The sequence below is a fragment of the Patella vulgata genome, chromosome 1, assembly GCF_932274485.2.
Source record: "Patella vulgata chromosome 1, xgPatVulg1.2, whole genome shotgun sequence".
Taxonomy (NCBI): Eukaryota; Metazoa; Mollusca; class Gastropoda; family Patellidae; genus Patella; species Patella vulgata.
The window spans coordinates 8,706,093-8,778,181 of NC_065879.2; the positions used below are offsets into that span (position 1 = coordinate 8,706,093).

A 72,089-nucleotide genomic window follows, 5' to 3' on the forward strand; every position below is an offset into this window, starting at 1 on the left:
CATATTGTCCCAAAACTGTCAATCTGTCAGTTTGTATGTCTGTCTGTCCGTCCAACCTTCAAACACTCATAACTTCACTCAGAATAAAGTTATTTGACTGAAATCATTTCTCATTATCTATTTTTTGAACTATTATATCAGGAACTGCCAGCTCTTTTGGTAAATCTTGCACAATGTCGATCCCTGCATTGGCCGAGAAAGTTCATCCAGATTTTCCGGCGTGGTTCCCCCTTGTCAGTGATGCAGGACGGAGGGCCTGACAAGGACAGCTGTCTAGTCATTCGGATGAGACGAAAAACCGAGGTCCCGTGTACACATTGGCGTTCACGTAAAAGATCCCTTGACAGTTGGAATTCGATATAAGAGTAGGCCGTAGTGCCGTTGTCCGGGCAAAATTTCCCTCATAGCACACTGTATGGCGTATGCCCGTCTTCATTAGCCCAGTTCGGAGCAAAACAGTAGGACGTTAAACTCCATTTCATTTCATTTTCTTGCACAATGTATCTTTCAATTGGTTACTGCTCTGATTAATATTGTTGATGTCAGTTTATTGTAACAAGGATATATAACAATTAAACATACATTATGCAAGAGCTAAGTCTACCTATTGCAGGTCTTTCGTTAGGCCTGAAATGTTATATAAATTATTAATTAGACATTAATTAACTTATCCAGACCGTTATCAACTCTCAATGCCATCGCTAGCCTGCGATATTTACTGGAATAGAATCTGACCTGCTGCTCAACGCTCATTGACAATTAAATCAAGAAATGGATAATCGAGACTATGTTTTTTATCGTACCGACTTTAGTAATGATGATCGAGGCTAGGACCAAAATTCAATTGCTAAATTCTCGGTTCAGAGTGGATCAATTTGACTGAAATTTTCAGCAAATTCCGTTTACATTATCTAGTTTTTAACTATTATAGTGATAACTGCCAGCTCTTTATTTAATCTCTCATAATGTATCTTTAATTTTTTTCATCTATTTATCAGAACAACGCAGAAGTTTTTAAGCCAGTTACAGACTGTAGCTCAACATAATAATTTTTTTAATCCCGGATTTACACCGGATGAAATGGATGATCTGCCAACTATGTATGAAAGTGTTATAGATGATCCAGCATTTTTCCATGACATATTTGAAAATGCAACAGGTGAGAATTGAATAAAGAAAATCACCAAATTATTATATGTCTGAAATTATGTGAAACTGTGAATGACCATGCATTGAGTGTATTAATTTTCCCTGCTCTTTTGAAGAAATCAGATACAAACTATGTAATATGGCATCATCGGTCCGTCTGTTCGTCACATATTATGGAACACAATAACCCTGCTTTTAATTGAGGTAGAATGTTCAAACTTTGTGTAGATGTTTGTTAGTTAGATTTCTTGAGGTTAATGTGAATGCTTTCTAAGCAGAAAAAAATAATTTGATTTGTTGATACACGATAACTTTGATTCAGATTCAGATAGAATGTTCAAATTTGTCGATTTTTTTCAGAAACAATAACTTTGATTCTAATTGAGTTAGACTAAGTATAGATAAGCAATTTGATTTGTTGATGCTTTGGAACGAAGTTGGACAGGCGACCCTACTCCTTGTCACATACAACCAGAGAATCGAATCCATGCCAGTTGACTCAATTTTGAACTATAAAAAAATAAAACGAAATAGGATCTGTGTTTTAATCAGATTGGCTGTTTCTCTATATGCCCGGAGGAGAGTTAATCATTAAAGGATACATATGGTTTATTTAAAACTGACAGATTTTAGTTTGCCTGATTTGAGTGTGTTCATTTATTTTGTAGATCTACAATTGAGAAAAATTGTGAAGAATATTAAAGTGGTTAGTGATTTTCTGGAATATAATTTATCATTACCAACAGATGAGGTCAATGCCTTGTTAGATTCTGAAATACATGTTAAAGAGGTAAGTTTTATTCCATTCTTCTAATTCATTACATGGGCGTGTAGTAGGGCCGTCGAGAGTGGCAAAGAGCCATGTCGGTCCCTTAAACTAATGATGTAATTTTTAGAATCAGTTTACTATTTTTAGTTATAAATTGAGATATTCTGTTAATTGGAATTAGATTATGGAAAGGCATATAACAACATACAGAAGCTAGCACAACCTTTATCACAGCTTTTTATTAATCAAAATTATTTATTTTAAAGAAGGCCTTTTTTAATTAGTTTTATAAATATGTCTTTCAATTTTATTGTAGTAATATATACTTAAGAAATGAAATGGAATGAAATGAAATGGGATTTACCGTCCTACTGTTCTGCTCCTATACTAGGCTAATGAAGACGGACATGCGCCATGCAGCATGCTATGAGAGACATTTTGCCAAGACAGCGGCACTATGGCCTACTCTTATATCGAATTCCAACTGACAATTAATCTTTTACTTGTATGTCAATGTATATGCGAGACCTCGGTTTTCCGGACCTTCCGGACGACTAGACAGCTGTCCATGTCAGGCCCCCCATCCTGCACCACTGACAAGGGGAAACAACGTTGGAAAATCCTGATGAACTTTTTCGGCCAATTATTTGATCGAACACGCGAGCCAGAGTCTTACCCACTTAGCCACCGTGGCTCCCCTATATACATAAGCATATTAACTTGTTCACATACTAAAGACTGATTTTCTGTTTTCGTTATTTGATATAAATTCTATTTCAGATATATGATTACTTTGATGACGATGATATTTCCAACCTGGCCAAACACTTGGTTCGAATACGAAGAGATGCAGATTTGCCAGACTCACTTTCACAGGAAATCGCCGCCAAATTGTCGAAGGAAGCATTAAAAAAGATTTTGTCGAAACTGGGTGATTCTTCTATGGGTGGTACATCTATGTTATCGAGTATTTTAGACAATATGCCAGATGGTTTCATGAAAGTTTACCAGATGATTTGAAAGAATCTATAATAAAAGAGATTATGGAACATCCAGATTTAATAACCCATCCGAAGACCACGACTATTGTACAAGCTGTGATAGAGATTATTGAGAAATCTAAGAATTCCATCATTTTAAATCCAAAACAAATTGCTCAACTTATGAAGGTACTATTTATTTCTTACATAGATTGTTTTGTTTTGGGAGGGGTGGCGGGTGGATGGCCGAATGGTTAGCACGTGCGCGTTGTATCATAAGGTCTGTTATTGAGTCAACTGACATGGTTTCGATTGCCCGGTTGTATGTGACAATGAGTAGATTTTCTCCGGAACCTCCGTGATTTCCTCCCACTGCTAAAACCCCCCGCGCGTAAGTGAATTATTGAAATAAAATTGAACCATATGTTAGTCCCGAAATGACCTAGTTTGTATCGAAATGCCCCCCCCCCCCCATCTCTGATTTAAATTTAACAAAAGTTAAACTTTCTCTAATTGTTCTTGGTCTAAATTTATGTACAAAACAAAAATAGAGACATGAAAATACAACATTTTGATTTTTTAAATTAAATGTTCAGTAATCAATTTGAGTACATTTTAGCGAGGATTACAGAATGGGGGGGGGGGGCAGGGGGAATCTTTAAGGATACATTATGGGAGATTAGATAAAGAGCTGACAGTTCTCGCTATAATAGTTAAAAACTAGATAATTTAAAGGTAATTTGTTGAAAATTTCAGTCAAATTGTTCCACTATGAACCGAGATATCAGCTTTGTAAATTTCCGCCTAGCCTCGTTCATCATTACTAAAAATAGTACGTTAAAAAGCATAGTCTTGATTATCCATTGTTTTGATTTAATTATCAATGAGCGTTTGCAGCATATAGGATTCTTGACATCGAGAGTTGATTATGGTCTGGATAAGTTAATTAATGTCTAATTAATAATTTAGATACGATTTCAGGCCTAAAGAAAGACCTGCGATAGGCAGATTTAGCTCTTGCATAATGCATGTTTAATTTAAAAAAATCTAGCGGTAGTAATCCCCAAGAAACATGTCCTGGATTAAAACCACTTTTGTTTGAACAGTCTTGTGAAGTTTGCTGTGTGAAGATTACTATCGTTGGATTTTACCTTCATTCATACAAACTAATATTGATCACATGGTGTTATCAGAGATTCCTGCTCTTTAAATTGGTTACTTTACATTGTTTCCAGAGAGAGAGAGAGAGAGGGAGAGAGAGAAAGATGGGGTTTAATGTCCACTTGACACAAACTACCTCATTTCAGGACGAACACATGGTTCAATTTTTAATTTCTATAATTCGCTTGCACGTAGGCGTCTTTAACAGTGGGAGGAAACCGAAGAACCCGGAGAAAATCCCACAAGGTTGGACAGGCGACCCTACTCCTTGTCACGTACAACCAGGGAATCGAAAACGCGCCAGTTGACTCAATGACAGACCTTATGATACAGCGTGCACATGCTAACTATTCGGCCATCCAACCCCACCATTGTTTTCAGACCAATATACAACCAAAATAAAATAAAATAATAACAAATTATAAACCTTATCGACAAATCATCAGTACATTAACAAGACACGCCCCTCACACTTTTATAACATTTGGAATTATAATGTTTATAACATTAAAAACTTACTGAAGCGGTCTCAACTATTCTATACTAATGTCCAAAAGAAAGTATACACTGTGCATTTTGTGCTGCATCAACCAAAGTCGTTTTTCCATGTATGAGAGAGAGAAATGGGGTTTAACGTCCACTCGACACAAACTAGGTCATTTCGGGACTAACATATGGTTTAATTTTATTTATATAATTCGCTTGCGCGTAGGGGTCTTTAGCAGTGGGAGGAAACCGGAGGACCCGGAGAAAACCCACGAGGTTGGACAGGCGACCCTACTCCTTGCCACGTACAACCGGGGATTCGAAACCACGCCAGTCGACTCAATGACAGACTTTATGATACAGCGCGCGCACGCTAACCATTCAGCCATCCAACCCCCCTTTTTCCATGTATGGTATACGGTATTTGGGTAGAATGTCAATTTGTTTCACATTTTTATTTTGCTTAGAAATGTTGAGTTTGGACGCAAGAGACAAACTCAGTAATGCTTTATCAAATGTTTTTAATCTAAACAAAACTTAGTCATACTTTTAGTGTCTATACTTTCTTTTTGACATCAGTATAGTTAGATATGTGGTTTCGCTAATGTTGTGATTGTAGATAGGATAAGTATGTACAATTTGTTCTTTCCGACTTTATCAATATTATACCAATCTGGTTAAAATACAGATATATGTTTGGTTTCGTTTGTTTTATACGTTGATGGCCTCCATTACATGAAGGTCGTTCCTCCTATGGTCATAGGAGCAGCTTTTGACCGTATGATGTCAGGCATTGATTAATCAATCAGCAGTGACCTTTCTAGTCGTTTACCCACAGAAGAACTCGCCGTAACAGACCGTTTCATTGGCTAATCCCTAACATCATCCAGAACGCCTGTTATATAACAACTCTTCCAGATCCTAGTGTATAAAAACGAAACAAAATAGGATCTGTGTTTTAATCAGGCTGGTATTATGCTTGAAAACGACAATAATTTTGTTGAAGAAATGTATGTGTAGCTCCGATTAAAATTCAGCAATAATAATAATAATAATTTATTCGTACATAATAAGTACAATTACAAAAAGTATCAATACAAACATAAATTTGACCTTAATATATACATAATGTTAAATTCACTTTGTACAAAGTTCATTAATTATATTATTTAAATTTTCACCGTTTTCTCTTAAAGATATAAAATCTCTGATGACGCCTGCCTTATTTTTATCATTCTCTGATTTTGAATTGATGTCGATTTTATTTACTGCAGATAAAATCTTACTAAGAGACATATTAGTCAGTTCATATTTTGATAAACTATATCTTTTTGGGTGGAAATCGTATCACTCATTCTGACTACTTCCAATTCTCAAATAATGTATTATTCTCATCACAAAATATGGTCTTTCATTATCATTCATAAATCCACATGTTATACATACAAAAAAATAATTTAGATTTATTCCTTAAACATACATTATGCAAGAGCTAAATCTTACTTTAGGCCTGAAATGTTATCTAAATTATTAATTAGACATTAATTTACTTATCCAGACCATAATCAACTCTTGCTGCCATCGAATATCTCCGATATTAAGTAGATTAGAGCGGTTCAGCCATAATTTGTTTTAATCTAAAAATGGTGAAGCGAGGCTAATCTTCGAACAATCTTCGAACAACCAGTGCGGTGGTTGCAATTAATGCACACATCTTGTCAAACCGTCAAAAGCTAATATCTTTGCTCGCAGTGGAGCAATATGAATGAAATTTTTAATAAATTCATTTTGCATTATCAGTTTTCGAACTATTATAGTAAGAATGGCTAACTCTTTATCTAAACCTTACATAATGTATCTTTAATATAACTATTATAGCAATAATAGCCAGCTCTTTATCTAAACCTTACACGATGTATCTTTAATGATATTGATGTACATCAATGTATAAGCAAATATTTACAAAAAACATGAACATCCAAATAACAAAAGCAAAATTTTGCTTGATATAATAATACAAATAAAAATCTATAATGATAATGTACTGACAATGTTCTAAATATGAAAACTAATGTATTCGACATAATAACTGCCCTGCTCAAATAAGAACCCACAACTTGATTTTCATTTGGGCCTGACAGGAAAATGCTCAGTGCTCTGGAGTTCATAACAAGGATTTCACTTTAAAATATTGCTAACTGGTCAATATTGGTGGTATTCCCAGGTATTTATTTCAAAGAGTTTGATTATTTTTAATTTTCCTAAATTGAACTATATTTGTTGTGTATTAAAGGTCACCGGAAAAGCTTCATAAGTTTTTAAAATAATGCAAGTAATTATGTCAACAGCAGAAATTACTAACATTGAAATATACCTGTTGCAGGTAATATTGACATTCGGGTTCGTGTTATACTTATGGAAAGGATATGTTGACTGAAGTGACAGGTAAATTCCCCATCTGGTCAATTTCACTGTCAGTCAGTCAAGACTGGTAAATATAACTGACATGAAAGCCCTGATTCATAAGTGAGAGAGAGAAATGGGGTTTAACGTCCACTCGACACAAACTAGGTCATTTCAGGATATGGTTTAATTTTATTTCAATTATTCGCTTGCGCGTAGGGGTCTTTTAGCAGTGGGAGGAAACCGGAGGACCCGGAGAAAACCCACGAGGTTGGACAGGCGACCCTACTCCTTGTCACGTACCACCGGGGATTCGAAACCACGCCAGTCGACTCAATGACAGACTTTATGATACAGCGCGTGCACGCTAACCATTCAGCCATCCACCCCCCCCCCCCCATTTCTTAAGTCGAATACATTTAACAAACATTTCCGTTACAGAAAATGGAATCTATGGAATGTTGCTTTATATCTACAGAATTGTCATTTGACACTGGTGCACTAGTACGCTGCTATATTAAGCATTATGAATATACAAATCGGACAATCTGATTAAAAAAACAGATCCTGTTTCATTTCGTTTTTTATAGTTCAATATTTCGTTTTACTGGTCTTCTGGAAGAATTGTTATATTACTGGCGTTTTGGTTGAAGTGAAGGATTAGCCAATGAAACGGTCTGATCTTCATGTAGAGTAGGCAATCAAAAGTATAAAAAAACGAAATTAAATTTAGATTTGTAGTTTAATCAGACTGTGAATGGGAAGAACCAACAGGATCTATGGAAGGTTTTAGACTTTTTGTCAAGGTTCACTGATTAAAATACAGATCTATATTTTGTTTCGTTTCTTTATACTTTCGATGGCCTCTACTACATGAAGATCTGACCAGTTGCAGTGGGAGGCCACGTCAGTGGTCATACGAATGGCTTTTGACCCAACATGAATATGACATCAGACATTTGATTAACCAATCAGGGTTTATGTTTCTAGTAGGATTACTAGGATACCCACAGTTCTGAGCATCATCCACCAAGAACTCGATGCAATGGACCGTTTCATTGGCTAATCCCTCACATCAACCAGAACGTGGGTTACATGTATATAACAACTCTTCCAGATCCTAGTGTAATAATGACAAGAAAACTGAAATTTTAAACCATAAAAAAAAGAAACAAAAAAGGTTCTGTGTTTTAATCAAATTGGTCAAGGTCAAGGTTGAGAGACGGTTCAACCATCATAATAACCCTAACCTGCAGACTAGTGAGCATAATACTAATGAGGGCATTTATAATTACCTGAACAGAAAAGGTACACATATTCATACAAGTATTAACTGTGAAGACTATAGACTTCAGGTGGAAATAGGTATACATGTACTGGAATAAATCAGCCTATTCAAGGACACACAAACACAACATTTACCAATCTGCCTATCTCATTTAAGATCGTAGCATTTACGGCAAAGTGGGTCAGAATGCGCACGCATGCCACTCTTCATTCCTAACACCCTGAGCTTCTGCTTTGGATGAATTTCCCCTTGGGTGCTTCCCTGCAAAGACATTATGTCTTACCCAAAAAAGCTGGATCAAGCCTATGTTTGTGGCTTCTTCTAGCAAGTTTCTTAGGAAACTCTTGTCTTGTAGCATTTATGACAAAGTGGGCCAGGCTGCGCACGCTCGCCACTCTTCATTTCTTACACCCAGAGCTTCTGCTTTGGATTAATTTCATCTTGGGTGCTTCCCTGCAAAGACATTACCGGTATGTCTTACCCAAAAAGTTGGATAAAGCCTATTTTTGTGGCTTCCACTGGCAAGTTTCTTAGGAAACACATGTCTACGATATCACCATTGGTGGAAGTGGACGTAAAACTCCAAGAACGAACGAACCAACATTTACCAGAAGTCTCTAACCTAAAAACAAGCGGTTACTACCCCAGCTCTTTAAACTCTTATAAAATAAACAGACAAAATTAAATAACCAATTCAAAACAAAACCCCCACTAATCTGTGTATCAGAAAATCACAAGTTGATTATAGCATAATAGCATGATAAAAATTAAAAAAAGACAACTTTCCCTGACTTTGTGAAACATCAAGCAATCTTTTAAAAGTTATATCCTTCTTTCAATTCATCTTGATGGCTCTGATATCAGTACACGTAATATAATCAAGCCCTGGTTTCACAATACATTCTCATACTTAAAGACCACGTAAGATCAAAAATCTAAATTGCATCTATGTATAGCCCATGGTTACTATATCAACTTTACGGCAAGTTCACACCAATCTGATTAAAATTAAGTCCGCTGTTAATGTTTAAGTATCCGACACGCCAAAACGCTTTTCGATTTTTCAATTACGACCTTAATCCGGTTGATTAGCTGGTGACGTCACAGGCACTACACATAGGATATACATTATCTATACAATATCTCACTGTCTGTACAATATAGCACTATCAATACACACGGCAACTGGACAAGCGTCTATTGACGGTCCAATTACCATGTGACTGGCCTAATCATAATCACCGAATTATCGTCTTTCATTGGTATAGATTAGACATTTGTGATTGGAATATTTTAGAGTGAATTTAAAATGCCGTATCATGCCGTAGATCAATTTAAGCTGCCTTTGTTTAAATAGGTCACATGTCAAATGAAGATGACTCAAGAAATTAGCGCATTTACTGGTAATTTGGATAACCCCGTAATACTTGATATCCCAAACTTAAGTACAGAAATACATGCCAGTCATTTGTCGATATATTCATTATTCGCTATATATAATAATAATAACCATTTCTATACATAAAGAACAACTACAGTGAATATGGAATTTTCCGATGACTATGCAAAACATGTACAATAGATCGCACTCATTTCTCTACCAATCAACGCTTGGTATCTTAAATGTTGTTTAAACGCCAATCAACAAATAATACGAGGCTACTAGATTACAAAAACACCGGTGAGCAATAATTATTGGGTATATAGTAATTTTAAAAACTTATTAGTAAAATTTAATTATTTTATACAATTAATGTGTGTGTGTGTATGATTCTACCATTAGTTCATAAGGGTGTCGTAACATTATAACCTAATCGTATCAAAAACGTTCATCCATTCATCACTTAAATGTTGTTTAAACGCCAATCAACAAATAATACGAGGCCACTTGATTACAAAAACACCGGTGAGCAATAATTATTGGGTATATAGTAATTTTAAACAAACTTATTAGTAAATCTTAATTATTTTATACAATCAATATGTGTGTGTATGATTCTACCATTAGTTCATTTGTGGGTACTACGCACACGTTCCACCTAGAGTGATGTCTTTGATCTGGCCAGCGTAAAAAAGATAATTACCTAATCAGCATTATTAATCCCACTAACAATCACTGCTAACACCGAGATGTAAATTAATTAATGACCCCCAAGTCTGTATAAGTTTAGTCGCATTGATTAATTAATGACAGATATTAACGACACTACTTGTCATATTATTATCAATACACAAAGATAGTTAGATGAAACTTCTCAATCTGTCTGTTATTCCATTTAGATGGTTACCCTCAAAAATTATTTGTACTGTATATTGAGATATTTTTTCGCATTTCATTTTTACGGTCTATTTCAGAGTAATGAAGTCAAATCCGTCGTACGATGATAACGGATCGTCATTTACAAATCGCTTTTCAATCATGTTTGACTTTTATGATACAATTTGCATGACCACATCTTTTTAACACTGTACTTTTTTACTCGCGGAAATTAGAACCACAATACGAAAATGTATCTCTAATTAATTGGACTGCACACGATGTTAGAGGGTATTAAAATTCCTGTCATGAGAAACAAATTCTAAATTGAATCATAAATTAAAATGAATTACAAAACAAATTATTCCGTAGTCAGTTGTTTTATTTAATTAAGGAACTAAGGGGGATTAAGGAACCAGTCAGGCGTTAATGAGTACACACGCCGGTTGTATATAGGTAATTAAGGAATAAACATTCCGAATATGCATTTGGTCACTGTGACGTCCCTGGCGTCTGAGGGGATTAAGAGTGTTTTCGATAATTGGCAAAGTCGTTTTTAAGGGAGGTCTATTTTTACGACTTTGAGTGAAGATAACTGAATTAATTTCAATCAGATTGGTGTGAACTTGCCGTAAAGTTGATATAGTAACCATTGGCTACACATATCCAAAAGTTTCCAAGCCCATCTTATGTGCACTTTAAGTAAAATTGTTCGCGTTTTTTTAACGTAGTCCTTTATAAAACTTTTGTTGTTTTAATATGTCAAATACATCAATAAGAAACTACATGTATGTACAAATTTCTGTGTTGCTGGGTCAAAGGTATTTCTCATAAACAGTGATTGAAAGTTGAGTAAATTCTTAACTTCAGTCTGAGAATGCTTTTGTGAAACTGGGGCCAGAACGTCTAATATTAGTATTAAGATAGGTATTCTGTATTTACAAACTTCCTGAACTAAATTTTACTTAACATCATTGTGTCACATCCTTACATACATGTAAACACTACAAACTGCCAGTGAAAATGCAGCTTTTCGAATAATGCCAAAACATTACCATCTACGGTAATTGTAAACTAGCAGAAAACAAATAAACAAATTGAAAAAAATCTGATTATAATCAGATACACCCATTATAATGTATTTAACGTCCACTCGACACAAACTAGGTCATTTCGGGGCTAACATATGGTTTAATTTTATTTACATAATTTGCTTGCGCGTAGGGGTCTTTAGCAGTGGGAGGAAACCGGAGGACCCGGAGAAAACCCACGAGGTTTGACAGGTGACCCTACTCCTTGCCACGTATAACCGGGGATTCGAAACCACGCCAGTCGACTCAATGACAAACTTTATGATACAGCGCGCGCACGCTAACCATTCAGCCATCCACCCCCCCCCCCAATATATATCCAATGGGTCCAACTAATATACAAATACAAAGAATAAAATAACGTGCTTACAACACTCCATATACATGTACACCAATATTTGGAAAATAAAACTTTTAAAGTTTCAAAAACCACAACAGGGCCCTTATTCACGAAAACTTAAACTAAGATACAATCGAAATTTTAAGAAATACTGCAATTCAATTGGCTGACCAGTAAAATCAATTTGCATATATCCAATGAAGTTGCAGTATTTCTTAAAATTTCGGTTGTAACTTAGTTTAAGTTTTCGTGAATAAGGGCCCAGAACAATGAAATAATGTCAAGTTGATTAAATGGGTGATTTCAATCTGAAAAATGTCGGAATTTCATCAAGTTTGACATTGTAACCTGTCAACCATTGTCCCCCTTTATAATGTTTTCCACGTAACTGATCCTCCCATTCACTGCCTTGGGGTAAATAAATATCTCTTTGAGTGGAATCAGAATATAGAACTGGTGCCACTAATAAAACATCAGCCACAAGAAATTCACAGTCAATTCTTAATGCTGTTGAATCTTCTGGCGCTATCCACCACACTGGTCTTATTAAAGGATATCCTGAAAAACAAAAAAGAAAATTATTAGTTTGTTATTCTACAACACATGTACATAGGCGTACGTAACTAACGTACGAAAATTAATTGGTGGCTAGCTTTTTTTTCGCACGTATACAGTGAATGGCCATTTTGCTCAGTAATCCCAGCCAGAATTTGGCTATTTTCTAAATTTGCGTTAAAGTTTAAAATATTTGTTTTAGAACTGAAACACATTAACTATTAGTCAATCCCAACGCTAAAAACATCAACAGAATTGATTGTGTATATCTGAAATAGACCCGACCGACGCACAAAACAGTGCAATATGGCGGCCTCTATGAACAACCCTCGCAGACGCTGTCATTGAAGACAACGTCAATTCTATGAGTTGTAGATGTTATTTTTGTGAAAAATCATCGGAAGAAGAGAGAACATGTTGGGACTGTACGAATTATATAGTCTTTATGGGTGCAACGGACACAATGCTGAAGATAAACCTATTGTTTACAATGTTGACCTCATGACCCATTGACGCCAATGTCATGACCTGTGATGTGTAGATCACATGATATGGATATCATGGCTACTGACTGTGTCTGAGATACTTCTCCGCAGGTAGCGTGTCTCAGATGTTCAGAATGGTACATAGGCCTACTACATACATTTCATTGTTCGTGGGGGGTTGGATGGCCGAATTGTTAGTATGTGCACGTTGGATCATAAGGTCCATCATTGAGTCAACTGGCATGGTTTCGATTCCCCGGTTGTAGGTGACAAGGAGTAGGGTCGCCTGTCCAACCTCATGGGTTTTCGCCAGGTACTCCAGTTTCCTCCCACTGCTAAAGACCCCTACGCACAAGCGAATTATTGAAATAAAATTAAACCATATGTTAGTCCCGAAATGACCTAGTTTGTGTTGAGTGGACGTTAAATCCCATTTCTCTCTCTCTCTTCAAGGAACTAGGATAGTCAATATTGTACCCGGTGGTAAAGGGTTAATAATTAAACAATAATAAAACATATTAATTGTAGGATTGTTAGATTATTAAACATACATTAATGCAAGAGCTAAATCTGCCTATTGCAGGTCTTTCTTTAGGCCTGAAATGTTATCTAAACTATTAATTAGACATTAATTAACCTATCCAGACCATAATCAACTCTCGATGGCATCGCTAGCCTGTGATGTTTAATGTTTATTGGATTAGGTTCTGATTTGCTGTTCGACTTCCATTCATAATTTAATCATGAAATGGATAATCAAGACTATGTTTTTTATCGTACCGACTTTAGTAAGGCCGAGAATTCAATCACTAAAATCTTGGTTCAGAGTGGATCAATTTGACTGAAATTTTCAGCAAATCCCCTTTACATTATCTAATTTTTAACTATTATAGTGAGAACTGCCAGGTCTTTATCTAATCTCCCATAATGTATCTTTAATATCAAAAGATATTTACCATAACTTAACGATTCTTTAGCTGCAAGTAGAAGAACTGGCAAAACTTTAGTTTCATGAATTCTAACAAAATCTTGAGCAATCTTCACTACTTCTTCATCATACTGCCATGGTGCTACAGAAAACTGCATGACCGGAAAATAAGCGGACATAGTCAACCATCTTATGTACAACTCTCGATCTGGTAATGAGGGAATTCCTGTTGTTTCATTAATAGATTGGGAAAATCCCCCAATAGGTCCTGGGATCACAAAAGGATATCCCAGTATACCGTAAGTTAAAACAGTTGGGATTAAACTCGGCAAGCCATCCACACTGCTCCAAGTGGAAGATCGCGCAGCTATTTCTACGTACACTGGATATTTCTGAGTTTGATGGGCAGCGGTCACTATAACTTGCTTTCCAAACGTGTGCGCAAGTTCCACATATTTTGTCGTGAATTCACATGGATTGTGTAAAATGCTTGAAGAATGAGTAGCTGTTGATATGAAACTAGCTTCACCAAAATTAAACTTAAAACTATCCATTAAATATTCAGTTTTTAAAGCATCTAACTTTGTTTTAAACCATTTCAATGCCTCAGGATTTGTGAAATCGACCAAGGACACTGTCTTATTTCTAAAAGAAAAATTAAACAACTGTTGGTTATCTCCCTTCATGAAATATTTATGGCTGCCGACTTCCATGAAGCTTACAGAATTATTATCCACAAATGGATTCACAGAAGTTATTACTTTGTATTTTGCTTCTTTGAACTCTCCAATCATTTGATGAGAGTTACGGAATAGTTTATCGTTGAAATGGAAATCTCCGATTCCTCTTTCATAACCCTCTTCAATATCCAACTGACTAATCGGAAATTTATACTTTTTGATATTATTGACTAGCATAAGAACCTTGCTTTGAGAAACATTCTGTTGAAATCGCGAAAAGGTTGACCATTTCGGATAGCGCATGATATTGGCATCAGGCATGTCCAATGGTAAATCAAAAGATTTCTTAAATAAAAATTTGTGGACTTGCATGACGTCAGGAGCTTTGCAAACCGTGTATTTTAAGACCGGTGGATTATTTTCAGGATTTGGATACACGTTGCTGTTTGTATAGTCCGATTTCAAACATAGATACCTTTCTTCCCCGTGATTGATACTCACTTGAAGTGGAACAGAGTTATCAACGAACAAACCCACACCTTGAGAATTTATCCAATAACGTTCGATCATCGGTCCAAATGCTCCGATAGTTTCGTAATCCCCTGTCAACGTGGCAGATATGTACGGCTGCAACTTTATCGAAACCTCTTCTAGCGGCCATTGTTGTGATTTCAACGCGGAGCCACCATACCAGTGACCACCAGATAACGAAAAGCAATCAAATGGAGAAAATTTGGGGGTTTTCGATGTCCAAACGATATTATAACAACGTACAATGTCATCATGGATAGCTTCGATAACTTCTAATTTACCGATGCTATCCCACTCCAAACATAACTTGTGTTTATCCTTAGAATCTGACGGGTTACAGACGGGATGAGGGCCTTTCTGCACATCGATCGGCAGGGACACCGATAAATATTTTTCTCCTTTGTTTGTTAATGTGTAAATACCGGTTGAACAATCCAACTCAAAATCACCAACTTGAAACGTCGAATAAAAATAGTCTAAAACATTTTTCTTTTGGGAAAATGCACCCCTTAAGAAAAAAATGATAATAAATAAAATAAAGATAGCTGAAATTATCTTCAAAAGTCTAATGATCTTTCTCCTTGGTGCCTTCATTAAGTTCATCTTGTAATAATATCACAGAATCTTATAAAGGTCTAGTTCTGGGTTCATCTGGTAAAATAGATCAAGCAGTTCATGTCTGGATGTAGGTTCATCTTAGCCCATCCATCCAGAAATTGCCTACAAGTACAATGTACCATAATAATATATATAATAAGGGAGACAATTTGAATTAACACAATGGAAGGTAGGGCCTATATTTCAAACTTTAATTAATTTACTCGTGTATGTTCAGTGTGCATACATTACGAAACAGTACATAGTTCTTACGCACACAATCTCAACAAATTGACTTTTTGGATAATTGATGGACAAATTAAACAACAATAAGCCATTTTGATCTTAACCCTGTCTGATCTAGAATTGAGTAGAAATGTGGCATGCCTTCTTCATTTGGTATGAACTACAATAACTAAACTCAAATGGACCCTTACGACACTTACGTTTATTGTCACTGATAGGCCTCAGGCTAAAGGGTGTGACTGTGAGTTTTTGTAATGATTATAAATTTTTCATTTCCAAAATATAATCATATTCATATAATCACAATTTGTAACAGAATTAGTTTACAGCGGAATGCTATTTTCAGTTCTAAACTATAACTGAATATTAATTACCAAACATCAAAGCAGAAATAAATTACCATCCACAACAATGTTTTTCATTCTTCAAAAATCAACGTTGCTGCAAACGTGTCTTTTTCTTCACGATTCAAGCAGTCGAAGAATACCTTTCCGGATATGGGGAACCTAATAAAATTTCTAAAAATAGATCCACCGAAGGGAGATAACTCCAGTAAATAGGATACAGACCTCCATTGATTTCTACGTCCAACAGATTTCTGCATCCGAGACAATGTGAAAGATTTCCAATACGATCAGCTAAAAGATATTTTTAAAGGAGCTAAATCACTAATATTTTGGACCTTGAAATTGACACAAATGGGTCGCAATGCATATAATAATGTAATATGAATGTATATAAACTGATTTACATTCAATCGTTTCTGATTTTACTCTAATTTCTAATCAGTAATGTTCGGCGAAATACGGCAGAAGTCTCAATCGAATGGCAATCTCTAGTGTCTGGTTATTCCAGTCTATACTGATATTATTTATTGCACATGCTCTCCAGATAAGAATATGTCATCACCGTTTGACATGACTTGTGGAATATGTCTAGCCTCATCCTTCGAGTCCCATGTTATAAATGGCTCTGAAATGCATTATAGTACACGATTGTGTACCAACGGTAAAATGTTTATTTTGTCTTAAATATTGGATATCAGAAGCCTACCTTTTCCCGGTAAGATCACAACATCAATGTTGATTTAAATTGACAAATAATTCGTGTTTACAACCTGTAAGACTTTGGATGATACTGAGTTACAGACTTAGCTACTTTAAGATTTGGTACAAAGCACTTTTTGTATCACATTTATTATGACTCTATGGCACCATTTTGATCCCAGTTGTCTGTGAAATCCGACCTGGGTTTTCATCTGAGTCACCTTGAAAAATTATTATTTCAATTGTTGGCCTTATCAAATAGATCAACACTGCACCCCCCAATAAGACAGTGGCTCCATCTACACCAAGTTTGCAACATTCTCTGGAGGTCTGGTGTTCGATCCCTGCATTGGCCTAGAATGTCCATCCAGATTTTCCGGCTTGGTCCCCCCTTGTCAGTGATGTAGGACGGAGGGTCTGACAAGGACAGATGTCTAGTTGTTCGAATGGTATGAAAACCAGAGGTCCCGTGTACACATTGGCATGCACGTAAAAGATCCCTTGACAGTTGGAAATCGATTTAAGAGTAGGCCGTAGTGCTACTGCCTGGGCAAAATTTCCCTCATTGCACACTGTAGGGCGTATGCCAGTCTTCATTAGCCTAGTTCGGAGCAGAACTAAAGGACGTTAAACCCTATTTCATTTCATTTCATTTTGCAACATTCTTCCTCAATTAGAAGCAGATTTACTGTGTTCCAAGAGGTGTGACAGATCGATAAACCTTTCTTTCTCCGTAAAATGGAGGTAAATCCGGTAAATGAGAGAGAGAAATGGGGTTTAATGTCCACTCAACACAAAGTAGGTAATTTCGGGACTAACATATCCAATTTTATTTCAATAATTTCAATAGGAGCCTTTAGCAGTGGGAGGAAACCGGAGGACCCGGAGAAAATCCACGAAGTTGGACAGGCGACCCTACTCCTTGTCACGTACAACCGGAGAATCGAAACCACGCCAGTTGACTCAATGACAGACCTAATGATACAACGCGCGCATGCTAACCATTTGGCCATCCAACCCTACAAACTGAGAAGAATTATGATACAACTAATCAAGGATTTAAATAATATATAACTTTATTTTCTTACATAAAAATGATTGATGAAAAAATCTGTTGATTCATGTATATTATTAATACCACAAAACCGATACAAAAAATACAATTATACAAAACATACATCAATATACAATTAACATACAACATACCCTTACTATTCATTTATACAGTATCATTAAATAATATATGATTAGTTATTTACATAAAAATTAGAAATAGAAATTGAGATTGTAATCAGAATAGAGAGAGAGAGAGAGAGAGAAATGAGGTTTAACGGCCATTGGACAAAACTAGGTCATTTCGGGACTAACACATGGTTCAATTTTATTTCAATAATTCGCTTGCGCGTAGGGGGTAATCAGATGACGTTACATGTTAACACTTTTAGACCAACAACTTCAGTTCATCATGAAGTAAGACAAAGACAACACTGAATTGTTTGTAAAAAATTAACTCAAATCCACCATATCTTCCTTCAATTATTTTTAAATTAAATATTTAATATTGCTACTGCCCAAAATATTTGGATATTGTATATGCACATATTACCTTGTTAATGATCAATTTTGTGTCATACACCCCACGATAATTTTACCCCTGTATTACCAAAAGGGCACATACATGTATCATAATGACAATCCATCCCCAGTGGTATCGTTCTGTTCTACTCTACTAAGCCCTGGGTCCATTCACAGGGTTTTCACGAATTCAAATTATCTGCCCTTGATTGTAGGCTGATTCTATGAACCAATCAAAAAATAGTTTACATACCAGTTTTAGTTTCATTGTTTACGTTCACCACAATAACATACGGTTCAATTTTATTTCAATAATTGGGTTGCGTGTAGGGGTCTTTAGCAGTGAGAGGAAACCAGAGGACCCGGAGAAAAGCCACAAGGTTGGACAGGCGACCCTGTCACGTACAACCGGGGAATAGAAACCACGCCAATTGACTCAATGACAGACCTTATGATGCAGCATTCAAGCATCCCTCTCCCCCCTATATAAGTTTAAACATCCCTATTTCGTATATACATTCAGTTAGGTTTGGTGTAAAATGCCCTGTGAAGTCGACTGTCCATGCTAAAGTGACCTAATGATCGCAAACCAATGTTTTGGACCAATGAAGTTCTAGGATTAAGATAAAAACCAAGAGGTCTTTCTTAGGACTAAGGTCTTGCTATTACATTTTAAACAAATTTGAATTTAGTTTTGAGGAAAGATATATATATATATATACATACACAAAACATTTCTTTGATTTAGGAATCATCTTGAATGAGAAGTAAAACTATTTTGTAGATTTAAAATACATCTCATAATAATAAATAACAGAAGTACTAATAAACAATTACATAAAAATAAATAAACAAATAAATGCCCAAGTCATGCAGATGTTAATCATATCACATGAAAAAAAATAAATTGTTTTTTAAATCTTAGAAATAAGATTATTCACACTTCTACCACACGTAATCATTCAATAGTAAAATTCAATTTTTTGTTTGAAATCAGATCTTACATTATAAAAGTCAAATATAATACAGATCTATATTTCGTTTCCTTTTTTTTTATACTTTTGATTGCCTACACTACATGAAGATTTGACCGGTTGTAGTGGGAGGTCGAGTCAGGGGTCGCATGAGCGGCTTTTGACCCTATGACATCAGCCATTGATTAATCACCAGCATTGATGTTTCTAGTGGTTTACCCACAGTTCCGTGCATCGCATGCTAAGAAGTCGGCGTAACAGATGGTTTCATTGGCTAATCCCTCATGCCATCCAGAACGCAGGCTACATAACAACTCTTCAAGATACTAGTGTAGTAAAGATAAGTAAAACGAAATTTTGAAGTATAAAAAAACGAAACGAAATAGGATCTGTGTTTTAATCAGATTGATATCTAGAACACCTGATAACACTTCTCCTTTATTTGAGAAGTTCACATAGCTAACACTTTTTATCGTGCTTTTGTTTTGTTAACTAACAAGACTTTCAGCTTATTATTAGAAGTGTAAACATAAAATCTGCTCCTACAAATTTGGTTTAAAAAAAATCACGATTTACAGTTTAAATTTTACACCTGAGAGTAATCTTAATTTTTTTTACCTTTTATCATCAATAATTTGCGTCTTTATACCCATCAGGAAATTGTTTAAACAGCTGTCTTGTTAATATCTAGAAAATGACTTAGATTCACGTATAATTTAAGTACGGGTACATACACCAGAAAATATCAGGGGCCTGTTTCACGAAATTTTAACTAAGATAAAATACAAACTTTAGTAATTTGATTGGATAATATTAGATTGATTTCAGTGCTTAGCCAATCAAAATTGAAGTATCTACTAAAATTTGGATTTTATCTTTAGTTAAGATTTCGAGAAACAGGGCCCAGATGACTTACTGATATTTCTGTTTACATAAGTACACAATAAGCAATCTACATCAATTAAATTTTGGTATTGGTGGTTCAGTCTTAAAGATACATTATGGGAGATTAGATAAAGAGCTAGATAAAAACTAGACAATGTAAAGGCAATTTGCTGAAAATTTCAGTCAAATTGATCCACTCTGAACCAAGAATTTAGCGATTGAATTTTTGGCCTAGCCTTGATCATAATTACTAATGTCGTTACGATAGTTTCGATTATCCATTTTTTGATTTAATCATCAATGAGCGTTGAGCAGCAGATCGAATTCTAATCCAGTCAATATCGCAGACTAGCGATGACATCGAGAGTTGATTATGGTCTGGACAAGTTAATTAATGTCTAATTAATAATTTAGATAACATTTCAGGCCTAAAAAAAGACCAGCAATAGACAGATTTAGCTCTTGTATAATCTATGTTTAAATACATGTCTTAAATAATTTTATGTCATTCATTCATTAATTTATCTGTCAATCAGTGCTATATATTACGCAATGTCTTGCATGAGACCTTTAAACACCATCCAGCGCATGCATTTCACTGAAATATACGTCACACGGGTCCAATATTACAACTAGTATAAATAATGTACGCCTGGCACATTGCCCATACCATTGTTTGAAATAATGGTACGCCAACATCAAAGGGTGACGTCACATCTGTATTTTAAAAAATATGTTATCAATCGCTCCGAGATATTCAACACAAACATCAATGTGCATAAAAAATAGTCCCACATATCAATTCATCGTATCAGTCACCAGATATGAGAATCGTTAGATGGCATTTTAACGACACCAACACCTCCTCCTAAACGTCTATAGTTCATTCCTCCCACAATCCTCCAGCAGTTTCCTTCAGGATCGTAAACTTCTACTGTTTTAAGGTAAGTTGTTCCATCAAAACCACCGATTGCCATTAACTGTCCATTTACTACAGCCAGTCCCACCTAAAAAATATTCATTATATAAACGTTTTTAGATATTTAACTGCAAATCTTACAAGTATGTCTTCATTGGCATGCAGAGAGGAGGCAAAATGTGTTGAAATTTGAAATTAATGTACAAGCCGCCCTACTTAATTGGAATAAAAGTGGTTTTTTTCATTGGTTTTGATATTCAAAAGGCCCTATAGGCCTATTTAAGTCTTGGGGACATTCAACCAAGCAGTACATGTAGGCCCAAGGCATCACCAAAACTGTGTGTCTTTACGTTTATGCTACAACACAAGATAGCATATATTTCAAGTAGATCGAATAAAGAACTTTGCCACTAAAGTGCACAAAAAGATGAAGGGCAATAACTCTGGAAGTTACGATCAGAAATCTCTGATGATATTACATTGGCAACTTCATCTGATGTTAACAATGCAAAATTCTGTTTAACCATACATAAACCAGATAATCCACATCATGGCCGAATCGCCATATCTAATATATTCAAATATGTTTTTATTGGCCGTACGTTTCTGTGTAGCTGAGTGAGTATAGTGTAGATCCGATGTACTTGTCAGTGGGTGTGGCAAGGAATAAGTGTACTTGTCAGTGGGTGTGGCAAGGAATAAGTGTACTTGTCAGTGGGTGTGGCAAGGAATAAGTGTACTTGTCAGTGGGTGTGGCAAGGAATAAGTGTACTTGTCAGTGGGTGTGGCAAGGAATAAGTGTACTTGTCAGTGGGTGTGGCAAGGAATAAGTGTACTTGTCAGTGGGTGTGGCAAGGAATAAGTGTACTTGTCAGTGGGTGTGGCAAGGAATAAGTGTGCTTGTCAGTGGGTGTGGCAAGGAATAAGTGTGCTTGTCAGTGGGTGTGGCAAGGAATAAGTGTACTTGTCAGTGGGTGTGGCATGGAATAAGTGTACTTGTCAGTGGGTGTGGCAAGGAATAAGTGTACTTGTTAGTGGGTGTGGCAAGGAATAAGTGACTAGTTGTTGGGATGGTGTGAAAAAAATAAAAGGTCAGGTTTATGTATCAAACCAAAGAATTTAACCATAGAGATGGAACAATGGTGAAGGAGAGACAGCAATATATGACACAATTACTGTAAGAGAGATAGAGAGAGAAAGAAATGGGGTTTACTGTCCACTCGACACAAACTAGGTCACTTCGGGACTAACATTTGGATCAATTTTACTTCAATAATTCGCTTGTGCGTAGGGATCTTTAGCAGTGGGAGGAAACCGGAGGACTCGGAGAAAATCCACAAGGTTGGACAGACGACCCTAGGTACTCCTTGTCGCGTACAACTGTGGAATCGATACCACACCAGTTGACTTGATGACAGGCCTTATGATACATGGCGCACGTGCTAACCATTCAGCCATCCACCCCATCCCCCCACTAACTAGGAAGTCCTGGGGTTGATCCGGTGTTGGACCCAGGGAAAACCCACGAGGTTGGACAGACGACCCTACTCCTTGTCACATACAACCGGAGAATCGAAACCACACCAGTTGACTCAATGACACACCTTATGATACAGTGTGCATATGCTAACCATTCGGCCATCCACCCCACCCCACCCACTAACTAGGAAGTCCTGGGGTTGATCCGGTGTTGGACCCAGAGAAAACCCACGAGGTTGGACAGACGACCCTACTCCTTGTCACATACAACCGGGGAATCGAAACCACACCAGTTGACTCAATGACAGACCTTATGATACAGCGCGCACATGCTAACCATTCGGCCATCCCCCCACCCCCACAACATTACTGTAATACTATAGATTACTTACACCACTTCTTCTGGATGTCATGGCTACAACAGGTTGCCACATGTTAGTCTGAGGATTGTATCTTTCTGCACTAGAGAGCTCTGTTGTATCATCACGACCACCAACTGCGTAGATCATGTTATTAAACACAGCCACGCCCAGATGTTTCCGCCTCGTTCCCATGGATGCTACTGGATTCCAACGATTACCTCTTGGATCGTATCGTTCAACTATGAAAACAAATTAATATCACATTGTAGAGAAATTTTGTTTAAATAATTTAAAATAAAATAAAAATAGTATACATACAAGGTTTTCACTATAGTGTTCTACTCTGAACAGTGAGCTATGAAGGAAATTTTGCCTGGACAGTGGCACTACATGTACAGCCTACTCTTATATCAAATTCCAAATGCCAAGGGACCTTTTATGTGCATGCCAATGTGTACACAGGACCTTGGGTTTTTGTCCCATCCGAACGACTACATGTTGTCCCTTGCCAGGCTCTCTGTCTTGCACCACTGACAAGGAGGAACCACGCTGTAAAATCCTAATGACCTTTCTCAGTCAATGCCAGGACCGAACACGCGACCTCAAGGCTAGCGAGTCAGCGTCTTACTCACTTGGCCACCATGGCTCCCAGAACAACGAACCTCAAATGAAAATAGTATACCTTCACTATAGTGTGATTCACTGTAAGCTATAAACAAGTATTATAGGGAAGAATTTTGTCAGTAGTGGAATATCTTAGTCCAACCTGATTAAAACACATTCGTTTTTCTTGCATGTACTCCTCTAGGATCTGGAAGAGTTGTTATATAACCAGCGTTCTGGATGATGTGAGGGATTAGCCAAGGGGAGAGAGAGAAAAATTAGGTTTAAGGTCCACTCGACACAAACTAGGTCATTTCGGATCTAACATATGGTTCAATTTTATTTCCATAATTCGCTTGAGCGTAGGGGTCTTTAGCAGTGGGAGGAAACGGGAGGACCCAGAGAAAACCCACGAGGTTGGACAGGCGACCGCACTCCTTGTCACGTACAATCAGGGAATCGAAACCCCGCTAGTTGACTCAATGACAGACCGTATGATACAGCGCGCGGATTAGCCAAGGAAACAATCTATAGTTTTTGGCGTGAGGTGCAAAGAACTCTGGATAAACCACTAGGAACGTCAACGCTGATCGATTAATCAATATCTGACGCCATAGGCTCAAAAGCCGCTCATATGAACCCTGATGCAACCTCCCACTACAACCGGTCAGCTTTTCATGTAGTGTAGGCCATCGAAAGTACAAAAAACAATGATATGTATATATATTTAATGATATTGGTATGTATCTTACCTGTGTTAAGAGGACATGTACCATCACTCCCTCCCACAGCATAGAGTGATCCCCCTAATACTGCCACACCCACTCCTAATCTTCTTGTACTCATTGATGTTACTTTATTCCATTTATTAGTCTGAGGATCATACCTGGTAAAAACAAATAGATGTAGAAGATAAAGTCCCAACATGTCAGATTTTAATATCATACACAATCAAAAGTATTTTTATTTCAAAAATCCAGATATAAACATAATTCAAAGCGATTAATCCTAACTCTAAGATACATTATGTAAGATTATCTCCTACGATATATCAGATAAAGTCAAAGTTCATAATGTGGGATCCAGGATCAATCGGTGTGTTTGAGTTCCCACAGACCACTTTGACACCCACCCACCAGCTTAAAATGGATTCCCCTTGTCAGTGTTGCAGAACGGAGGGCCTGATAAGAACAGCTGTCTAGTCGTTTGGATGGGACAAAAAAACGAGGTCCCGGGTATACATTAATTAGCGTGCACGTAAAAGATCCTTTGGCAGTTGGAATTCGATAAATTTCCCTCATAGCACAATATATGGCATATGCCCGTCTTCATTAGCCTAGCTCGGAGCAGAACAGTAGGACGTTAAACCCTATTTCATTTCATTTCCAGCTTAAAACGGAAATAAGCATCAACAGGCCTGGGGCCTGTTTCACAAAATTTTAACTAAGATAAAATCCAAATATTAGTAATTTGATTGGATAATATTAGATTGATTTTAGTGCTTAGCCAATAAAAATTGAAGCATCAAGATTTCGTGAAACAGGATCCAGGTTATGCCTACTCCATAGTTGATACTCAAACAACTTACCTCTCAACATAATTTAAACAAGAGACGCCATCTTGTCCTCCGACAGCGTATAGATAATCACCTAATACAGCTACACCAACACTAGTACGACACGAACTAGTTGGTGCTACATCACTACTCCATTGATTGGTATGAGGATCATATCTATTAACAAACAATAAAATCAATCAATAATAAAATATTGATCTTTAACACACTCATTAAAATACAGATCTATATTTTGTTTTGGTTTTTTATAATCTCGATGGCCTACACTACATGAAAATCTGACCGGTTGTACTGATAGGTCGCGTCAGAGGTCATATGAGCAGCTATTGACCCTATGACGTCAGACATTTGATGTTTTTAGTGGATTACCCACAGTTCTGGGCACCACACGCCAAAAGCTTGCTGTAACAGACTGTTTCATTGCCTAAACTCTTACATCATCCAGAACATGTCAATGATAACAACTCTTCCAGATCCTAGTGTAGTAAAATCAAGTAAAACCAAATTTTGAACTATAAAAAAAAAACCGAAATAGGATCAGATTGTTTTTTTATAGTTCAAAATTTCATTTTACTTGTCTTTACTACACTAGGATATGAAAGAGCAGTTGCATTTTGGATGATGTGAGGGATTAGCCAATCAAACGGTCTGTTACGGCGAATGTTTGGGGTAAGGTGCAAAGGAACTTTGGGAAAACCACTAGAAATGTCAATGATGATTGGTTAATCAATATCTGACATCATAAGGTCAAAAGCCGCTCGTATCAAGGATTATTATTATTATCATTATTCATACACTTATTAAAACGGCTGATTATCAATTGAGAGCATTGGGTAAAATCCTTTAATGCGTATTTTCTTAATACGACTCAATCCAAGCACAGGGATTATCTACTGTTGATATTTTGGTTTTGTTCTCGTGATGAAATGTAAAAATTGTAATCTGTGTACATTAAGCTATGAAAAATTAGATTTTGTCTGGAAAATGCACTGTGTGGCACGAACTGTTAGCTACTTTGGTCCTTTAAGACCTCAGTGTATCTTTAACTCATTATTGGTTAACACTTTCTATAGAGTCAAGTCCACTTACTAATGAAAGTAAATGACATGTTTATATATAAAAAGACAGTGATTTTTGGTAAAATCCTTACCATTGTCAAAATATCCATCAAATTCTATCAGTTTATGACGTGCCTGGTAGATCAAGGAAATTAACGCCAAGGTCAGTCAATAACGTACAGAAATAAGTGGGTTATAAAAGAGGATGTTGGGCGAAATTTATCAGAGCTCACCCAGAAATTCCGAGCAGCTATCATCCATACTTTATTGAGAATGAGGGACACCGAAGCCAAACAGTTTAACAATAAAGTTATAGAAACCAACTAACCTGTAGTTTTATTATGATCAAGAAGGAAACACAACAATGAGAGAGAGAAAGAGAGGGAGAGAGAGAGATGGGGTTTAATGTCCACTCGACACAAACCAGGTCATTTCGGGACTAACATATGGTTCAATTTTATTTCCATAACTCGTTTGCGTGTAGGAGTCTTTAGCAGTGGGAGGAAACTGGAGGACCCGGGAAAACCCACGAAGTTGGACAGGCGACCTTTATCCTTGTCACGTACAACCGGGGATTCGAAACCACGCCAGTTGACTCAATGACAGACTTTATGATACAGCACACACGTGTTAACCATTCAGCCATCCAACCCCACAGACAACAAATGATAAATACTACTAGTACCTTTCTATACTGTTAAGATAAGACTGTCCATCATGACCTCCTACAGCATATAATAAATCATTTAATACAGCCACGCCTACACCACATCTTCTTTTACTCATAGGAGCTACAAGTCTCCATTCATTGGCTTGAGGATCGTATTTCTCTACACTAGATATAGCATCACCACTACACCAACCACCAACTGTAATATACAATGTATATATAAATCTTCAACTAATTGACACATGTACCTTGATTGCATCGACTAACCATGAGTGTTCAAATATTCTATAGACCAGAGATGAACTTCCGATGTATGTGCTAAATGTGGTGCAATGCATGATTGTAAGTGGCGCAGTGGATGATTATAAGTGGCGCATTCAATGATTATAAGTGGCTTTTAAGTGGCGTATTGGAGAGAGAGAGAGAGAGAGAGAGAGAGAGAGAGATCGACAAAAAACTAGGTCATTTCGGTACTAACATATGGGTTTAATTTTATTTCAATAATTCGCTTGCGCGTAGGTGTCTTTAGTAGTGGGAGGAACCGGAGGACCCAGAGAAAACCCACGAGGTTGGACAGGCGACCCCACTCCTTGTCACGTACAACCAGGGATTCGCAACCACGCCAGTTGACTCAATGACAGGCTTTAAGATACAGCGCGCACGTGCTAACCATTCGGCCATCCAACCCAACCCACCCACCCCCACCCCCGTGGCATATTGGACGATTATAAGTGGTGCAGACTGATTATAAGTGGGGCATTGGCTGATTATACCTGGCGAATTGGATGATTATAAATGTTGCATTGCCATATTATAAGTGGCACATTGCATCTCTGTGATAATAACAATTTAAGGAAGTAATATTATTTTCCACAATTTATTTTATGCACATCCTTTTTAGCGATGGTTATCTACTACTACAATGTAAGAACGATAGGGTCCTAGTTGTTTTTTTTCCAGGTTCCCCCCATTGCTAAAGACCCCTAGCTGCAAAATGGCCTAGTTTGTGTCAAGTGGACGTTAAACCCCATTTCTCTCTCTCTAATATGACAGTATTACCTACATGCAGTACAAAACTTAAAGGTATCAGGTTTTAACATTTTTATTTCAATGTTTATCTGTGCAAGGTGAGTGGGGGAATTTTGCCGAGACAGTGGCATTTTGTTATACTCTTCATTAAATGCTGATTACCTCAGGTTCTTGTACTTGAATACTAATTTGTAATCAGCACCTCTTGTATGTAATGAAATGAAATGGGGTTCTACTGTTCTGCATCATCTGGGCTAATGAAGATGGACATACAGTCTGCTATGAGGGAAATTTTGCCCTGGCAGCGGCACTATAGGCTATTCACATTGAATTCCAACTGACAGGGGATCTTTACATGCACACCAATGTATACACGACACCTTGGTTTTTCATACTATCTGAATAACTAGACAGCTGTCCCTTGCAGGGGGATCACGTGGCTAAGTGGGTAAGACGCTAGCTCGCTAGCCTGGAGGTCGGGTGTTCGATCCCTGCATTGGCCGAGAAGGTTCATCCAGATTTTCCGGCGTGGTTCTCCCTTGTCAGTGATGCAGGACGGAGGGGCTGACAAGGAAAGCTGTCTAGTCGTTCGGATGGGACGAAAAACCGAGGTCCCGTGTACACATTGGCGTGCACGTAAAAGATCCCTTGGCAGTTGGCAAAATTTCCCTCATAGCACACTGTATGGCGTATGCTAGTCTTCATTAGCCCAGGTTAGGAGCAGAACAGTAGGACGTTAAACCCCATTTCATTTCATTTCATTTCATGTCCCTTTCAGGCCCTCCATCCTGCACCACTGACAAGGGGAAACTATGACGGAAAATCCTGATGAACTTTCTCGGCCAATGCAGGGATCGAATCAGCGACCTCCAGGCTAGCGAGTCAGTGTCTTACCCTCCGTAGCTCCTACCCTTTGTACGAATAGTTCAACAATTCAACGTGACAACAAACCTGCAAATAAAACTTCTCCACATTTTATTGGTTTTCGTGGTCTGGTTCGCGGACCCTGCATTAAGGGTCGCTCTTGAGGCAAGAGAAGATAGTTTTTGGCTTCATCTACTAAATCACGACATGCTTCATCACTTTTGATTAAGAGATCTGACCCCACAGTTCCCACTAGAAATTTGGCACTCATTCTCGGCAATCGAACATGTTGTAGTACCTACAAAATAAAATTATAAAAATCTCAATATTTCATAAAAGATCTATGTGTATAACGACTTTTTAAAATGGGTGTAAAAATATTTCTCAAGTAGTTCTGAAGAAAATCCCTAAATATTTGCGCTACAATATCAATAAATATGTTCCTGTTGTAGTACCTACAAAATAAAATTATAAAAATCTCAATATTTCATAAAAGATCTACATGTATGTGTATAACGACTTTTTAAAATGGGTGTATAAATATTTCTTAAGTAGTTCTGAAGAAAATCCCTAAATATTTGCGCTACAATATCAATAAATATGTTCCTGTTTCAAATTTATGGTTAAATGGACAATAAATGGTCTCTAAATTCGAAACAGGAAGTGTTTTTATATGTATTTCCTAATTGAATACTAGTTGAATTCATTACCGAGAAGTAATCATTTACATTCATAGTAAATATTTCATAGGAGACGAGGAACAGATCAATTTCCATTAGTTTTAAAAATAAATACTAGTTGAATTCATTCAGTAAACATTTGATTTTAATAGTATGTATCTCCCAGGAGACAAGAAATAATGAATACTAAAAAATCAGTTGAAATAGCCTTCCAAAACCTCTGAATTCAATTATTTGTGTGACTGTGAGCTCTACATGAACTCTGTTGGGCAACTCTGGATAAGATTCATCAAGTGCTAAAATAAAATAAAACTTCTACAATCAAGCTCACCAACTGTTATTTTACTATAATGAATTCACAGAGAGAGAGAAGGAGAGAAAGAGATTAGGTTTAATATCCAGTTGACAAAAATTAGGTCATTTTGGGACTAACACGTAGTTCAATTTCATTTCAATAATTCGCTTGCATGTAGGGGTAATTTAGCAATGGGAGGAAACCGGAGGACCCGTAGAAAACCCACGAGGTTGGACAGGCGCCCTACTCCTTGTCACGTACAATCGGAGAATCAAAACCACGCCAGTTGACTCAATGACAGACCTTATGAAACAGCATGCACGTGCTAACCCTTATTCGGCCATCCATCTCCCCACCCCCTACTAAAATAAAATAAAACTTTTACAATCAAGCTCACCAACTATTATTCTGCTATAATGAATTCAATATCTATATTAAACTATAAATAAATCTACTTACAGTTGGTAAATGTTGTCGCCTTTCTTGTATACTATATTTAACCCAGCCCATAACAGCCTGGTAAACCTGTTCTTCAGATCTTACATTTAATTCATCACTGGATATTATTTCTACTAATTGATTGACAGGTAACAATAAAAATTCTTCGGATTCCATAACCTGAAATTTTAGTAGAATGAAACCTACATGTACTATAGATGATAGTGACATTAAACTCATTTTAGTGGATTGAAACCTACCATATATATAGATGACATTAAACTCATTTGGGTACAATTTTAGTGAAGGTGGCCATAAAACAAATTAAAGATACAATATGGGAGATTAGATAACGAGTTGGCAGTTCTCACTATAATAGTTAAAAACTAGATAATGTAAAGGAAATTTGCTGAAAGACCTGAAATAGGCTGATTTACCTCTTGCATAATGTACATGTACATGTATGTTTAAGAATTACTTAAAATGTCACCCACTCTCCAAAATATAATACATGTGGGACTAATATATTTAACACAAATTTTATAGATAGCTTTGATATAATAAACAAATATCAAAGCACTGATGATACTAGCAATGAGTGTTTGAAATCTGAGTAACAATTGAGTCAGCACTGGATCCAGGATGACTAACATGTAATATAATATCTTGACAATTTCATGAGCCAAGATATGCACAGCAATGTAAATATGGGTAGACCTCCATTTTCTGACCTACATGTATCTGAAAGAATAGGTGCCACTGCCCAAACTTCCTCCCCCCCCACCCCCAAACACACACACCCAGCAACCCACAAGGGCTAGACATGAAAAATTCTGCAGTCAGTTAAAATTATTCCCACCCAGGACATTCTAGTAGAGGGACCAGTGACCCCTACATATCTATGAGAGAGGGAGAGAGAGAGAGATGGGATGTAATGTCCACTTGACACAAACCACCGTGACCTCTACATATACATGTATGTGAGAGAGAGTGAGAGAGAGAGATGGTATGTAACAACCACTCGACACAAACTTGGTCATTTCAGGACTTACAATGTCTCAATTTTACTTCAATAATTTGCTTGCGCGTAGGGGTCTTTAGCAGTAGGTGGAAACCGGAGGAACTGGAGAAAACCCATGAGGTTGGACAGACCACTCTAGTCCTTGTCACGTACAACCGGGGAATCAAAACCATGCCAGTTGACTCAATGACAGGCCTTATGATACAACGCGCGTGCTAACCATTCGGCCATCCAACCCACCACATACATGTATATGTGAAATACACCTAGAAATTTTATCTACAATACAGTATCACTGACATATTATGAATTAACAACAATACTTACATCTTGGAAGTTATTTTGTGTAAATTTATCAGCTATTCTCAATAAATCTCTACAAGCATGAGTATCAGCAAAAGCACGGATACCCAGACAATTGGAAGGGTCGAGTTGCCGTCTCAAAAACTCACAGCAAACTTCTTGTATTTCCACCAGCTGTAATAAACATGCTGCTGGCAATAATGTCTGAACGTTACTTTCTTCCACAGTTATGTTGGAAGTGTAACAAAAGTCTATTAATAATTCCATGGCATTTTCGTCGATGTCACGTATCGGCACCTCAGTCTGTCGACTTTCTGCCAATTCACAAGTAAACATGGCGTGAAAATAAGGACTACATGCTGAAAGGATAACGCGATGGGCAAATATCTTTTTTACACCAACAATTAAAACAACATCACAAAGTTCTCGGTTTTTACGTAATAGATTTATAGCTTCGAAAGTTTGTCTTGGATGTTTATCTGATGTGTAAGCCAATCGAGCTGTTGATGGTGGATGCTCCATGTTAGACTCAAATCGGCTCATTTTTTGGCGCATGAACCACAATTCTCTATTATTTCTTCATACTGAAATGGTAAGATAACAACAATTATTAAGTTAATCAATGTAATGGATTCCTGTACATGTATTATAGTATAGTGTGGTTCATGGATTCCTGTCTATGTATGGTATTATAGTTATAGTTAGGCTGTGCTTCATAACTCCATGCTGTAGATTTCATCTCAAAAAAAAAAGAGAGAGAGACAGAGAGAGAGATAGGGTTTAACGTCCACTTGACACAAACTAAGTCACTTCAGGACTAACATATGGTTCAATTTTACTTCAATAATTCGCTTGCACATATAGAGGTTTTAACCAGTGGGAGGAAACCAGAGGACCCGGAGAAAACCCATGAGGTTGAACAGACGACACTACTCCTTGTCACAAACAACTGGGGAATCAAAACCTTGCCAGATGACTCAATGACAGACCTAATGATACAGCGTGCACGTGTTAACCATTCGTCCATCCAACCGCCCTGATCTCAATGAAAGAACAAACATCTAGATAGGATTCATTACATCTACTGCCATTATTATTACAATCACAAATAGGTTTAATGTACGATCTTGCCTATTTTCAAGATGTACAGATGTTAACCCAATGGCAATGCAACTCACTATGAGAGCTGCTGTGAGCATCGCTGATAGTCATCATTCATTGGCTATAGGTGGTCTGATGACATACTCGTAATGGCAGCCAAAATCTGCTCTCAAAGTGAGCTGCCTTGGATTACCACCCGTACATGTACATCCTTAAAACGGCAAGACTTTACATCATCTTAGCATATATAAAATGTAAGAACAAGCATTTATTGGCTAGGCTATCGATATATGACGGCATGTAGGGACTTAGATGTGTCATACATGTAGGCCATCAACATTGAGAAATATGATGGTTCCGAATGGGAGGTATTTCTAAATGGGATTAAGCATTATTAGGCCTAGCCTAGGGACTCAAATGTTTTAGCACTAATAGTATTTACTATTAATGGACTAAATAATTAGCCTACCTACATTTACTGTACATTACACCAGAGAGAGAGAGGGCTACATTATTGAATTATAGAAGAAAAGCCTTTTTATCAGTGTTATTTTGACACAACGACAATGAGCTACACACAAAAGAGTCCAAGAATAGATGATTGAGTCATTATCATGATTGTTATGTCTAAACATGTAGGTCTAGAGTATTAAGCCCTGATTAATAAAGAAGGAAGTCAACAATTACACAGTTTACACAGCAATAATCGAGGGCAGGAGTCATAAAATTGCTTCAAAAGTCAAATATCAATTAAACATGGGACTTTCATTTCAGATTTCTTAATCTGTATTCATACTTACATCTCATTACATGATATAAAATCGTAAAAAAGAGCAGATTACTGCACAAATTCCTTAAATGGGTCGAAAAGCGAAGACGGTTCTACGAAATAAATAAGTGGAATTCAGAAAACCCCCTTGATGACTTCCGGTTGCGAAACCGATTGATAAAATTTACTACCCGAATTGAGAACGAAACGAAAGATAATATTTATACTAGTATTACTAATTTGTCAATTTTACAGTAAGGTTTTAAGATATCCAATACGAAATGCTGATTATTTCTCAGCAAAAACCGAGACGAAACTTAATATACAATTCTCTAATAGTAAAATTTCGAGAAATATAGTTACCTCCCCTAGACCAAAATATTCAGAAGGAAAGGTACAATTATTAATAATACTGACCAATCAGCTAAGATATTACACATACTGTGACGTCATTTGTTGGGGAGTAACGGGGATTCCTATGTTGACATTTTGTGATACCGCTTCAAAACGTACACAGGTTTTAGAGAAATATAAGTTTCTGTGTTAAAATGACCTTACCCGAGGCTGAAAATCTAGAAGAGGTGAAGCAACCCGAAGTTTTGCTGCCAAATACAAATATTGTAACCCACTGTGTGTTAAAAAATGATGTTGCACGCCTGGTCAAATGTTTTGAAGATGAGGAAGACGAATTTAAAGAAGGAGTTGAAACTTTGCTTAATGTGAGAAATGAAGAAGGGAAATCACCTTTAGATTTAGCTGCAATGCTAGGGAGGATTGACATTACCAGAGAACTCCTACAAAGGGGAGCAGATGTAGCCAATAATTCTAACAAAGGTGGGTAAATAAATTTAACGTAGAGTGACCTGTCAGGTGGCTGTGATTCTCCTATTCCGGCGAATTGCGAACGCCAGAAAATAGGGATAATGCGACTTGATGATCTGGATTCCTTTATATCTCACATTTTTTTAATTCTGCTGTAAAAATTAGAACTACAGGTACCAGAAAATTCACCACGAAACGAAGAAATGCCATGTGCTGATAATACGAGAAAGCGTATATTTTAAATGCCATTTAAAGACAGTTCTTCTATTCACTTAATTCATTGAATATTCTCTTTTATGTGTTAATAATTCTACGCTGATAAAATAATTATTATTTACAGTTTTTCGACCAAAATCAGATTTCAAGATAATTTAATCGCTGAGTTCTCTCCTAATTAACTTAAAGGGACTATCCCGATTTCAAAAGAGTCTCAGAAATAAAAGTCGGAGTACGTATGAAATTTAAGCGCCAAAATATAGAGGAATGGTGTATTTACCTTCTCTCAAAATTCCAGCTCAAAATATTGAGTCGTTTGGACGTGAACGTCAAAACTGCTTATCCGGACACGTAACCCTTTTAAGATTTCGAGTCAGTTTTTTCATTGGGTGACCTGATAATCGATTCCCGTTACTTGAGAGGTCTATGTAGTGAATGACCCATATGCTCTACTTGATAACGAAAGGTAAATTTCACCTACACATTGTTATTATAAAATAAAAGTCTAGTTTTATGCAGACACCGCATGCAGCTTGGGGCACCTGTCTCCATTTCCAGATGAAGACTGGGGGGTTTAAGTTGTTTGAAAACGTATCACAAATATTGAGTTAGTTTCTCCGCCCTTAGCTAGAGGAATTTAAGGGATTTTAACACAAAATTAATCAGTTTTATTCTGCAAAAAATATCGGGATTAGCCCTTTAAATATGAATGGGTCTATTAATAAATCTACGCTGATAAAATAATAAGTACAGCCCCATGTTCATTAGCCCAGTTGAAGCAGAACAGTAGGACATTGATGAATATTCATTTTTATTTTAGGGTTTTCTCCAATACATTATGCAGCAGCCTGGGGTAGAATTGGTGTACTGAAGACTTTAGTAGAGTTTCAAGTTAATCTTCAACAGAAAAACAGTCATGGGGAAAGGGCTAGAGAAACTGCTTTACGCTATAATCAGACAGAATGTATGGATTACCTAGACTGGGCTGGTAGGTAGATCAAATTTGATGTCACTTCTCACTTTATAATTTTCTTTTTTAAGTTATATCAAATTCCTTTCCATTCTTGTCCTCTTTCTTGGAATCGCTCTTAAGTAGCTCCCACGTTTCAAGTATAAATATGAAGTAGCAAACCGCACCAGAAATCCCAAAGAGCTATTTCGGCTGCTCTCCTCAATTTAAAGAAATTAAAAACTGCTGTTATCTGGCTAAATCTATTTGTTAAGGCCAGCTCAATTTTCATCAAGGTCGCTGAGATGTAAATAAGGTTAGGGCACGTGATTGTTGGCGAGATTGCAGGTTAGGGTCAGGGTAAGCATTGGGGTTAGCGTTAAGGTTGGGATTGGCGCCTGTTCACGTCCCGTGACCTTCGACCAAACTTGAAAGTTGGTCTTATCAAATAGACCTAACCGCTGTTATCTCCAACTACACTACCTGTCCCCAAGATAGGTTTTCTCCGGGTCCTGCGGCATCCTCCCAATGCTAAAGACCCCTACGTGCAAATGAATTATTGAAAAAAAAATTGAACCTCGTGTTAGTCCCGAAATGACCTGGTTTGTGTCAAGTGGATTCTCTCTCTCTCTCTCACTCCTCTCTCTCTCATTAAATGCAGATATTATTAATCAAGGAATAACAGAATCAACATTTCTTTCACATATCTCATACTTATCGATCTAGGTTTTTTGTTCTTTAGTTATTATTTGTGTCATCTTCTCTTAGAGCCACAGTGATTAAGTGGGTAAGACGCTGACTCGTTATCCTGGAGGTTGCGTGTTCAATCCCTGCATTGGCTGAGAAAGTTCATCGGGATTTTATGGTGTGGTTCCCCCTTGTCAGTGGGCCTGACAAAGACAGTAGTTGGAATTCGATATAAGAGTAGACTGTTGCATCGCTGTCCGGGCAAAATGTCCCTCATAGCACATTGCATTGCATAGCCCAGTTAGTGCAGAACAGTCGGACATTAAGCCCAATTTCATTTCATTTCATTTTTCAATTTCAGAAGCTAAAGTAAATTTAATTTTATCCATTAAACATATCCAAGAATGGGTGACCGATCCAGAAAGAATACAAGGACGGTTGAATAAAGAGGAAAAGGTAAGATTTTTAAAGTTGTAGGAAACAGAATATACACAACTGGCTAATGGACTTCATTATTTAAGATTCCATTAGTAGGGTGGCCAACAGTGTTAAAAATGAGATCTAATTGAAGTAGAACATAGGTGAATGAATGGTCAACCTTAAATAACAATCGACCATCTTCTAAAGCACGGTTGGTGCAGAAAAGTAGGATGTTAAACCCCATTTCATTTCGTTTTGTTAATCATGTTCCTATGTTTTGGTAACAGATGTTAAAGAATACCGCTATACATTAAAATACGATATTCTCCATAACAAATTACCAAGGATTATTTTTGTTGAAGTCTAATTATATTAAAGGGAATATAAGCTTATAATTAACCCGTTTTTTACGGGACCTCATTTGACCGAATTGTGGCAGGTTCGTTTCAAAACGGATTAAGAGCCCTGGTTAAAGCCCATTTCATTCATTTATTTAAATGACAATTTCGAATGTGTAACTCTGTGCATGTGTGAACTATAGACATCCATTAAACCAGCATTATGTAGGATTAAATAAACAGCTGACAGTTCTCACTAAAATAGTTTTAAAAAATGGATAATGTAATGGGAATATACTGAAAATTTGGTTTCTACAGGGGTCTAATAGCCGCTACTATTCTCTTCTTTCCAACAGGTGTGTGTGGGGTGGTGGGGGGTCGGTCGATGGCTGGCTGTATCATAAGGCCTTTTATTGAGCCAGCTGGTGTGGTTTCGATTCCCCGGTTGTACGTGACAAGGAGTAGGGTTGGTTCGCCTGTCCAGCCTTGTGGGTTTTCTCCAGGACCTCGAGTTTCCTCCCACTGCTAAAGACCCCTACGCGCAAGCATATTATTGAAATAAAAATGAACTATCTGTTAGTTACGAAATGACCTAGTTTGTGTTGAGTGGATGTTAACCCCATTAAACTCTCTCTATTCGGGACAGTTTATTTGTGACTTTAAACTTGAATATGCTGGCTAGTAACCATGAGACAATTGTCCTCTTTCCTTATCCATACTAAGATGCAAATATTTCTAGTCATTGTTTTCCTTATCCAGGTGCCTGACAAGGACGACTGTCTAGTCCTTCGGATGAGATGGAAAACCGAGGTCCTGTGTATACATTGGAATGCATGTAAAAAATCCCTTGGCAGTTGGAATTCGATATAATAGTAGGCGATAGTGCCGCTGCCCGGGCAAAATTTCCCTCATGGCACACTGTATGGTGTATGCCCGTCTTCATTAGCCCAGTATAGGAGCAGAACAGTAGGACGTTAAACCCCATTTCTTTTTATTTCATTTCCTTATCCAGGTCATATTCCAAATTGCATATTTCACTTAGAATTTTTAAATTATTCTGCCAGAGTCACCCATGCAACAACCCACCCTTCAGACTACAAATTCCTGGCGTCGCAATTACTATTATTTGTAAAACTCTAGGTATTTATTGAACAAGGCATTTAGTGTGATCTTATTGTCAAACCAATGGGCGTCCTCGCTGAAAGAATTCCCACCAGGCATCGCTAATAAAAACGTGGTTCCATGAAACCTTTATTGATTATACTTGGAAAATCCTATAGAATCATGCAAATAATTTATATCCGATTCCATTGTTGTCAACCTCATTGAATGATTTTTATGTACTGATAAATATGCTATGAGGAACTCTGATGCCCTTACATCATCAATATTATAATAGTTTTATTCCAGAATCCTCCAGCAACTATTAAAGGGACAATAACACTCTTGCTGGCTTGACAGCTCCAGAAAATAAAAAAATAGCCTTATTCTAAGTACTAGATGTGTTAGTGTCCTACCTGTTGTGTAAATTATCCATTAAATCCTATTTTACTTGTCCAGAGGTTTCAAAAATATTTTTAAATCCAAGTCACATTTTAAAAGCTTTACGTCCGGCTTTTCAAATCATTTAGTTTAATTTTTCCAATTTTTTAAATTAGGTGTGTTAAGATAAAATTTGTATCATCAATTAATTGGAATATTGTAAAATAGTACAATTTGTTGACCAGAATAAAGATTGGGACATATTATTCAGTTACAACAAGAGTGGTATTAAGCCTTTAAGACATTTACTATACTTGAAATAGATTAATCAAACAAAATGTTGTTTTTATATACGCCAACATTTTCATGTGGATGTATATTGTCGTCGCCTCTGTCCGTCCATCTGTCCACAATTTGTTTGTGGACACTCTACAGGTCACAATTTTTATCTGATTTTGACAAAACTTGAAATATAGGTTTATCTCCAAAAGATCTTGGTTCTTTTAGATTATGGCATGCATTGGACCGTAACTTCATGGATTATGGCCCCTGGTCGTATGCAAAGTCAAGTTTATAGCTTGTGGACACCCTAGAGGTCAAAATTTTTATCTGATTTTGATGAAACTTAAAATGTATGTTTATAACCCAAATATCTTGATTCCTTGGGATATTCACACATATCTGACCCTAACTTCCTGGATGATGGCCCCTGATTGTATGAAAAATCTGTTTTTAAATTGTGGTCCCTCTAGAGGTCACAATTTTTATCCGATTCGAAAACCCATTCAAATATTGTTACACCATAATGATGGTTGAGTTCAAATTTTGTGAAAGTCGGACCAAAGCTACCGGACAAAATGGCCACTCCCTGTACGCAAATACCAATAGTGTTAAAGTATATAATATTAAGGTTGTGGACCCTCTAGAGGTCACAATTTTGATCCGATTTTGATGAAACTTAAAACAGGTTTATATTACAAAGATCTCGTTTCCTTTCGATATTCGCGCATATCGGACTGTAACTTCCTGGATTATAACCCCTGGTTGTACAAAAAAAATTGCAAATTTAGCTTGTGGACACTCCAGAAGTCACAATTTTTATCCAATTTTAAAAATTCTTTAAATGTCATCATTTCACCCTGATGATGGTCGAATTCAAATTTTGAGAAAACACAAAACGAAACTGCCCGACAAAATGGCCACTCCTTGCACGCAAATAGACCCTCTAGAGGTCACAATTTTTGTCCGATTTTGATGAAACTTAAAATATATGTTTATATCCCAAAGATCTCAGTTTCTTTCGTGCATTTTAGACCATAACTTACTGGATTATGGGCCTTGATTGTACGATAAATCGCATTTTATTTCTCTTTAGCTTGTTCTCTATCCATCTCTTGCAAAATGTGGACAACCGCTGGTTTTCTTTCCAAGGAGATAATATGGTTTGAATAATAAATTACTTCTGAGACATTAAGTAATAAAGCTTTATTCTTCAAAAGAGGGGGATCATTTCATTTCACTTAAAAAAAGATGTTCATATTAAATATTTAATCTGTTTAAGTTTATGAATTATTGGAGCATATATCCACTCAGGAGGTGGTTGTTGTTTGTTGTTTATGTACTGTAAACAAATGTGAAAGGAGACTTTGGGACTATATATGTCCTATATCCACTTGGGAGGTTGTTGTTTTTTTTATACTGTAAACAAATGAGGTGGAACCCTTCGGGACTATATCTTCGGCCATCCGGTACGAAAGTTCTTAGAGTGTGAATCCATTTGAATTTATGGGCTTTTCTAATGGCATCGTTTATTTTCTGTGTGTTTCCCCCTCTTCATATCTTTATCGTTATGTCCTCCTGGAATTATTGTGTATGATATGGGTAGGCCATTTAGCTGATAGCTAGAATGTTCTGGTTCAAATCCAAACATGGGTAGGTTCAAGGACTGTCAGCATTTTAAGTACTAGTAGTAACTGGCAAGGCATTAATGTAGTACTAGTACTATTCTATCGTTAAACTTCACATTGCCTTCACTACCGTGACTAAAACTATAACTACAGATCAGGTTCTTTTTTTATCTTTTGTTGAATAAAAAATCTTAACGTTAGTCAAAAATTAGCTCATTCTCAAATAAGTATATGGCTGATATGACAAGTGGTGTGAATTCTGCTAAATGCTATCTCCTATCACTCTCTTTTATGGTGCCCACACCCCAATTTGGTCTCCGTCACAGACTGACCACAGTCCTAAATTATGTATTGTTTAATGGTCGCGAGCGAGACATTAAGTAATATATTGTAACAGCATGAGGGCCATGAGGCCTGAGTGTTTTTACAATATATTACGCAATGTCTTAAGCTTGAGACCATTAAACAACTTAAAATACCGACACTTGCACATGCTTTGCAATGAAATACGTCACTCGAGTTCAATATTTTACCAAGTTACGCTTGGCACATTGCCCGTACTCCAACATCAAAGGATGACGTCACATCTGTATTTTAAGAATATGGAATAGGCATACCCCATACCTTGCACTCTGGTAGGGAGGTATTACTAAATTTGGTCAACAGACACATTGCATTCCTGGCCATGAAGATGGCACATGACAGATGTGTTTATAGTATCCACTCGACACAAACTAGGTCCTTTTGCAACTACCATAACATGGTTCAATTTTACTTCAATAATTCGCTGTCATGTAGGGATATTTAGCAGTGGGAGGACCTGGAGAAAACCCACAAAGGTTGGACAGGTTGAATTATTTATTTCAATAATTCCCTTGCGCGTAGGGGTCTTCAGCAGTGGGAAGAAATTGTAGGAACCGGAGAAAACTCACGAGGTTGGACAGGCGACCCTACTCCTTGCCACATACAACTGGGTAATCGAAACCACACCAGGTGACTCAATGGCAGACCTTATGATACAGCACGTACGTCCCATGTTATTTCATCATAAAATAACCGTAAGCTATTATAGATTTGACAAGGTAATTCATTTTTGTTTTTTTAGAATCTGTCGGTGAATGCTTGTAAAGAAAAAACAGAATGGGTAGAATCTACAGTTGATGCTACGACTCAAGATTTTATACAGCAGAAAGCTAATATAGAAGAACTCGTTGGACCTATTATGCAGAAACTATCTGAACCATGTAAGTAATTAAATAATTATTTATAATTAATAATCAGGGTTTATGAAGTACATAATTATAGCTGAAATCGAATCACGACAAGGACAGGGGCAGATACGAAAAATCTAGGAAGAGGGGGAAAGACAAATTTGCAACAGGTATCACAGCAAGATGTTGTATTTCCGGGTGTGTGAAGTAGCATTGGAAAATGTTGGATTTCTATTTTCGGGGGCATTTTCTTTATGAAAATCGATATATATAAAATCTATGACTGTTCATTTCGCTGGCTAATTGGCGTGGGTGGGGGGGCACAATAGGATTGTCACCACCTCCCTCCACCCCTTAAATCCAATCTGCCTTAAGTCAACATCTAAATCCATCCAAGCATCTGAACGACTAGACAGATGTCCTTGTCAGGCTCTCCATCCTGCATCACTGACAAGGGGAAACCACGCCGGAAAATTTGGATGAACTTTCTCGGCCAATGCAGGGATCGAACTACCCGTCTCATTACCCAATGGTGCAGAGAGGTAGGACATTAAAACCTCATTTCATTTGATTTCTAATCCTTGCACCACGCTTGTACGTGACAAGGAGTAGGGTCACCTGTCTGACCTCGGGGTTTTTTATCCGGGTCCTCATTTTCATCCCACAACTTAAGACCCATACTCGCAAAAACAAATTTTTGAAATAAAATCAAACTATATGTTAGTCCTGAACTGACCTAGTTTATGTGGAGGAGACCTCCCCCCCCCCCCTCATCCCTCAAACACACAGAGAATGGGATGATGAGTATTGATAAAAGTTTGATGTAGACTGTTTCATGCATTTGGACTACCAAATTGTAGTATAAAGAAAACTTTTTCCATTCACAGCAAATTAATTATTTGTAATACATTTTTATTGTGATGAAGCGCCCCTTGTAATCAGTGTATTTATTTACCATGCTACTATTACAGATAAATGTATAAACAATATTTGACTAATCAGGGGCGGATCAAGAATTTTAAGAAAGGGGCGGAGGTCGTGCTGCCCCCATTTAGGAGTGCAATTCTGAGTACATTACACTGGGATCACTCCTTTTTTAAGTATTTTTGTTCTCCTTTCCCGCGAGAATATATGGGTCAAAAAATTGTTCGGCACCGCAAAAAATAGGGCGGGTATGCGCCGGTGCGTCCCCCCCCCACCCACCGATCTGGGCCTGCTAATTGTATTACGTATATAATATCTGGCTTTAAAATACAGATGTGACGTCATCCTTTGATGTTGGCGTACCATTATTTCCAATAATGTACGGGCAACTTGCTAATCGTAAATTATCTTTAGATGAAATATTGGACTCGCGTGACGTATTTCATTGAATAGCACGTGCGGGATAGTGTCTGTATTTTAAGTTGTTTAATGGTCTTTAGCTAAAGACATTGCGTAATATATTGAAACAACAGTATCAATATATTACTTAATCAATGTTTCCTTATTCGTTGATCCTTTATTGCAGATTTTGGTCAAATGGCAGCCATTTTTTTTACGTCATAATTTTACCCCTTGCGGTGGCTCAATTTTGGCCAACTTTTGGTATGTTGTTCTTTGGACCAAATACTATAGGAAAATGCAATAAAACGTTTGCTTGCCATTTGTTTTTGGATTATTCTGCAATTTGACCTTACTATTAGTTGATTATTTTGTAATTTTTCAGTACCTGAAAAACCAGAGAAGAAATAGAAATAAAGGAAAACAACAGAATTTAAATTAATGGATCAATGCCTTATTTCAGAAAATTTACTGTCCAGTTTATTTAAGTTAAAACACCATGCTATTGAATAATATATTTAATTTTACTACCTAATAAAACTTTTTTTAAATACTAGTATATAATTTATTGTTTATTGCAAATGGCGTTTTGATGTCTGCACGCCACTGACTACATTTGGTATTTCAGACACGTTATCCGTTTTGGTTTTTGAAAAAGCAAAATTGTTTATATGTTTTTTCAGAGGGATATTATTTGCTGCTATCACCAAGATCGGCACCGTGGCTGTTACACCCAGGCTCTCGTCTAAGGCTTCAGTGCTGACCGCGGAGACCCTCCATATTCAGAGGATATAATTATATCCTACAAAACGATCATATTAATTGGAGTCGTAATATTGCTAGATCAAATAATGCAATCTGATACCGAAAGCCATAAATGCTGATATGAATTAATGTCGTACCCAACTGTTTTCTTGGAGGATGTCTGTCTGAATATCTTCTTGTGAGTTTTTAGTGTACCCGTTTCCGCTGGTTACATGAAAACAGCCCCATTACATTTGCATTAGACCTACTTTTACGCCGGCGGAAATGTCATGAAACGCGCACATGGAAAACCACTCTGATTAAAACACAGGGCCCTTATTCACAAAAACTTAAACTAAGTTACAACCGAAATTTTAAGAAATACTGCAACTTCATTGGATATATGCAAATTGATTTTACTGGTCAGCCAATCGAATTGCAGTATTTCTTAAAATTTCGATTGTATCTTAGTTTAAGTTTTCGTGAATAAGGGCCCAGATCCTATTTCGTTTTGTTATTTTATAGTTCAAAATTTTATTTTATGTGCCTTTATTACACTAGGATCTGGAAGTGTTGTTATATAACCCGCTTCTGGTTGATGTGAGGGATTATCCAATAAAACGGTCTGTTGCAGCTATAAGTCTTGGCGTGTAATGCACGGAACTGTGGGTATTCCACTAGAAACATCAATGCTGATTGGTTAATCAATGTCTGAAGTCATAGTATCAAAAGCTGCTCGTATGACCACTGACATGACCTACCAAAACATCTGGTCAGATCTTCATGTAGTGTAGGCCATCGAAAGTATAAAATACGAAACGAAATATAGATCTGTATTGTAATCAGATTGATGGAAAACGAATCTTACATTGTTCATGTATATAGAGGATATTTATATTTTATTTCATCGAGAAGCAAGAAAACTTATATTTTCACGAATGCGTAGCATGAGTGAAAATATAAACGTTTTCTTGCTTAGAGATGAAATAAAATATGTTATTCACGACAAAACGACAAATGTTCTATTTATTTTATGATTTTACAATCATTTTAGGTAAAAACAACTAGCCAGTGGAATAACACTTTTATTTCACTGATAAAACGCGGTATTCCACTGCTGATCATAAAATAAATTGTGTTATCTACAACATTCATTTTTGTCTTGTTTCACTTTCTTTGTAAACGACATTTCTGAGAAGCAGACTATAGTTTTAATCCTTTCGTATTTGATAATCCATATGCTTTGCTTAGAACAATAACTGGGAGCATAACAAGATAAGATAATAATAATACTAATAATAATATCAATCAATTTATATAGCGCTGAGTGCTCCATCTAACACGCTGCTCCAGGGCACTCCTCACAATCGGGGAGCCACAGTGGCTAGTGGGTAAGACGCTGGCTCGCTATCCTGGAGGTCGGGTGTTCGATCCCTGCATTGGCCAAGAAAGTTCATCGGGATTTTCCAACATGGTTTCCCCTTGTCAGTGGTGTAGGATGGGGGGCCTAACAAGGACAGCCGTCTAGTCGTTCGGATGGGATGGAAAACCTGAGGTCCTGTGTATACATTGGCATGTACGTAAAATATCCCTTGGCAGTTGGAATTCGATATAAGAGTAGGCCATAGTGCAGCTGCCCGGGCAAAATTTCCTTCACAGTACACACTGTATGGTTATGCCCGTCTTCATTAGCCAAGTCGGTACAGAACAGTAGGATGTTGAACCCCATTTCATTTCAATTCATTTCATGCCCTTTACAATCAAAATATATACAATGTAAAACAATAGTTCTAAAACATTAAAATTTCAAAATGTTCCTAGTTTAAACGCATTTTTAATGGCTCATCATGAACAGATAATTCACAATATTAATATGGATTGCACTCCACAACATTACTTTTAACAATATTTATAAATATTTAGGTTGCACCAATTTATACATCTAATAAATAAATAAATAATTAAATATATTTACATAACATTACACATTACATTGTCACACCTGGTCATGACAAATCAAGGATGACATCAAAAGCAAATATCAAGTGTTAAGCTTATTACTGTGATGGTGCTCTGAACATGTCATGACCGGTGGTGGTAAATGATAAGGTCAGCTCAATTTTTCGTCATAGGTCACACATGGGGGGGGGGGGCCTCACAAATTTACATAGTAGGCCCTAACTCCTATTTATTTACAACAATTATTAGGATTAATTAAGATTCTATCTGTATAAAAGCTGCACAAATCCCAATATGCATACGGCACCCCCTGACTTAAACATGATAAACATTGTATTGGTGTGATGTTTTAGTTTAACCCGGTAAAATATGCCAAATCAGTGTTTACAGTAGACCGAAACTTTAAAAAAATTTTATGTTGGGTGCCTCAATCCGGTGTCACAGATGTCAACATTTTATATAATTTTATTTGCCCCCCCCCCCCAATATATATTTCACGGCTACGCCTGTGGCTAGCCCAAATGCTTACCCTAACCCAAACCTACAACCTACATCTCAGCGATCTTGACAAAAATTGAGCTGGCCTTTACTTTTAAATTTATCCTGACATGACAAACAGCAGAATTTATCAACATTTATACTGACAGAACAATGATAGGAAACTGTTATCCTATTTAGGAAAAAAAACGCTCGAATATATCACCGTTACACCGTAGTTCGAATTTCGTGAAAATCGGACCAAAACTGCCGGACAAAATGGCCGCTCCTCGTACGCAAATAGTGTAAAAAAAAATATGGTATATCAATTTGCGGACCTTCTAGAGGTCACCATTTTGTTCCGATTTTGATAAAACTCGAAATGCATGTTTATAACCCAAAGATCTTGTTGATTCCTTTTGATAATTGCATATCGGTCCGTAACGTCCTGAATTATGGTCTTTGATTGTACGAAAAATCGCGTTTTTAGCTTGTGCTCCCCTTTAGAGGTTGAGTTCGAATTTTGTGAAAATCGGACCAAAACTGCCGGTCAAAATTGCCGCTTCTCGTACGCAAATAGTGTAAAAATATGGTATATCAAGCTGTGGAACCTCTAGAGGCCACAATTTTGATCCGATTTTGATGAAACTTTAAATGGTTTGTAAAGATCTTGGTTCCTTTCGATAATCGCGCATATATCCAAACGTAACTGCCTGGACTATGTCCCCTGATTTTTCGAAAAATCGCATTTTTAGCTTGTGGACCCGCTAGAAATCACAATTTGTATTCAATTTGAAAAAAAACGTTTAAATATGCCACCGTTACATATCAACGAAGGTTGAGTTCGAATTTTTAAAATCTGACCAAAACTGCAGGACAAAATGGCCGCTCCTTGTACGTAAAGTGTAGGCCTAAAAGTATGTAATACCAAGAAGGTTGTGGACCCTCTAGCAGTCACAATTTTTATCCGATTTTGATGAAACGTAAAATATATTATGTATCTTTATATCACAGATATCTCAGCCCCTTTCGATATTCGCGCATTTCAGACCACTGCTTTCTGGATTATGGACATTGATTAAACGAAAAATCGCCTTTTTTATTAGCTTGTTCTCTACCCACGTCTCTTGCAAAATGTGGGCGTATCTTGCCAGGCAACCACTGGTTAAGCACGCGAAGACAAACATTTGCTCTTTCGATACAGGAATTTTAGTTTAGAATTTGCTTGATCCCATTTTTATCGTTTTGAGGGGTGTTAATTTAATAATAATAATAATAATAATAAATATTATAATAAAAACTTTATGTAATGAGGCAACCTATTTAGTTAGTAGTTGCTTTTACAGGAATAACAAGCCAACAGTGAGGCTGATGTCCCCCGCCGAAATAGGAAAATAATTAGAGGACACATATAAATTTATCACAAATTATCTTTTACAAAGTATTGAACAATCAAACAGTATATCTTTACTTATAGTCTAAGCATACAATGTTTTTGATGGAATAATTATAGCATATTAAGGGGAAAACATGCTCTATGCCTACAGATCTAGAGTTTGGTTGTATCAACGGGTCTATTTTCCATCTTGCTGCAAGTTGTGCAAAGTTCACTGTTTTCTTTCTGTCATTAAATGTCAATTCATTATTGCATACTACATATTTAATTAATTTATAATAGTTTCTTTTTCAATTTGTTTTTTCCATTTATTTGTTTATTTACCTTGCCTATATTCATTGTATTGGATTGTATTGGAATTGCTCAATTGATGCTTTTATCAATACCTGGTTATAATATTATGACATGTAATGTGGCAAGTTGAGTCGGGACATGTAGGCTATAATGTAACCTAAATGTATACATAAGTGGATTTCGTTTCATTTTTTTCGAAAATATTGTACAGATAAAAGAGGAGGAATTACAGGGGTAATACATTGGAAAGCTTCTTCAAGAACTAAAGCATAAACTATATAAACGAGCTTATAAAAAGGAAAAGTTTGTATAAAGACGTTTCGTTTGCACAACTGGGTGATGATAAATCACGTTTTGTCTTTCTAGCAGACGACACCGTTTTACGGCTCTGCTTACCCTAAGCGGAAAATGCTCATCTTCGAACTCCATCAAGGCATTGACCTAATCAACACATACACCAAGTTTGAACATTCTAGCTCAATTAGGAAGAGAGTCATCGTGCCCCAAAGTATCAACCAATCAAATTGCTTATCTCTGCTTACCCTAAGCGGAAAATGCTCATCTTCGAACTAGGCGGGGGACAATCAAAGTAGGAGAGTTATTGTTTTCCAAAGTCTCGACCAATCAAATTGCGTATCGCTCTGCTTACCCTGAGCAGAAAATGCTCATTATCAAACTTAGTCAAGGTATTACTGTAATGAAACTATACACCAAGTTTCATCAATCTCACTTAATTAGAACTAAAGTTATCGTGTCCCAAAGCATCAACCAATCAAATTGCTTATCTCTGCTTACCCTAAGCGGAAAATGCTCATCTTCGAACTCCATCAAGGCATTGACCTAATCAACACATACACCAAGTTTGAACATTCTAGCTCAATTAGGAAGAGAGTTATCGTGCCCCAAAGTATCAACCAATCAAATTGCTTATCTCTGCTTACCCTAAGCGGAAAATGCTCATCTTCGAACTCCATCAAGGCATTGACCTAATAAACACATACACCAAGTTTGAACATTCTAGCTCAATTAAAAGTTATCGTGTCCCAAAGCATCAACCAATCAAATTGCTTATCTCTGCTTACCCTAAGCGGAAAATGCTCATCTTCGAACTCCATCAAGGCATTGACCTAATCAACACATACACCAAGTTTGAACATTCTAGCCCAATTAGGAAGAGAGTTATCGTGTCCCAAAGCATCAACCAATCAAATTGCTTATCTCTGCTTACCCTAAGCGGAAAATGCTCATCTTCGAACTCCATCAAGGCATTGACCTAATAAACACATACACCAAGTTTGAACATTCTAGCTCAATTAGGAAGAGAGTTATTGTGTCCCAAAAAGTGTGACGGACAGACAGACGGACGGACGGACAGACAGACGGACGAACCCATTTTAATAGTCCCCTGCTTTCTTCGAAAGGCGGGGGACAATAAGCCGTGGATAAGTTGCTGCCTCGCAAGGAAACGCGGTCTCTTCTTTCGGATGGAACAAAAAAAAACAGAGCAAGGACCGCCCATGTACTCGTTGACGTGGACGTAAAATAAAGAAACGGTAATGGCTTTGGTGTGCACGTCAAAAGAATCATTGACTTTGGAATTTTAAATAAGAGTAGGTCGTAGCGCCGCTGTCCGGGCAACATCTCTGCTCATACCACACTGTAAGAAGAGTTTTTTTTTCAAGCCGTGGATTTACCATGGTTACCAAAATATAATAAAAACGTATATATTATTCAAAATCATTATAAGATATTAAATCGTAGTAAAAAAAATAATAAAAGTTCAAATACTAAAAAAAATTTTAAAATTTTTTTTGTAATATATAAAAAAAAGCAATTTTAATATCATGTAAGTTTTGGTTCATTTCGAAGGATATTAGATTTCTATTATTTATTTTTTTTTTTTTACTACGGTTTAATATCGTTTCTATTTATTTACATGGGGGGTCGGGTGTCATCTTTTCACTTAATATGGCTTTGTGTCCGGTGCTCAAAAGTTATGTTCGCAGATATAATGAAAAAAACCAGGACAAAGAACACCTTGCCACGTGTAGTTTACACTGCTGTCCATAACAATACAATCCAGTGGGAGACCTGGTACCCCATTTGCCCACTGTTGGTAGTTTAGTATAGTATTATCAACCCATTTCCAAGTTCCCCAATCAGAAAATGGTATCCAAAGCCTTGATAAACCTATATAATAGGGGCCTTGTATATCTGAAAAACAGTAATGACACAAAAATAATATATTAGGGATTGTGCACGATTATATTGACGAAAAATACATCCTGTTACAAAATTCAACCACGTTTTCTTCTTCATTTATAGACGTTAACAGTGTTAACCAGTGGCTGCCAGGCAGGATACGCCAACAGTTTGCAAGAGATGGATAGAGAACAAGCTAAACAAAAAGCGATTTTTCGTAACATCAAGGGCCATAATTCAGGAAGGTAGGATCAGATATGCACGAATATCGACAGGAACCAAGATCTTTGCGATATAAGCTTAAATTTAAGGTTGCATCAAAATCGGGAAAAAATGTGATCTCTAGAGGGTCTACAACCTTGATATACCACATTTTTACACTGTTTGCGTACGAGGGGCGGCCATTTTGTCCGTCAGTTGTCGTCCGATTTTCACGAAAGTCGAACTCAACCATCATTACGGTGTAACGGTGATATATTCACACGGTATTTTAATTCGGATAATAATTTTGACCCCTAGAGGGACCACAAGCTAAAAACGCGATTTTTCGTACAGTCAAGGGCCATCATTCAGGAAGTTACGATCCGATATGCGCAAATATCGAAAGGAGCCAAGATCGTTTGGTTTAATTTTAGTATGTTTACGGTGATATATCTCAAAAAGCCAGCATAGGAAGCTTCTGAAATTTTGTATTCTAGTAGTTTCTTCATCCCTTGATTCCGTGAATTAAAAAAAACAGCTTGGGCTTACCCCTTGTTTATTGAGCCCACGAACGCCGCCTCGAATCCGGGTGCTAAGAATATTGCGGTGATATAATTCGAAACGCCAACATAGAAAGTTAATTAAATTTGGACTGTTCATACCTTGTCCATTTGTCGATTTTGTGAAATAAATATCTTGGAGCCACCAAAGCAAGTTTAGAAGTTATTGTGTGCGCGGTAATCCTACCCTAACCCGATCCCCCCATATTTTTTAGTATGTTTACGATAATATATCTCGAAAAGCCAACATAGGACGTTTCTAAAATTTTGTATTCTAGTAGTTTATTCATAACTTGACTCCGTGAAATACAAAACATTTTGCCAGCAAAGCTGGGTTCTTTGCGTTTTGATGCAGCGTGGACGTACTCCTTTTCTGCGTGCTCATTTAGCCTAGTGTTTTAATATGTTTACGGTAATAGTATTTTTTTTGCGGGGGGGGGGGGCTCTATTTTATATATAGTTTGCATTAATATGTCTTAAAATGTTATTTTCTAATATAAAGGTAACAATTGTTTTCGTGATAATTATATCTAGGTTTTTATTGGCGCTACGAATATGTGTGCTAACTTCATTTCGAATCCGGGTGCTGGAATACAGGTGAGAGATTCCGCTCGGTCCACAAACAATTGTGGACGGACGGACAGGGGTGACGACAATATATGTCCACATGAAAATGTGGCCGTAGAAGAACTGTGGCATATATATCGGCGAAGAGGGCATAACGAAAATTCACGTAGAAGCTAGGAATCTAACGTCACTCTCAATGGCAGACCTAAAGAGTACACGTCAGACCAATTGCTCCCGCACCCCAACCTCTGCCTTATAATCAAGATACTTGTAAATAACAATGCATAAACAAATAGTATTGCCCGTGTCATTTTCAAATGGCTAACAAAGCTGATATCTTACTTGAATCTGCTAAGTAATTTTTAATATCCTGCTGTTTTTCTGCAGTATCCACCACCACAAGTCTACCGCCGAAAACTACACAAATCCCGTGTGCCACACCATGTGGAAATGACCAAAACGTCTCAACATATATTTTTATACCAGACAACGGAAGCGTAGTGAATTCGGGCTGCTCTGTTACAAATGGTGACATGGTAGTCGAAATACCCGATACTGAACTCGGAGCTTGCGCAGCCGTTGCAGTCGTCTGGATGAGTGATGTTGATGCAACTGAATTCGGGACAAGCAGAGTTGCGGTAGAAGAACTCAGCACAGCAGAACCCTGGGCAGGAGAGGTGTCGGTAGCATATGTTTGGACAGACGACGAATAGGTAGCTGAACTCTGGACAAGCAAAGTTGAAGTTGAACTGTAAACAGTTTCCTGGACTGAATTAGGTAACAGCGAAGTTTCAATGACGGTGCTCTGGACAGTAGATTGGATACCAGCATATAAAGCCTCACTTGTCGACATTTCAGTAACATTTTGAAGAGTTCCAGTCTCATGGCTCTGAGAACCAGCAGTCCTGGGAGCTGTACAACATGCTGAGTCAACTGGTATTTTCTGAAACATAGTTTTATTTGTAAAGTTGAAAATAGTTTAATAATTTACAGAACTGTGGACGCTATTTGATATAACCGTTTGTTGTTTATTGAAAATGGAATGAAATGGGGTTTAACGTCCTACAGTTCTGCTCCGACATAGGCTAATGAAGACGGGTATACGCCATACAGTGTGCTATGAGGGAAATTTTGCCTGGACAGCGGCACTACGGCCTACTCTTATATCGAATTCCAACTGTCAAGGGATCTTTTACGTGCACGCCAATGTGTACAAGATACCTCGGTTTCTCGTCCCATCCGAACGACTAGACAGCTCTCCTTGTCAGACCCTTGGTCCTGCCGGAAAATCTGGATAAACTTTCTCGGCCAATGCAGGGATCGAACACCCGACCTCCAGACTAGCGAGCCAGCGTCTTACCCACTTAGCCACCGTGATGTTTGAAAGGTCTGCGTATATTGTATGTCGTTTCCGCGCGTTTGTGGTGTATGTTTGTTTATCTGTGGTGCGGTCGTCTGATTTTATGTGAGTAGAGGTTTTTATGTAAAACGGTAATACTATTCATTGTTGTTGCAATATTTTATTTTAATTTTACCCAGTCTATGAACGGTTGTTTGCGGTCACACGCGAACTGGCCAACAATAGAGAGGGTGAGAAGTGGGGTTTAACGTCCACTCGACATAAACTAGGTCATTTCGGGACTAACTCATGGTTCAGCTTTATTTCAGCAATTTGCTTGCCCGTAGGGGTCTTTAGCAGTGGGAGGAAACCGGAGGATCCGGAGAAAACCCACGAGGTTGCACCAAAGTAGAACTCGAGCGGTGACCAGATCACGCACGAAGGTACATCACGGAGTAAAACTGTTATTGAAATCTGAGCTATATGACGTATTTCAACCAGTTGTTATCATTATGATTTACTTACCGAATACAACTGGATGTACCGTAAAGGTCCACAAGATGTCGTTGTTACTGCAACAGGAACATTGGCGTTCAAATAACACATTTTTGATGATTTATCAAAGAATACAGATTCACACCCTTGTGTTTGTGAACATTCTATAACACAGTTTAAAAAACTACGACTGGACCAAGTACGAATTACAATATTATTAACCACAGCCGTCATCGCAACTTTACACACTTGTTTATTTAATAATATGTTTGATATATCGTTACCGAACGTAGACACAAACATGGAAAATAATATGACAAAATATTCCTTTAATAACATATTGTTTTGTTTTTAATTGCACGATTTTACCAATTGCAAAAGTTTAATTCAACAATAAAGCTTGCTGGTGAACAATTTTGTCTTCGTCGGTCCACAAAACACAATGTTCCTCGGGTAACAGCTCCATGTAACTAACGCCTTCAGTCAGACTAAAGCCCCAGTCGTCCCTCGTTTCCATTTATGGCAATAAAACTATGTAACTCGTTTCGGTATAACGGTAAATAACAATGATGTTAAGGAAATGTCAAATTAATATTTTAAGACTTATTTTTTTTACTTTTTACATTACTATTTAGAATGCGCACCGAAGGCAAGAAAGAGAAAAACTACGTAAGTCGCGTCTGTTAATTAAACGGTAACCAAAATGATGTTAAGGGAATACTAAATTAATATTTCAAAACTTAATTGTTTACGTTACTATTTAGAATGCGCATCGAAGGCAAGAAATAGAAAAAGAAAAGAAACCATGTACGCATGATATGCTTCTTAGGAATTTACGCAATGGTACTTTATCCTTAAAGAGCTATACCACTCTCATCATTGACAGAAAAAAAATAGTGTTAAGGTCAGTTGCCGAATGGTCCCAAGTATGTTTAACAATGAGAGAGAGAGAGATTGGGTTTAACGTCCACTTAACACAAACTCGGTCATTTCGGGACTAACATATGCTTTAATATTATTTCAATAATTCGCTTGCGCGTAGGGTCCTTTAGCAGTGAGAGGAAACAGGAGGACCCGGAGAAAACCCACGAGGTTGGACAGGCAACCCTACTCCTTGTCACGTTTAACGGGGGATTCGAAACCAAGAGAGAGAGAGAGAGAGAAAGAGAGAGAGAGAGAAAGAGAGAGAGGGAGAGAGAGAGACCCAGGGCCCATATGCATAAAACATCTAAAGTGCAAGAAATTGCCCAGAATCGCCCATAAAAGCATCCGTAAGAAAAATCCTTATTGCAAGTCCTATGCTGATAATAACTTAAGGGAAGGGATATCCATAAATTCCTTATACGTACTAAGGAAATTAAATGAAATGTAATGGGTTTTAACATCCTACTGTTCTGCTCCTAAACTGGGCTAATGGATAATGAAGACGGGCATACGTCATACAGTGTGCTATGAGGGAAATTTTGCCCGGGCAGCGGCGCTACGGCCTACTCTTATATCGAATTCCAACTGCCAAGGGATCTTTTACGTGTACGCCAATGTGTACACGGAACCTCGGTTTTTCGTCCCATCCGAACGACTAGACAGCTGTCCTTGTCAACCCCTCCGTCCTGCATCACTGACAAGGGGAAACCACGCCGGAAAATCTGGATAAACTTTCTCGGCCAATGCAGGGATATTGGTGTATACAGATGTTCCCGTCTTCATTATCCCAGTCGGAGATGAATAGTAGGACGTTAAATACCATTTTATTTCATTTCATTTCGTATACATGTGTTACTTATTGTTAATTTATGACTGGATTAATCGCCTTGAATCGGATGTTTTAGCGAGCTTTACATACATAAAGAGGTTTCAGGGATAGGGAAAATCTCATTGAGGAATTGACGTTCAGAGAAAGGATAGAGGGGGAGATGGCCTCGGACGTCCATTTCATGGCATGTGGGTATTCAATCAAAATGTGAAATTAAAATTACGTTTTTTTTTTTTTTTAAATTAACGTCTGTTACCATTGGTATACAGCTTCTCCTGCTTAATTTTTAGTGAGGGGTGGTGGCCAAATGATTAGCTCGTGCGCGTTGCATCATAAGGTCTGTCATTGAGTCGATTGGCGTGGTTTCGATTCCCCGGTTGTACGTGGCAAGGAGTAGGGTCGTGAGCTTTCTCCGGGTCCCCTGGTTTCCCCCCACTGCTAAAGGCCCCTACGCGAAAGCGAATGTCGAGTGGACGTTAAACCCCATTTCACCCTTTTTCTGTCCGTCTCTCTCTCCCTCTGTCTCTCTCTCTTGAGTCTTGAACGATATGGCTTTGATAGAGAAGGAATTCTATTTATCACTCTATGCCGTTCCGTCATTTCTGTAAGCATTTGTGGCTTTCCGGTTTATCCTTGCTGTAGTTTCCAGCAAGTGATTTCAGAAACTCTTGCAATCCACCAGAATAAAGTTTCTAGGATTGTACATAGCGTAACAGATAGCACTTACGCGGAGGATAAACCAATTTATCACTTTCGCAAGAGAAGAAGAAGCACGTCGAACACAATGATATTTCTACGAAATAGTTGGGTTTCCAAATGTGGATGACGATAATATAGTGGATGGTATCAATGTACGTACTCTTGCAACGCGAGAAAAATTTAGACTGATTTTAACAATTGGAAGAATTTTTACTCAATGTTGAGACGATGCAACTTTGAGACGATATTCACCAATATAGTGGATGGTATCAATGTACGTTCTCTAGCAACTCTCGAAAATAAGGCGGATTTTAACAATTGGAACAATCTTTACTCAATAAATGTTCATTCACCGATATAGTCGTCATGTAGCCAGGGAGCACTCGTGATTCAAGAATCCTCAAAGAAAGTGATATTGGTCGAGAGTTTGAACTAAAAGAACCTTTTGGTATAATCCTCGGGGACAGTGGTTACTCACGTAATTCATGGCTTCTAGTACCTTATGTTTACCCCGGAACTGATATAGGGTTTTGACTTTTAAGTAATATTATTACTGAAATTGCCACGCAATACAGCTATTTTTTAATACTAATTTTTCCATCGCAGACCAGTCTGAATGCCTTATACACTTTCTTTCCCCCTTTGATGATACCATGGACGATGTCAAAGCCTCAGCTATTTTCTTCACGTATTGAAGCTTACGATTGGGGGTTCCCCAGTATAAGGGATTTCCTTATGACAACACCTTTTGTAAAACATACACCAATTGGTTGAATTAAATGACCTAATTGGATGCCAATTTAAGAAAATCCCTAACACCAAGGAAATGTTTTCTGTATTGTTACACCTTAGTGGTTTTATGCATAAACTATCCGAAAGGATTTCTCACGAAAGTTAAGGACAAATCTCGCTTTAGCTTTAAGATGTTTTATACATATATGTTCAGATCAAGATCAGGTTGTTGAGACATAAATACTATACACTGATCTGTCTGGATTGCAAATAAAATTATGGTTAATCAGGTGTTCCGGAAATTGTTTAAAAAGTGTTGCGTGGGCTCCCATTCCTCCGATATCATTCGGCCTCGAGTAAGAGACTTTAAAATTGGTTTGTCACATTGGTCGACTATTGCTAATGACTAAGACAAACGCCCTTGGCCGTGCATAGAAAGATTCAGAGTTCACAGATTCTTGGCTCTTGCCAGCCTGTAGGAAAGAGTACCTAAACAGACATTAGGTTATCGCGTCCATCAAGGGAAGCTCATTGCGTACGTTAGAATCGTGTTATAGATTAATAACGTCCATGTGGTTGTTTTCAGTAAGGAATTTAGATTAAAACATGAATTATTGTTTGGAACCAATCGTCGAATTCTTCCCGCTCACCGTTCGTTTTGAAAATATGACGAATCATTCTCAGTGTGTCTAGATAGTTCGTGTTGAAGTTTACATGATATATTGCAATGCATCTACTGTCAGTATCTGTTATAAACAAGTTCTATAGAGTGACTCATTTATATCGAAATCTATTCTTTTCTGATATACATACCACCAAATTCGTGTACCTTAGATCTATATAAAATTACTAAAGACATTTCTTTCTTTTTTTGGCGGAGAAATTATTGATGAAAAAATGGAACCAAGCGGGTCTCGTATCGACAGTATTGCTATTGACTGGTATAGAGTGTATGGCCAACTGTTGTCTCAATGAGTCAATTGTGATTGGGTAACTATGGGGATGCTCGATTGAACGTTCCGGAATTGAATTCTCTCAATTCCGAAAATAGTGTCAATCGAGTGAACAGGAGAATTTCGAAGTACAACGCATGTGCCGACTGCACAAAAAATATCTCAACCAATCATGGCAGCTGAAACATATTTGCTATTTAAAATACGTCACGATTCTACTCACACCACCTCAGCTGTTGGGACTGGCAGAACTGTGACAGGACTGAATTCCGTATCACTTGATTGCGATTCTGTCAATTCGGGACGTTCCGGACTGACAATCGAGCATCCCCTTAATATCATGCAATTACAAATTCATACACAGTTCCCTCCCCTGACTAGCTGTGTTCACTGATATATACTGGCTATTTTAGTATTTGTTCTGATATTGATCTGTATAACTTGTAGAGGTTGGGATAAAGAAATGGCGTCCATGGCAGAAGTTGGCCAGCATCTCCCAACAAACAGCTCTAATGTAGCCTATCGTGAGGTCCCCACCCCCTTTTTCAGTGGTGAAATGAAATGAAATGGAGTTTAACGTCCTATTGTTCTGCTCCGACTGGGCTACTGACGACGGACATACGCCCGGGCAGCGGTACTATGGCCCACTCTTACATCGAATGGGGCTGGGGGAGGGGAGGGGGAGGTACCAGGCTACGGTTACCAAAATATGACAAACCACGTATATAAACATATGCACTACAGATACAGGGCCGTAACTAGCTCAAAGCAACGAGGGGGCGGAAAGTGTTCTCAGGGGGGCTGTAAAATTGACGGATAATGTATATATTGTTTTTATGGTCGACAATTTTTTCACAGGGGTGGGGGGTGAAGCAAATTTTTGCAGAGGGGGGACTTCAACGCGCCCCCCCCCCCCGCGAGCCTTAGTTACAGGTCTGTACAGATAACAGAAGATCACCATAATGATAGAAACTTTATTAAGAACATGAAATAGACATAAGACGGAGGAGGCTCTATTCGAATTCTGTTTTATTGTCAGTAAACTCATGGTTATATATAGTGTCCAACAATTAAGGAAAGTAGATACGAACGGGATATGAACTTCTTATAAGGAATTCGAGGTTTACACCATAAAATCATCGTTAAATCCGGGGTTTGGATGGCCGAAAGGTTAGCGCGTTGTATCTTAAGGTCTGTCATTGAATCAACTGGCGTGGTTTCGATTCCCAGGTTGTACCTGACAATGAGTATAGTCGTCTGTCCAACCTCGTGGGTTCTCTACGCCTCCCACTTCTAAAGAACCCTACGCGCAAGCGACTTATTGAAATAAAATCGAACCATATGTTAGCACGAAATGACCTAGTTTATGTCGAGTGGACGTTAAACCCCATTTTTCTCTCTCATTATTAGCACGTCATTATATGTATAACTGACCACAGATCATATGTAGCTTGTCAATGACACGTGGAATTAATTAAAGGAGCTAAATCGCTAATATTTGGGACCTAGAAATTCACAAAAATGGGTCGCAACGCATATAATAATGTGATATGAATGTATATAAACTGATTTACATTCAATCGTTTCTGTTTTTACTGTAATTTCTAATCAGTTATGTTCGGCGAAATACGCCACAAGTCTCATGTGAATGGCAATCTTTAGCGTCTGGTTTTTCCAGTCTACACCGATGGTATTTATTGCGCATGCTCTCCAGATAAGAATATAGCGTCACCATTTGACGTGACCTGTGGAATATGTCTAGCCCTGTTCTTTGAGTCCCTTGTTCCAAATAGCGCTGAAACTCATTATGGTACACGATTCGTGTACTAATGGTAAAATACTTATTTTGTCTTGAATATTGGATATCAGAAGCCCATCTTTTCCCTGTAAGATCACAAGACTAATGATTTGAATTGACAAATAATTCGTGTTTTCAATGTCGAAGATTTTTGATGATATTGAGTTAGAGACTTAGCTACTTTAAGTCTGTAATTCCAACACAGCGAATACATTCATAGAGTTGATAGGATAATATCATATATTATCAAAACGAGCTGGGGGTCAATAAGTTCAACGCATCTAAATAATCGTCCGTATTTTATTAGATAGAAAATTTGATGAAAACTATTGAATACTTTATCACAAATATTCCAAAATATTAATAATAATAATATTTTAATTTTAGCATACATGTATGTTCTGTTTCATATCGAAAGGTAAAATATTATTTTACCTTTTAATATCGTTTCTATTTATTTACATGGGAGGCTTGGGGAGGGGGGGGGAGTCTTACTTTGACTGGGGGGTTGGATGGCTGAATGGTTAGCATATGCACGCTGTATCATAAAGTCTGTCATTGAGTCAACTGGCGTGGTTTCGAATCCCCGGTCGCCTGTCCAACCTCGTGGGTTTTCTCCGGGTCCTCCGGTTTCCTCCCACTGCTAAAGACCCTTACGCGCAAGCGAATTATTGAAATAAAATTAAACCATATGTTACTCCCGAAATGACCTAGTTTGTGTCGAATGGACGTTAAACCCCATCTCTCTCTCTCTCTCTCTCTCTCACTCTCTCTTACTTTGACTTTGCGTCCGATGCTCAAAGTTCGCAGATATAATGTATGGGACTAGCACAAACAACACCCTGCCACGTGTAGTTTACACTGCTGTCCATAACAATACAATCCAGTAGAGCACCTGGTTCCCCATTTGCCCATTGTTGGTAGTTTAGTGTAGTATCATCAACCCATTTCCAAGTTCCCCAATCAAATACTGGTACCCAAAACCTTGATAAACCTATATAATACAATCCTTGTATATCTGAAAAACAGTAATGACACCACAATAATATATGATTTTACAGAAATGAGAGATTGTGCACATTAACAAAAATACGCCCTGTTCAACCAGTTTTACTTGTTGGTTTATGTATCAATGTGATTAAAACACAGATCCTACTTCATTTCGTTTTTTAAAGTTCAAAATTTCGTTTTACTTGGCTTTACTACACTAGGATCTGGAAGAGTTGTTTTTATTGACGTGTTCTGGGCGGTGTGAGGTATTAGCTAATGCAACGGTCTGTTACGACGAGCTTTAGGCCGATTGGTTAATCAAATGTCTGATGTCATACAACCTACAACCGGTCAGATCTTCATGTAGTGTAGGCCATCGAAAGTATAAAAAACGAAACGAAATATAGATCTGTGTTTTAATCAGATTGTTTATGTATCTTCTGAAAATATTAGCACAACCGTAAAGTTGCACTACTTTGTTCCACGATAAAGGGTGAAAAGATAACAGGTATGCCGAAATAAGTTGGTTTCAATAAATGGCGGGTGGCCCGGCGAGGAACAGCCACGAGTTGTAAGAAATCATTGACTGTTGGAATTCAATTTTTGTCCAGACAAACTTCTCTCCCCACCCCCACCACAGCACACATCACACATCACACAGTATGACGTATGTCCGTGTCCATAAGCCCAGGGAATCACGTTGGCTCGCTAACCTAGAGTTTCCGTGTTCAATCTTTGCGTTGACCGAGAAAGTTCATCAATAATTTTCGGGCGTAGTTTTCCCCTTGCCAGTGATGTAGGATGGAGGGCGCGGTAATTGACACCGTATAGTCGTTGGGACAGTTGAGGTTTAAAATAAGAGTAGGTCGTAGCGCCGCTGTCCAGCCCAAATGTCCTTCATAGTACACTGCATGGCATATCTCCGTCTTCATTAGCCCAGTCGGAGCAGGGAAGTAGGACGTTAAATCCCATTTCATTTCATTTAGTCATGTATTCATCATGTGGTGTTCGTTCTATTTTTTGTTAGTATACTTTCTCCAAAAAAACCGCGGGTTTCCATGTAAGAATTTAGAAACAACGCATTTTAAAACTTGGAATGATTGACAAAGAGATTACAGGAGGAAAGAACCACACCGAAATGGGGTTTTACGTCAACCCGACACAAACTAAGTTCATTTCAGATTAACATATTGTTCAATTCTATTTCCATAGGGACCTTTAGCAGTGCGGTGGGGGACAGGGTGGAGAAATCTGAAACAACCCACTAAGTTGGCCAGGGCAACCATATCGCGGTGTATAAACAGAGAATCGAAACTACACCACTTGACTCAATGACAGGGAGAGAGAAATGGAGTTTAACGTCCACTCGACACAAACTAGGTCATTTCGGGACTAACATATGGTTCAATTTTATTTCCATAATTCGCTTGCGCGTAGGGGTCTTTAGCAGTGGGAGGAAACCGGAGCACCCGGAGAAAACCCACGAGGTTGGACAGGCGACCCTACTCCTTGTCACGTACAACCGGGGATTCGAAACCACGCCAGTTGACTCAATAACAGACTTAATGATACAGCGCGCACGTGCTAACCACTAAGCCACCCCCACCCCCCACCCCCTCAATGACAGAGCTTATGATCTAAAGAACACCAGTTAGACAGCCCGGGTTATAGACATAACGGCCCTAAACCATAACGGGTTGGCATTGGTTGTTATGTCTCCAGGACACATGGTTTGTATACCTGTAGCACCACATCGATGTTTTGTTTAAATATATTGTTTTTCATTAAATTTAAAATGTTTGGCCGTTACGACTAAATGTTTTGGCCATTATTACCCAATGTTTTGGCCGTTATGACTAAACTGTTTGGCCGTTATGACTAAAGTAGGGCCGTTATGACCAAACCTGTTTTTGGCCGTTATGACATAAGGCCGTTATGACCACTTCCCGACACCCCAACCACCTCGATAATAAACATACTTGTAACAAACAATGCATAAACAAATAGTATTTTCCGTGACATTCTCAACTGGCTAACAAATTAACAGAAATCTTACTTGAATCGACTAAGTAATTTTTAATATCCTGCTGTTTTTCTTCAGTATCCACCACGACAAGTCTTCCGCCGAAAACTACACAAATCCCGTGAGCAGTACCATGTGGAAATGCCCAAAACGTCTCAACATATATTTTTATACCAGACAAGTGAAGCCTCGTAAATTCTGGCTGCTCTGTTACAAATGGTGGCATGGTAGTCGAAATACCCGGTGCTGAACTCGGAGTGGGCGCAGCCGTTGCAGAAGTCTGGATGAGTGATGTTGATGCAACTGAATTCGGGACAAGCAGAGTTTCGGTAGAAGAACTCTGAACAGGCATAGTTTCCACAGCAGAAACCGGGACAGGAGAGGTGTCGGTAGCATACGTTTGGACAGACGACGAATAGGTAGCTGCACTCTGGACAAGCAAAGTTGAAGTTGAACTGTAAACAGTTTCCTGGGCTGAATTAGGTAACAGCGAAGTTTGAGTGTCGGTGCCCAGGACAGTAGATTGGATACCAGTATATAAATCCTCACTTGTCGACATTGCAGTTACACTTTGAAGAGTTTCAGTCTCATGGCTTTGAGAGCCAGCAGTCCCTGGGGCTGTACAGCATGCAGAGTCAACTGGTACTTTCTGAAAGATATTTATTTGTAAAGTTGACAATAGTTTAAACATTATGCATGAGCTAAATCTGCCTATTGCTGGTCTTTCTTTAGGCCTGAAATGTTTTCTAAATTATCAATTAGATATTAATTAACTTATCCAGACCATAATCAACTCTCGATGGCATCGCTAGCCTGCGATATTTATTGGATTAGGTTCTGATTTTCTGCTCGACTTTCATTCACGATTTACCGATTAAATGGATAATCGAGACTATGCTGTTTATTGTACTGACTTTAGTAATGATGATCGAAGCTAGGCGGAAATTTCAATCACTTAGTTCTCTCGGTTTATGTGTGGTGTGGTCCTCTGATTTTATATTTGAGCAAACCATTTATTTGTAATATGATAATACTTATCACTGGTATAAACGCAAAGACATAATATGGAATAAAATTACTATTTGCCAGAGAACGTTGAGAGAACCATCCATTAATTAATTAAAATAGTAATTGTATTCTATATTATGTTTTTGTGTTTATTACGTGTGTCAATTGTAAAATGCAAGCTTCTCAAAGAAGAGTAATCATTTTTTAAAAGTTCTACTCCGTCTATAAGCGGTTGTCTGCGGTCACACGCGAACTGTCCAACAGTAAAACACGAGCGGCGACCAGATAACGTACGAAAGTACATCAAGATGTTAATCTGTTACTGAAATCTGAACTATATGACGTAATTCAACCAGTTATTAATGTGGAACTTTTTATGAAATTAAAGGATTTACTTACCAAATACAACTGCATGTACCGTAAAGGTCCACAGGATGTCGTTGTTACGGCAACAGGAACATCGGCGTTCAAATAACACAATTTTGCCGTTTTATCAAAGAACACAGATTTACACAATGGTGTTTGTGAACATTCAATAACACAATTTAAAAAACTACGACTGGACCAAGTACGAATTACAATATTATTAACCACAGCCGTCATCGCAACTTTACACACTTGTTTATTTAATAATATGTTTGATATATCGTTACCCAACGTAGACACAAACATGGAAAATAATATGACAAAATATTCCTTTAATAACATGGTGGTTTTTTAATTGCACAATTCTCCCAATGTCAACAGTTTAATTCAACAGATTAATAACGCTTTCTGGTGATCAATGTTTTCTTCGTTGTTCACAAAACACAATGTTCCTCGGGTAACAGCTCCATATAACTAACGCCTTCAGTCAATCGAAAGAAAAAATAATCCCCAATCTGCACTCGTTTAATATAAAGCCAATTGTTTATCGGTTAACAATATGATGTTAAGGGAATACCAAATTAATATTTAAAACTTATTTTTTACACTACTATTTAGAATACGCACCGAAGGCGAGAAATAGAAAAAGAAAGGGGAAAAGAAATCATTATGTAGGCATTAATTAGCTATACGCTTCATCACTGAGATAAAAAATATGGATTCGAAAGAATTACTTGATGGTTTTCAATCAAGATCACTTGCTTCAGTCTCATCTATGCAAACATTTGACTATTCTACAGTACCAATCTTGTAATTTTTCTTACAGATTTATAGTAAATTTTCTATAGGAAAAATATTCTATAGTATTCTGTAGATTTATTTACAGGGTTTTCTGTAGTAAATTCTGCAGTTAATTTTTTGTCTTTAGTCAAGTTGACAAGGAATAGGGTCGCCTGTTCAATTTCCTGGGTTTTCTCCGGGTCCTCCGGTTTCCTCCCACTGCTAAAGCGAATTGTTGAAATAAAATTAAACCATATTTTAGTCCGGAAATGACATAGTCTGTGTCGAGTGGACGTTAAACCCCATCTCTCTCTTTCTATCTCTCTCTCTCTTTAGTCTAGTTTTGTGGACAGACTGCACAGTTGCCCTACTTTCTTCAGTTTCGTGTTAATTATTAACTTCTATGAAGTTGTTAAACATGTACATTGAATTTAAAATTTTAAAATTCAGCCAATGACCCAACAGTCTTCTCTTAAATTTAATCAGTCCATTAGCTAACTGATGATGAAATTGACTTTCCAGCAACAAACTTTTAACGGATCGTTAACAAATGACACGTTAGCAAGATAACGATTCATTAGATTTTAAATGAGTTTTGAGCAACCGGCTCCTGATAATATAACAGGTATGAGCTATTATTCTACATATATTTAATTGAAGCTTATACTATTTTCCTGAATATGTCAAAGGCATCTGTTACCACTGTTCATCATGTGCATTATGCATATGGACAGTCAATTTGCTGATCGCTGTATCATAAGCCATGTCATAGAGTCAACTGGCGTGGTTTCGAATCGCCGGTTGTACGTGACAAGGAATAGGGTCGCCTGTCCAACCTCGTGGGTTTTCTCCGGATCATCCGGTTTCCTCCCACTGCTAAAGACCCCTAAATACAAAGTTCATATTTACAAGCAGCAGGGTCGTTGGGTGGCCGAATTGTTAGCACGTGCGCGCTGTATCATAAGGCCGGTCATTGAGTCAACTGGCGTGGTTTCGAATCCCCCGGTTGTACGTGACAAGGAGTAGGGTCGCCTGTCCAACCTCGTGGGTTTTCTCCTGGTCCTCCGGTTTCCTCCCACTGCTAAAGACCCCTACGCGCAAACGAATTATTACAATAAAAGAAAGATATGTTAGTCCCTAAATGACCTAGTTTGTGTGGAGTGGACGTTAAACCCCATTTCTCTCTCTCTCCCTCTTACAAGCAGCAAAGAATATTGTTACAACTGGCAGCTGCGGTGATTCAGTGAGTAAGATGTTGAAAGTTCGTCGTAACTATCCAGTGTGGTTCTCCTTTGTCAGTGGTGTTGTACGTAGGGACAGCCTATAGTGATTCGGAAGGGACGACCAACCGAGTTTCAGTGTAGACAATGGCGTATAGGGAAAAGAAGTCTTGACAGTTGGAATTTGATATATGAGTAGATCCTAGCGCCGTTATCCGGAAAAAACCTACCTCATTAGCCCGGTCGGTGCACAAAAGTGGGGCGTTAAAACCATTTCATTTCATTTCAGTTTTATAGTCTGAGTCCATTTATGAATTTTGCGGGTTAATAGTTACTTCCCTTTAAAGCTGTCTATAAACGTTCGATAATGAATGGCGATGTTTTAATTTTTATACGCCCACATTTCACTGTAGGCCTATCATGACTTTACCGCTGGCCAATTCTTTTCAAATGTGATGTGGAGCGTCGTCGTCATGAGGGGACGAAAATATGTATATTCAGCGTTCAGAAGTTCAGCCCCTCCCCCCCCCCCCCACACACACACACACAGAGTGCCAATTGAATTATGTACGCGATAGAGATTTCAGTTCCGCGACGTTTCATTCCAGATGTATCCCCCTTTTGCGAAAACATAGTCAACGCCATATAGTCCATATTTTTCCGAAATATCGAATCGTGTCAATATTCATCGTTCTGCGTCTTTTCGTTTCGGAGTAATCCCCCTTTTTCAAAAACCTTGTGCGCGCGATAAAGGCTATAGATTTTGGCGGATTTCTTTCCGATTTGCTGGAAATCATTGGTGTCATAAGAGGATAAACTATATCGATTTTAAACTTTCTACGACTCTCCTTTCCAGAGTCTTTTCATTTGCTCAACATCCAATATTTCCCTTGGGAAAACTGCTGTAGAGGCGTATTTCAAGGCAAGATACTTATTAAAAATACATAATTCTACTGTGTGGGCGCGCGATCTATTCCAATTGCATATGTAGAACTAAAACTATTTAGTCGAAAATTACTTTGTTCACATTTATTAGGTGGATAAGACAACGAGAGAGAGAGAGAGAGAGAAGAGAGAAATGGGGTTTAACGTCCACTCGACACAAACTAGGTCATTTCGGGACTAACATATAGTTTAATTTTATTTCAATAATTGGCTTGCGCGTAGGGTTCTTTAACAGTGGGAGGAAACCGGAGGACCCGGAGAAAACCCACGAGGTTGGACAGGCCTCCTTGCCACGTACAACCGGAAAATCGAAACCACGCCAGTTGACTCAATGACAGACTTAATGGTACAGCGCGCACGTGTTAACCATTCAGCCCCCCCCCCCCCTCGTCAAGTTACAGACCTCTCATATGCATGAAGAGAATTGTCTTAAGAAAATTATAGGTAATGGCCCATATATATTAAACAGAACAATTTATTTGTAAACTTGAAAACCTTGTAGTATAAATATCTTAATAACCGGGTCTTTATATTATTCATTGAATATACTGGAGAACCATCGCCCACTGACTATAACACTATTATATTCATACTAAAATAAAGTACTGACTATAACACTATTATATTCATACTAAAATAAAGTACTGACAATCCCAAATATTAGACATAAATTCCTAGTCCTAAAAAAACGGTATCGGCAAAATAGTGTCATCAGCAAATGGACTGATCACCATATACAAAATACAGGTGCCCGGAAGGGTAAGCTTTTCCTGTCTGGCGCCACACCCGCGCCATAGCTGCATTCAAACCATTAGACGAAATCTTGGTAAAATAGCGTAATCAGCAAATGGAGTGAGAGAGAGTGAGAAATGGGGTTTAACGTCCACTCGACACAAACTAGGTCATTTCGGGACTAACATATGGTTTAATTTTGCCCGGGCAGCGGCACTATCGCCTACTCTGATATCGAATTCCAACTGCCAAGGGATCTTTTACGTGCATTCTAATGTATACACGGGACCTCGGTTTTTCGTCTCATCCGAAGGACTAGACAGCTGTCCTTGTCAGGCCCTCCGTTCTGCACCACTGACAAGGGGAAACCACGTCGGAAAATCAGGATGAACTTTCTCGGCCAGTGCAGGGATCGAACACCCGACCTCCAGGCTAGCGAGTCAGCGTCTTAACCACCTAGCCACCGTGGCTCCGATGTTTGTAAGAGGTCACTTGCTCTCGTGATTCGTGATGAAATTTACACCTATAAGCCTCTTCCCTCCTTTACGGAGACGAATTAATATAAGCCCTCGCGCTTCGGCTTGTTTTTGAATCTATACCTATTGTGTATGTATACAATATCCATCTTATTTGAATAAAATATTGTTTAAATCAAATGATTTGGAATCAATTTTTTCTGAGAAACAGATTTATTTACCTATATAACCAATAATAACAAATGAAGAAGATAAATATAACCAATAATAACAAGTGTACAAGATAAACATACCTAATAATAACAATTGAACAAGACAAATATAACCAATAATAACAAGTGAAGAAGATAAATATCACCAATAATATAATCGCATGATAAAATGTGGTGGGAAAACTGGTTTGCCGTGGCGTGAAATTGTATTGAAATCCAATTTTATAGTTTTACTTCAAATGGAACGTTCACAAATATAATTATGAAATTCCTCACAATAAACGTGTTTCCATTTAAATTGGTTGCTACCGTCTATGTAAGCACAATGAAATGGAGGCCACTGCATTGGTGTTGATATCCAACTGTTATAACCTAGGTCTCCCCCATCTCCCCATTTCCATTTCAACTTGATTAGATCATACCTTAGGCTTATATAGTACATCCCGTCTAATTCTGAAACAGAGTAAAAGACGACAAGAATATCAGAAAAACAAATTATATTGGACACAAACAGTCCGTATTGATAGATATTAAGCTAGCAAGCATGGTATACGTTTTCGCTTTATGATGGAGCCACGGTGGCTAAGTGGGTAAGACGATGGCACGCTAGCCTGGTCTTAGGGGTAGCACGTTCGGTCCCTGCATTGGCCGAGAAAGTTCATCGGATTTTCCAACATGGTTTCTTCTTGTCAGTGATGCGGGACAGCTGTATAGTCGTTCGAACGTGGCGAAAAACCGAGGTCCCGTGTACACATTGGCGTGCACGTAAAAGATCCCTTGACAGTTGGAATTCGATATAAGAGTAGGCCGTAGTGCCGCTGTCCGGGCGCACTGTATGGCGTATGCCCGTCTTCATTAGCCCAGTTCGGAGCAAGACAGTAGGGCGTTAAACCCCATTTCATTTCTTTTATGTTTTGCAATAAAATCGTTTAAGTGCTTATGTGTGGGTCTTAATCCGGCCCTGAATCGATGTGTTACATACACTGTCATAGAGCTCATGGAAATATACCAAATAGGTGACAACATACATCTTACCTAAATTCTCCAGGAACTCTTTTATATCCAACTGTTTTTCAGGTGTATCCACTACGACAAGTCTGCCACCATATACCTCGCAAATGGCATTGGAATAGGACTGCGAAAACACCCAAAATGCCTCAACATATACCCATATGCCAGACCTTTGTAGCTTAACATAAACTGGCTCCGTCATGTTTGAGGGTAGTCCAATACCAATACTCGAATTGTCGACTAAAGATGTTTGAAGAGAACTATATATCAAGGTAGTTTGGAAAGACGATGTGTTCATAGTATTTTGGTTAAATGAAGCCTCGATCGTAGAAGTAATCGATTCGGTAAGAGAAGTTGTCATTACTAAGTATGTAGATGAATTTTGCATCGTTGAAGTTTCAGAAGTTGAATTCAGAGCTGATATAGTGCCCGGGGCTGCATACTGTATAGTGGAAGTTTCGATGCCAGAGCCCTGGGCAGTGTCAGTGGGGGAAAATGTGGTTAAACCTTGCAGGGTCCCCAGGGTCTCAGATGTTTGGACAGCAGATTTGTCGGTGGTTGTGCAACATTCAGAATTAACTGGCACATTCTGGAAAACAACATTGAGAAAGTTTGACGATTGGTTATTAAGAATATTTAAAATATTGGTCCTAGATCATTTTTACGCTTTCTACCACTAAGGTTTAGGCTTGAAGCATTTCAATTGGCGAACTTGCACTTTCTGATGACCAAAGAGAGAGAAATATGATTTAATGTCCACTCGACACAGGGGTCTTTAGCAGTGGGAGGAAACCGGAGGACCCGGAGAAAGCCCACGAGGTTGGACAGGCGATCCTACTCCTTGTCACGTACAATGGCAGACCTTATGATCTAACGCGTTAACCATTTGGCCACCCAACCCCAATTTCTGATGACCGGAATATCACCAATAGAACTGCGATGTTGCTAAGACGTCACTTCCAGTGTCAACGACACATTTCTACATTTATCCGGAATTAAACCAGTATATTTTTATTTTATTTTATAAATACCGATATTGTTAAAACCATGTCACTTCCGTTGCAAGGAAATATTTTACTAAGGTTACAATTGTGTGTAAATCCCTAATTGTTATTGTATTCGTATTGTATTCAATAAAAAGAGAACATGATTGCATCGTATCTAATTCTATAAACGTGTGTAAATTTCTAATTATTATTGGAGTGTTGTATTCGTATAATTATTATTGGAATGTTGTATTCGTATAATTGTTATTGGAATGTTGTATTCGTATAATTGTTATTGAAGTACCAATTAGAAGAAACTAAAAAAGAGAACATGATTAAATTTGCATGTAATTCTATAAACGTGTGTAAATTTCTAACTGTTATTGAAATGTTGTATTCCCGTAAGTGTTATTGAATTACCGTTTAGAACAAAATGAAAAAGAGAAAATGCTTCTACTTACGGAAAACAGCTGGACGTATCGTAAAGGTCCACAAGATGTTGTTACGGTAACAGGCATATCGGCGTTCCAATAACACAATTTTAGAGTTTTATCAAAAAACACAGATTTACACAATGGTGTTTGTGAACATTCTATAACACAATTTAAAAAACTACGACTGGACCAAGTACGAATTACAATATTATTAACCACAGCCGTCATCGCAACTTTACACACTTGTTTATTTAATAATATGTTTGATATATCGTTACCGAAGGTAGACACAATCATGGAAAAGAGCGCTACAAAATATTCTCGTAAAAACATGGTTTTTAATTTTGCGAAAATGTGGCAAACAATCTGATTAAATATGAGTATATTAGTAAAACGTCTTAGTTTTTAGCAATTCACGCAAGAAAACCTTAAAGCTACGCTACTCCGTTCCACGGTACATGTAGATTAGTAAAACGTCTTGATTACAATTTTTAGCAATTCACGCAAGAAAATAGTTTCATAATCGTAAAGCTTCACTACTCCGTTTCACGGTAAACAATTAAAGACAAAAGGCAGGTAAGGGTTTTAATACTTTTCTGCTCATCTGGGGGTTCGCCAGAAATAATGTAGTTATGACACCTTTGTATTAAAATCTTCATTTCTATGGGTTCTACACAAAGACCTTGTTTGGGGAATGGACTATAGAATACATATTTTATAATCGGTATCATTTAGGAGTATATAAAATAAGAACAGAATATCCCTGTTGGGGGCCTGAGGCTGTTGATTCTAATTATAGATTCATATATAGATTCATATAGATGTATAAGTTCAAAAAGCTCGACGAACAGATACAAAGCATCGAAGGTATTCTTCTTAGTCTGCGTAATACATCTCCTGTGGGAAGACCTGTGACTATTCAAGAGTACACGCGTCTTTACTAGGTTTTTCGTTTCGAAGAATGACACATCACGCTTGTATCAATGTACTTTTGCTTTGTAAGGAAGTTTATACCAATATGAAACGATCATAAATCGATAGCTGTACAAACTTTGAGTTTTTTTAGAATTAATTAGTTGTCGAAATATTGCCATAAATATTCCCTTAAACGTAAACATTGTGGATGCTATTGAGGCTACAGTTTTTAACAGATCCTTATCCAATTTGGCGTGAAACATTGGGTTCATGAGGGAACGAACCCTACCGACATCGATATACAGCGTTCCGCAACCTTCCATTCCGGAGTTACCCCCTTTGCCGAAATCCTTCTGAACTCGATATAGGCTACTGTTTTAAACCTTGGGACATTGAGACGAAGAGCCCTATTGATTTTCCCAGAGTCCCAGTACTTGCAAAATGTGGACGCATCTTGCATGGCAAACGCCTGTTCTTTTGCTGCGTGTAGAAAATCCAACTTGTTATCATTCAAATACACATCGTGCAGCACAGTTATCATCTTTGTCTTAATTGTTACTCTTATTAATTCAGTAAAATGTACAAAAATAGAGCTGAGAGAGAGAGAGAGGGAGAGAGAGAGAGAGAGAGAGAGAGAGAGAGTTTGAAGTCCATTTGACACAAACTAGGTCATTACGGGACTAACATATGGTTCAATTTTATTTCAATATTTCGCTTGCGCGTTGGGGTCTTTAGTAGTAGGAGAACCGGAGGACCCGGAGAAAACCAGGCCAATCGACTCAACGACAGACCTTATGATACAACGCGCACCCGCTAAACATTCGGCCATTGGAAATATGTATCTATATTTATATCAATGGTTTAGGTCGAGGGC

The 72,089-nt window shown here is 37.7% G+C and overlaps 3 protein-coding genes across 4 annotated transcripts; 1 reads left to right on the forward strand and 2 right to left on the reverse strand.

The window, feature by feature from the left end:
• Window positions 1-10,121: 10,121 nt before the first annotated feature.
• Window positions 10,122-16,440, reverse strand: LOC126812243 (myogenesis-regulating glycosidase). Of its 2 annotated transcripts, none has more exons than XM_050538536.2 (3): window positions 16,347-16,440; window positions 13,921-15,823; window positions 10,122-12,482 (listed from the first exon to the last, which is right to left on the reverse strand). In XM_050538536.2, the coding sequence occupies exons 2-3, from the start codon at window positions 15,704-15,706 to the stop codon at window positions 12,214-12,216; spliced, it is 2,055 nt and encodes a 684-aa protein (XP_050394493.1). In that variant the 5' UTR covers window positions 15,707-15,823; window positions 16,347-16,440; the 3' UTR covers window positions 10,122-12,213. The 2 variants fall into 2 exon arrangements, with proteins under 2 accessions (XP_050394493.1, XP_050394500.1); XM_050538543.2 differs by having other exon boundaries at window positions 16,321-16,409.
• Window positions 16,441-18,050: 1,610 nt separating this feature from the next.
• Window positions 18,051-33,747, reverse strand: LOC126812259 (kelch-like protein 20). Its single transcript, XM_050538552.1, has 9 exons — window positions 33,625-33,747; window positions 31,748-32,307; window positions 30,421-30,579; window positions 29,074-29,284; window positions 27,109-27,292; window positions 25,378-25,521; window positions 24,542-24,675; window positions 23,217-23,425; window positions 18,051-21,433 (listed from the first exon to the last, which is right to left on the reverse strand). Exons 2-9 carry the CDS (start codon window positions 32,276-32,278, stop codon window positions 21,242-21,244), a joined length of 1,764 nt encoding a protein of 587 aa, XP_050394509.1. The 5' UTR covers window positions 32,279-32,307; window positions 33,625-33,747; the 3' UTR covers window positions 18,051-21,241.
• A 307-nt stretch (window positions 33,748-34,054) lies between these two features.
• On the forward strand, window positions 34,055-43,504 carry LOC126812332 (ankyrin repeat domain-containing protein 45). The gene is made up of 5 exons (XM_050538687.1): window positions 34,055-34,427; window positions 35,452-35,619; window positions 36,629-36,723; window positions 41,520-41,658; window positions 43,334-43,504. The coding sequence occupies exons 1-5, from the start codon at window positions 34,142-34,144 to the stop codon at window positions 43,357-43,359; spliced, it is 714 nt and encodes a 237-aa protein (XP_050394644.1). The 5' UTR covers window positions 34,055-34,141; the 3' UTR covers window positions 43,360-43,504.
• The last annotated feature ends 28,585 nt before the right edge of the window (window positions 43,505-72,089 follow it).

What these genes read in the sequence shown, in the direction of transcription:
- LOC126812243 (XM_050538536.2), bottom strand. Translation starts at nt 15,706, where the DNA reads ATGAACTTAATGAAGGCACCAAGGAGAAAGATCATTAGACTTTTGAAG. An exon ending in TAAAGAATCGTTAAGTTATG is followed by an intron (nt 12,483 to 13,920) that starts GTAAATATCTTT and finishes TTTGTTTTTCAG; the next exon opens with GATATCCTTTAATAAGACCA.
- LOC126812259 (XM_050538552.1), bottom strand. Translation starts at nt 32,278, where the DNA reads ATGCGCCAAAAAATGAGCCGATTTGAGTCTAACATGGAGCATCCACCA. An exon ending in GGCGACAACATTTACCAACT is followed by an intron (nt 29,285 to 30,420) that starts GTAAGTAGATTT and finishes TTTATTTTGTAG; the next exon opens with GTACTACAACATGTTCGATT. An exon ending in TGTTTAAATTATGTTGAGAG is followed by an intron (nt 24,676 to 25,377) that starts GTAAGTTGTTTG and finishes TGTTTTTACCAG; the next exon opens with GTATGATCCTCAGACTAATA.
- LOC126812332 (XM_050538687.1), top strand. Translation starts at nt 34,142, where the DNA reads ATGACCTTACCCGAGGCTGAAAATCTAGAAGAGGTGAAGCAACCCGAA. An exon ending in AGCCAATAATTCTAACAAAG is followed by an intron (nt 34,428 to 35,451) that starts GTGGGTAAATAA and finishes TTTTTATTTTAG; the next exon opens with GGTTTTCTCCAATACATTAT. An exon ending in GGTTGAATAAAGAGGAAAAG is followed by an intron (nt 36,724 to 41,519) that starts GTAAGATTTTTA and finishes TTGTTTTTTTAG; the next exon opens with AATCTGTCGGTGAATGCTTG.